We start from the raw sequence: 65,641 nt of genomic DNA, 5'->3' as shown, positions 1-65,641 counted from the left end.
ATTCGCTACTGGGGGGCTGGTGGGGTCCGACCTGCAAAAGCAAAACCGCAGGAGGCCAGAAAGTGACAGTGATGGAGAGAGCGGCTGGTGGGTGGTGGTAGCACACCTCCTCCCCTAATTTATTAGCAGCTCGCTGATTCCAGCAAACAATTTAGAGAAGTGACGTCTTTGTTTAAAAAAAATCGCTTCTTCTTCACTTACAAACACAGCTCTGCCACTGCTTCCCTGGCAAGCCCGGGACATCGGCCTCGATATTCCCCATCCAGCTGCGAAGCGACTGCAGGGATAAACCAGCTCCCACCTCCTCGGGGTTCCTTCGAGCGAGCGCCCACCTTGGTCGAAGTCCTTTCCAGGTCACCTTAACTCTGCCCCCTCTGCAGCCCGGAGGCTTTAATCAATCTCCAGGTGAAACCTAAACCTTGCGACCGAGGGGAATACGCTGAACCAAACGGCAGCCGGATGAAGGTCAGGGTGCTCCCGCCCCGGCGGCTCGGCTGCAGGGAGCGTCTGCTGGGGTGGGGGGAGACACGCTGGGGGGACCCTGAGTGCAGCCGGGGCCACACTCCAGGGGCTGCATCCCCTTGGGGAGCGTGTTCAGAGGGGGCTGCAGGGGTTGGGGCTGGAGGAGAGTGTGGAGGAGACACCATCGGTTCACTGGGGAGAATCTGGTTCGGATTTACAGGATTTCAGCCTCCACGGACACGGCTCTCATCCCAGTCCCGCCGCCGTGGGGTTTGCCTGGTGGCAGGAGGGAGAGGCATCCTCGGAGAGGGGGTTACAGGCTGGCTCCTGGGGTGGGTTTTACCAGCGCCATTTCCCTCGTGCCCGAGTAAATAAAATTGTCTATTTATTGGTGTGTGTTTCCCGAGACCAACCAAATACCGCAGTGCTCATGAGGGCCCGCGCCAGTGCCAGGATCTCCAACCGCCACGTTAAATAATTAACTGACCAAAGCCTTTAACTTGCTCTCCTCTCCAGGAGCACTGGCCTCGGGCACCCATGTGTGTGGTTACAGCTGGGACGGGGCACCTCTGACCCCAGCTTGCTTGGAAAGCGTGGGGTCCCAGCAGCGTGCCTCAGTTTCCCCATCTGTTAGAGGGAGGTTGTGTGGAATAAAGCAGAGGAGCAAACAGCTGCTGGTGTTGGCTGGAAAACACGCTTGGAGCCTGGCTCAAAGCCATGCCTGCAGAGGAGGGAAAGGTGTGGGTGCGGGTGAGCGGTGCCTGCTGCAGGGACCCCTGGGGAACGGGCTCCAGCAGGGCTCTTGGCGTGGGAGGGGGAGGACGAGGAGATGCCCTTCCCTTCCCCAGCAATGTGAAATCACCCTGTAGGTATTTGGTGTCCCTCTAAACCTTGGTGCCTCCGGCAGTCCCTGGACCCAGAGCAACGGAGGCGGAAGGAGGGATGCCCTGGCCTGGGGTGCTCGCTGCCAGCCGACTGGCTTGGGAGGCTGGTGCCCGGGATGCTCCGTGCCTGGTGGCCAGGGACGCTCGCTCCGGAGATGTTCCCTCTGGAGATGCTCATACCGTCTCCTCCGGAGGTTGGCTCCTGGGCTGCTCTGCACCCCGCGGATTGGGATGCTCACTCCCGGGACGCTCCGCACCCCATGGCCCCGGCGTTCTCTGCCCGGTGCTGCGGGCAGCGGGAGGTCCCCAGTCCCCAGGAACCTCGTGGGGAAAGGTCCTCCCCAGCCGGGCCGGGGTGCCAGCGGGGGGGAGCCGGCAGCGCCCCTGCCCCTCCGTCCCCCCGGGGGCTGCTGCTGCCGCGGGCGGCCCCGCATCCCCTCTTTCCCCATCCGGCCCGTCCCGGCGAAGCCCCGGGGGCGGGGGCCAGGTACGGCGGGGCGGGCCGGCCGTGGCGGGGGAGGGCCCGGCGGCGGCGGCGGGCAGCTAAAGGCAGGTGGCACCGGGGCAGGCGGCTGCTCGGGGGCGGTGCGAGCCGCCGTCCAGCGGAGCGGGGGGGGTCCCGGCGGGGCCATGCGGCGGGCGGCGGGGCCCTGAGCGGGGCGGTGCGCCATGGCCGGGGCGGCGGCGGGCGGCGGGGAGCGGCGGGCGCCGGCGGCGGCGCTGACGGCGGTGCGCACCGAGGGCGCGGGGCCGCCCGGCGGGACCCCCCCGCCCCGCCGTCGGGGGCTGCTGGTGGGACCGCGCCCCGGGGCCGCCGCCCGCCCCGCCGGGCCCCAGCGCTGCTGCCGCCGCCGCCTGCAGAACTGCCTCTACAACGTGCTGGAGCGGCCCCGCGGGTGGGCCTTCGTCTACCACGTCTTCATGTGAGTACCGGCGTCCCGGGGGTCCCGGGGCGGCTGCCGGTTACAGCATCCCGCCGCCCAAGGGCTGGTCCCGGGGGTCCCGGGGCGGCTGGTCCCGGTGGGACGGCGGGGGCCGGGCGCCGCCGGTGCCCGCGGGGGAGGGAGCGCGCTCGGAGTAACGAGGAGCCGCGGGGCAGCCGTCGCTCCGAGCCACCCCCGGCACCGGGCACCGGCCCCCCGGGCTCTGCCGGAGAAGTTTCTCCGCTCCTGCTGGTGCGACGGGAGCAGCGCGCTGGGGGAGCTCCGCCACCCGCTGCGCCGAGGGGCGAGCGGGGAGCCCGGGGGGGGCGAGTGCCGGGGCCGGGGCCGCGGCGGGCACTGAGCCCAGCGGCGAATTCTTGCAAGCGGCTCCGGTGTGAGGGGGCGAGCGTGCCCCCGGGGGATGGGACCTCGCCTCCCGGGTGGCTCGGGCCCGGTGAGCCCCTTCCCGGTGGCACCTGCAGAGCTTTTCCCGGTGGCGCCTGCTCCCCTCTCCGGGCCCGTGGGAGCCTCGAAGGCAGGTGTCCCCCGAAAGGGTGACGGGGCAGGTCGGGATGGAACCGGGGACCTTGTCCCCTTGGGTGCCTGTAGCAGTGTCGGGATGTAGCAGCAGTCCCAGCCCGGCATCCCCAGAGCTGTGCCCAAATGGGATGGGGGAACGCAGGGAATGGGTATTCCTGTCCCTAAAGGCTGTGACCCGGCAGTGGGTGCTGCTCCCGGAGCGCTGTCCCCATTCTGGGGTCACAGCTGCTGTTGAGCCCCAGCACTAAAACGTCCCTCTCCAGAGTCGGATCCCAGGATGCTCCCAGTCGCAGCTCTGCTCCCTGCCCTGGCTCAGTGCGGTTTCCCAGGCTGTGCGGTGCTGCTCCGGCTCTCCTCGCTGGACCTGGGCAGCAGTGGCTCTTGCAGAGTAGAATCTTCTCTGAGTCTCGTGGGCTCAGCTTGGAGCCGAGTAACAAATTCAGGCCCCTGGGGCTGTTTGCTTGGATGCTGTAATGGGACTGCAGCTCTGGGTGCCCATAAGGCACCCGGAGGCTGCGGGGAGAGAGGGGGGCTCCGTGCTGGGGGGTTCCTCTGGCTGCCCTGGCTCAGGACCCCCACTCTGCTCCAGCTGCGCTGCTGGGACACTGCTGGGACGCCGCTGCTGCCGTAGCCATGGGGAGGGAGGGGTTTTCCCCTTCTGCCTCCACGTGTGCTCGGTGTGCCAGGCGTGTGCCCCGCGCTCCGCAGCCTGGCTGGGCACAGCCCCTCTCAGAGAGCCTGAGCTGAAAAACTGCTACGTGGTGCTGAGTCGTTAGCGGGGTGTGCGAGATGGAGCTCGTTAAGAGGCAGGAAAGTGGGTCTTGCCTAAGTTAGCACATCGAGGTGGCAGGATGAATTTGTCACTGGGTGAGAGGGCACCTGAGCTCCCCGGGGAGCTGGGAGAGGAGCCCGGGGGTCCATTTGTAACGCCTGCCGGCACCTCCGCAGTGTGCTTCGGCAATAATACCTACGTTGCAAATGCCAAAGGAGCTCTTCCCACAAGGAATTAATAACGATGGCAGCCAAAACCTCCTGCTGAGGGAGAGGGATCGGACTTTTTTGTGTAGGTGCCCGCTGGGCTCTGGAAGAGAGATGCCCCTGCTCATCTCACGGCTGAGATGCGTGTGCCTGAGCGTCCTCCACCGGTTCTTCCTCCTGACCCACGCATGTTTTGCCCCAGAAACAACGGCATCGGACCGAGCTGCTCCCCTTGCAGCCCGCCAAGGCCTGGGTCCCTCTTCTGCCACCCCAGCCATGCCCAGCTCCCACCACCTCTGGGACATGGGCTTTGCTCCACGTGGGCCAGATGTGCAGCAGGGCCGGTGGCACAGCTCTGCCAGGGAGAGCAGGGCTTCTGCCAGCTCACCCACCAAGGATGGAGCCGATGGGGAGCCGATAGCAGGAGCAAAACGTCTTCAGCATTTCGTGGGGTGAGGAGGGTTTGTGCTCACGGAGTTTTACGGCTGAGGTCCGCTGCGGGGCGGATGGTCCTGCCGGGGTGCAGGGTGTGGAGGTCGGTTTTGCGAAACCTTTCCTGTAAACGTTGCTCCTTTCTGGCTTTTTCAAAGTTGATTTAGATTTTTTATTTTTTTTTTCCCCTCTCCCACAGCAGATGGGAGCTGCTAAGCTGTTGCAGTGCTGGATATTGAAGTTCTCAGGAATGATTTGCGTGCCTCAATAGCGGAGGACTGTTTTTTTTTAAAAAGAGGAGGAAGGTGTCACCCCCACTTTGTTGGGGACTGACGCACGGGGGAGATGAAGCCCATGGCCCGAGGTCGCCCAAGGTTGGGGCCACGCTGGTCACAGGACCCATCCTCTGAGTCACGCCTGTGCGCTGCCTCCCCCTGAGCCGCCTGGCTCCGAGACAGGGCTGAAAGCTGCTAAAATGGAAATACCCGCTGAGAAGCGAAGCGCTTCCCTCCCCGGAGCGGTTTAGTGTCCGGGAGCACGTAGCAGGGCTGAGCTGATACCGTTTATTGGGCAAGTTCAGTCTCTTTCTCTCCACAAATTGATCCCAAATAGCTTCCCGTCCCCCACACCGGCTCTGGGCTGGGCTGGTGCTGCTCCACCTTGCAGGATGGTTTGGTGGCTGCACCATCCCTGCAGCCCCTGAGCTGTGCCAGGCACCTGCCCGAGGGGCTGCGGGGGCTCGGAGCCGCCGGTGGGCTCTGCCGGGGCTTCGCGGCCCCTCGGAGCCCCCGTGCTGGGTGTCCCTGCAGGCTCCGCTGCTCCAGTGTTCGCAGGATGGGGATGGTGTGGAAGTGGGTGCCCGTGTGGGTGCAGAGCAGGGCTGAGGTGTGCAGTGTCAACTGGCCAGCCCCGGCCCCTCTCACCCAGGCTGGCCACGGCAGGGCCATGGGGGCACACGCCTGGGCTCGGCCGGCTCGCCGGGCTTGCGGAGCTGTGCCTTGCCCTCTGGAAAGGAGAGTTTCTAGTCCTGGAGCTTACGGAGCAAATCTGGGAGTGTCACCAGAGCGTTAACTTAAAGACTTTACAGCCAGAAGGAAAAGAAAAACTTCCTTTTCCAATCTCCACCTCTTAACAAACGGGAAGGCTGTTCTGGTACCCAGCTCGTGCCTTTAGCTGCATAGGCTGTCAGTGGCTGCCCTGCTCCCGGGCAGAGCTGCTGTGGGCTCCTGCCCTTGGCACGGGCACCGCAGCTAGCCCAGCCTGGGGGCTGCCCCCCGAGGGGTCTCCTGCAGCCTGGAGCTGCTCCAGGGAGGTTTCCAGTTCAAGCTGTTCTTCCTCATCTGCCAGCCGCTGCACATGGCCAGTGCTGCTGCCCCGGTGGAAACGGGGATCCGGGAGCTGGTACCAACGGTTATGAAACTGCTGGGTGCACCAGAAGCTCAGCTCAGCACTTTCCCATTTCCTAGAGGAACACTTTAATGAAGAACAGTTTGACCTGGAGCAAATTAGGGAAGACTGAGCCAGCAGCACCAGTAACAACCTGCAACCCCCTGCCTGAAACACTCTCCCCAGTGCGGGACCAGCCGGATGCCCACCCTGCCCTTGGCAGCATCTCACCTGGGCACTGTCGAGTTGATGGTGTTTTATTCACCTTGTGAAAGTGTCACCCTGTGCCAAGGAGGAGATGGGAGCACAGAGCTCGGAGGGTGCCCATCCCTTGGGCATGTAGGGCAGCTGCCCCATGGCACGCCCACCCTTACCCTTGCCGTGTTGTTGGGTTTTCATGTACGTTGGGGGGTCAGAGTGGTGGCAGCTCCCGGCAGAGCCCCGGGACAATCCTGGCACTGGTGAGCGATGCCAGGCGCGGGCTCTCCTCGACTCAGAGCTGGCCAGGTGCCTCGGGGCAGTGGGATGGTGGGGTGTGATGGGCACAGGGCAGCAGCTGGCTGTCCCTGCCATGCTCTGGCCACCTTCTGGCCAGGCACCAGCCTGCTGGCAGCTGCTCTCTCCCAGAGCTTCTCTGTGCTTGGATCCTATTACCAAAGAGGGCCGTGGTGGGCAGGATGGGTCTGCCATCCCGCTGCATCCCGTCCCTGCCGCAGGGCCAATGGCTCTGCTGTGCTCCCCTACCTCACTGCATCCTTCCGTCACCACTTGGCAAGCAGGGAAGTGCTTTCCCTGGCATGCTGAGGGTTGCCACTGCGGTCGGTGCCTGCAGCAGCCCCGGCCCAAGCCCATGCCAACCCACTGGGGCTCTTTGATGGGCCGGAGCCCCAGAGGGTTTTCAGGGAAATGGGTTCATCCCCTGCTCGGTGCCAGCTCTCCGCTGCCTGCTTGGGAAAAACTTCTTGGATTAGCGCCGGGGTTTTGGCTGGCTGTCACTGGTGTCCCCTGCAGGGGCTGGTGTGGTGGTTTCCTATCTGGCTGCTTCGCTCCCATGGCCAAAATGAAAGGCTGTGGGGAGGCTGTGCCACGCCGCTGCCAGAGCTGTGCCCTTCGAGCTGGGGGTCTGCTCCTGAGGCCGGCCCCGCTCCCCTTGCCCGGGCTTGAAACGGGAGCTGTGTTTGGGGGAAATGCCAGTGGGCAGAGGAGCCGGCGCAGCAGTTTCCCCAGCCTGACGCGGTGTCACCGGGGCATAAAATTAAGCGACTTTGGCGCAACATGAAACTGTGCATTGATTTTTCTTCCTCTTTTTTTTTTTTTTTTTTTCCCTTCTTGCTGCTCCCATAGCACCCCCCAGCCCAGAGCAGGAGGTGCCAGTTTGGGTGCCCAAGGCTGGCCAGCCTCAATGACAAGGTCACTCATGTCCCTGTGCCCCAAAGGTCACCATCCCCTGGGGAGCCTCTGGGTGCTGGAGGGTGGAGGCAGCCCTGATCCCTCTCCTGGGGTGCAAGGCCATCGGATGCAGGAGGTGCATCTGAAAACACGTTGGTTTTCTTTTTTCCACCCCTTAAGCCAGCTCCTTGCCAGATGATTCAAGAGCAAAACTATCTCAGCTGCTCCGTGTGAGCGTCTTGGCACTGTCTGCGGGAGCCTTGTGACCGTGCTCCCCGTGGGGACTGTGGGGCCGGGGTGCCGGGGGGCAGTGGGTGACGCGAGGGTGCAGATGTGCAGTGCGAGGGTGATGGATGAGGCTGTCTGAAGGCTTTGGCTCCTGCTCGCCGAAGCACGAAGGTGTCGGGGCCATCGGCTCCCATGTGGTGTGGGACATCACCTGCAGCTGCTGCCGTGGGTGCTGCCAGGTCCCTGCCATGGGTGCCACTGGGCTCCAGGAGGAGGCACACAGCCTGTACGTGGGCTCCTCGCCCCAGCCCTGCCTGCAGCCTGCGTCAGGGTGCTGGAAACACCCTGTCCTGCCTTACCCCCCCAGCACCCCCGGGTCTGGGGGTGAGGAAGGGTCTCAGAGCAGCACCTTTCCTCTCCCAGTGCCGATAACTGGGTTGGTGCCGGGCTCTGAGTGTGTGCCAGCATTTGTGGTGCCGCGGTCAGGAGCCCGGCTGCCTCCAGCTCCAGCCTGACCGGGCGACCGCGGGGAAATGCTCGGTGCTTTTCTGCTTCTCTTCTCTGCGGCGCAGGCAGGAGCGTGGCACAGGACGGACCCTGCCATGGTGACGGGCACAAACAGGCCCACTACAGCCCTGTTATTTATATCCCCCGGAGCAGACAGGCCGCCTGCTCCACCTCTCCTAAAGGGCTGCTGGGGCGAGGGATGGGGGATTTATAAGACACGCTGTTTATACAGCTGCAGACCGCGCTCGGGGAGCTGAACTTCATGGGCTGGGGAGCGAAGTGCCGTCCCCATCCCCGTCCCCATCCCCGCTGGGATGGGCTTGGGCAGTTTTGCCCCGAGCAGCCGTTTCCCGCAGTGGCACAGCCAGAGAACAGCCCGACTGCTGCTGCCCAGCGCCGTGGGAGCCTGGCAGTGCCACTGTGGGGGCCTGGCAGTGCCACTGTGGGGGCCTGGCAGTGCTGCTGTGGGGCCAGGCTTGGCCAGGGAAGGGAACCGTGCCGTTCGCCAGAGGCTGTTTGCTCGCTCGTCCCCTGGCTGAGCTGTTTATCCTACGGCGCGTGGTATTTTCCTTCCGCTGAGTTATTGCTGGGCTGCCAGCACAAGCAGCCCTGACCCTGCCTGCACCCCCGGCTCGGGGCTTCCTCGCAGGGGCAGAGCGAAGCGGGGTCCAAGCCAGCCCTGCTGGGGCACGGGGGTGCCCAGCATCACCCCCTGCTTCCGAGCCTGGGCATGGGCTGCGTGCTGGGCTTGGGGGACACAGCCTGGCGGGGCTGTGCCATCCCACCGCACAGGCTCTGGGCACCCCGGTCCCATGGGTGCTGGCTGCACCGAGGTGCTGCAGCACAGCTTTGCCCAGGCTGTACCAGGGTGCAGACTGTTTGCCCGGGGGGTGTTCAGGCAGGCACTGGGTGCCAGCTGATGCCCTGTTGCCCGGTGCTGCTCCTTGCTGGCCAAGGCTGACCTGGCCCCGCTTTCCCTGAGCTCAGCGTCTTTCCCAGCTCACCTGTTCCTCCGCTGGCACCGCGCTGCCGGTGTGGGCAGGAGCATATGGCCAAGTCTGCTCTAATGAAGATTAATGTGAGGGGATTCACCTTCTCCAACCTGGGCCCCCTGATGGGTTTTAATTATTATTTTGGGGAGGTGTGTTCCTGTGGACAGACTTTGCTCCTGCAGGGGTGAGAGCAGCCAGAGGGGTCCCGTCCCTGTGCCTGGGCTGCCGGTGGCGTGTCCCCTCCTGCGTGGGGATGCTGGCAGGGAGGTGTGCGGGCGGCAGCAGGAGCCCCTTGAGGAAGGGGCTGCTGGCTGGCGGGGGCTGGCAATGGGAGGTTTACTGGGGGGAGCTGATGCACCGGCTCAGCAACAACAGCATCTGCTCCCTCCGTCCCCTGGGACCCCAGCAAAGGGGAGTGGGGAGGCAGCGAGGCTCCTGCCAGCTCCTATCCCACCATCTCTGCCCCATCCCCACTTTCCTTGGCAGCACTCCTTTTTTTTTTTTTTTTTTTGGCCCTGCTCCATGGGTGGGAAGAGCAGAGAATCTGGGAGGGGGAGCGCACCGGCGGGGAGCCTGGCAGTGCCGGTGCCACGTGGCGCTCGATGGAGAGATCGGCCGAGCCCTCGGTGCGGGGCAGAGCTGCTGAGAGCAGCACTTCTGCCCCAGAGAGCTGCCCACCCCGGGGGGGAGCTGGGGGGGCACGGCTGGTTCCTGGCTCGCCGAGCTGCCTTCGGGCACCTGACCCTTTCCCTAAGCCGCTTAGGCGCTGCCGGCAGCCGGGGCATGGCGCTTGCCCAGGCTTTGCAAGTTAATTCCTAGCAGGTGATGTGTTCCCAGAAAGTTTCTTTCCCAGCTGGCCCCATGGGGCCGTGCACACCCGTATCCTTCACCAAATGGGGATGCCGGGGGGCCCGGGTGGGAGGTGTCCCCACCCCTGGGGTGCTGTTCTCCATCGCCGCTCCTGCACGGCTTTACCGACCCACCCCGTTGCTCGTGATGCTGCCATGGGTGACGAGTGGGGCTCCAGCGCGGTGCCAAGGCACCGTGACACCGGCAGGGCCACCCACAGCGCGTCCCCGTGGGAGCAGCGTGTGCCCAGGCACCAGGGACCCCCCCCTCCCCGCTCCAAGTCTGGGGTGAGAGGCACAAATCTTTGCAGGCTGGGAGATTTCTGCCTTCTCTTCTGCTTCGTGCTCCGCTGCCCGTGTAATTGCCTGCGAAATCCTGATTGTATAATCTTTATTGCTGATGATGCACAAAGCAGAAGGGCTCTGCCCTGCGATGCTCAGCCAGGTCTTGTTTTGCTCCTCGGACCAAGCGCTGTGGCTGAGAGGCCGGTGACCTGCCCGTGGCACTACTGCTCACCGTGCTGGCGTGGGCATGACGGGGGTACCGCTGTGCCCGGTTGTGCCATCGGCTGCTGGAGGAGTTAACGGCAGAACTGCTGTGCAGGAGGAAAAGAGCTCGATTAATAATTCAGAGGGAGAAGGAACTGGCTCCAGCCTCCTGCCTTGAGGAGCACCCGGGAGAGGAGCATCACCCTCTGCAGTGAGGGCAGGGTGGTGGTGGGGCTGCGACACCCCCAGCCCCTTCATTCCTGTAGCGGGCACCTGGTGTGTCGCTGCAGCTCTCCCTTCCCGTGCTCTGGATCTGTCCCTTTTCTCATTCCCTGGGGTTTCTCTGCCATCGATCCCATCTCCCGTTTCCCCTTGCAGAGGGCTCCCTGAGCCCACTGTGCTCTCTGGAGCACCACTGATGGGTCCCATGGGCACAGCTCGCCATGGGGAGATGGTGCTGGGGGACTGAGATGGATGCCCATCAGCTCTGGGACAAGGTGCCAGGGCCACCGGGCTTGCACTGCAGCCTCAGCCTGGCTGTCCCAGTGCTGCTGGCGGTGCCTCCCCGCAGTGCCCAGTGGGTGCCCGGAGCCCCCCGTGCAGTTACGGAGCTGGCTCCAGTGGAGCAGTGGCCCTTCGCACGCTGTCACGTGGACTGGTGGCACAAGCCCTTGACTTTCCCTTTTTAGAATCGCTGGATCAGGGGAAAAAAATATATTTTTGGAGTTTCATTTGCTTCAGCTTCAGAATCTATTTTTTTACCCCTCCTAATTTTAAATGGGTCAAAGCCCCTTGTATCTTAACCCAGCTCCCGGGGACAGATAGCCCCAGAGCTGCTCCCTCTTAACTCTTCCCCTGGGTGAGCTGTTCCCAGGTAGCCCCGGTGCCCGCGGCAGGTCCCCGCAGTGGCGGCGATACTGGGGACAAGTCTGGAGAAGCTCTGGTCCCCTTTCTGCAGCAGCAGGACCCTGCCATGGTGCGGGACCCCCTGTCTCCCTACCGCCTGTTTTGCTGCAGCAGAGCCTGGCACTGAGCCCCACGGCTGCTGGAGCCTCCTCGATGCTTGCAGGGCAGCTCGGGGACGTGCTGTGCCACCAGCCTGGGCTGGCACATGGGTGCCATGCAGGGCTGGTCCCCATCACAGGAGAGACCAGCAGGACCGATGTTCCCTCTGGCCATGGGGTTTGGGGGGCACCACACAACTTGGGCTCTGCCCGAGGCTGGGCATGAAGCTCATCCCGGGTGTGCTGGAGGGATGCGCAGGGAACGGACGGGTCCTGCCGTGGGCTTGGTGCCCCGACTCAGGGAGGTGCTGCCTGCACTGGGCATCCCAGTGCCGCGGGCAGCCTCGGGGCGGGCAGGATTTAGGCACGGCCGTGCCTCTGCGCCCACAGGCAGCTGCTTGTGGGCTCCCAAATTGCTCCATGCCACCATCTAGGGGCAAACTGTGTCCCCGGTGGCTTAGCCACGGCTGTGGAGGTCTCGACTGGTTGAGGGTCCAGGCTGCAAGTGGGGGCCAGCACCTCAGGCTGGGCTCCCCCGACTGGCCCCAATACCCGTGTGGACACATTGTCGTTCCAGATTCCTCCTCGTCTTCAGCTGCCTGGTGCTGTCGGTCTTCTCCACCATCCAGGAGCATCAGAAATTGGCCAACGAGTGCCTCTTCATCCTGGTAAGTGGGCAGTAGGGCTGTCGCTCAGACTCCCCCTCCCCACATTACACCCCAAGAGACTCGGACAAGATCCTGGACAATCCCCCCGACCCCTTCCCCAGCCCGGATTTCAGCTCGTTGGTGTTAACTGCAGCAGCCTCTCCGGCACATCAGGGAGAAGGCACAGGGTGGCCTCGCTGCTGTGGGCATCCCCACGGCTTGGAGAGGCACAAACCGCTGGAAAAGGCAGGGCAGGAGGGGCTAAAAAAGGCAACTTTCCCCCAAACTGTCAGAAACGGCTGACACTGGAGTTCTTCCGAGTGATGGAGACTAAATTGGGAAAGGTCCTTGTGACTTTCCCGCGAGTAAGCAGAACGGGGGCTTGTTTGTGCGGGAGGTAGGAGGACAATGCTGACGGCGGAGGAAAAGGACCCAGCTCGGTGTGAGCTTGGCACAGGCAGGAGAGCCAGGCTGCTCACACAGGCTCAATGGCCGCGGCTCCCGTCTCACTGCCCTGATTCCCCCGGGATGGCTCCAGCCGGGGCTGTGTCATGGCGGGGGGGAACCTTGGATGGGCACTGCGCTCCCCCTGCACCCTCCCCAGCACCAGCGTTTCAAGCCACCCACCCAGCTGAGCCCCCCATGCCATCCTGCCCTCGCCTTGCCCACCTCACCCCCCTGCCCCCCCTTTATCCCCCCTCCCCGACAGGAGTTCGTCATGATCGTGGTGTTCGGCATGGAGTACATCGTCCGCGTCTGGGCGGCCGGCTGCTGCTGCCGCTACCGGGGCTGGAGGGGACGCTTCCGCTTCGCCAGGAAACCCTTCTGCGTTATAGGTACTGGGGGGCTTCGGGGGGAGCACAGGGGCACGGGGACTTGCAGCATCACCCATGCCACGGGCGTTCGAGAGAAGCCCACGCCCCTGACCCTTGCTGTCCCCTAGACTTCATCGTCTTCATCGCCTCGGTGGCCGTCATCGCCGCTGGCACGCAGGGCAACATCTTCGCCACCTCGGCGCTGCGCAGCATGCGCTTCCTGCAGATCCTGCGCATGGTGCGCATGGACCGGCGCGGCGGCACCTGGAAGCTGCTGGGCTCCGTCGTCTACGCCCACAGCAAGGTGAGGGTGTGGGGTCTCCCACCACGGGACCCCTTTGCGCCATCCATGAGCCCCTCTCACCCATCCGTGCCCCGGCAGGAGCTCATCACCGCCTGGTACATCGGCTTCCTGGTGCTCATCTTCGCCTCCTTCCTCGTCTACCTGGCTGAGAAGGATGCCAACGCCCAGTTTGCCACCTACGCCGACTCTCTATGGTGGGGCACGGTAAGCTCGGCCACCGCGGCGCCCCAGCCCTGGGAGGGGACGAGGAGGGTGGGACGGGGCTGGGGTGGGGGAGCTCCCTCCAGGCCTCCCCCTGCTGTGCCCCCCGGCAGGTCACCCTCACCACCATCGGCTACGGGGACAAGACGCCGCAGACGTGGCTGGGCCGGATGCTGGCAGCCGGCTTCGCCCTGCTTGGCATCTCCTTCTTCGCGCTGCCCGCCGTGAGTAGGACCGGGGAGAGGGTCCCTGCGCCTCCTGCCCTGTGGAAATCGGGGAGGAAGGGGCAAAATCCGCCCCGTTTCTGCTGGCTGGCGGTGGCAGCGTGGCCAGCACCCATGGACCCTGTCCCCTCCCATTCCCAGGGGATCCTGGGCTCCGGCTTCGCCCTCAAAGTGCAGGAGCAGCATCGGCAGAAGCACTTTGAGAAGAGGCGGACTCCGGCGGCGAACCTGATCCAGGTGACATCCCAGGGATGCTCCGCTGTCCCCTGACTTCTCTGCCTGTCCATGCCTGCTGCGGGCAGCACCCAAACACCTGGCCCCACATCTGGCAGCTGGCTCTTTTGAGCCAGACTCTGCCCGTGGTGGCCAAGGGGATGGAGGGAGCTGGCACCAGGGGTGTCACCTCCGGACCCTGCGAGCTGATGCCGCTGCCCGCGGGCTCTTGCTCCCGTGCAGGCTGCCTGGCGCCTCTACTCCACGGATGCCAGCCGCGCGTACCTGACGGCCACCTGGTGTTACTACGACAGCCTCCTGCCCTCCTTCAGGTAGGCAGCGTGCGGGCGAGGGCTGCGGGGGGTCCCTGGTGGGCCCTGGGCTGATAGGTGACCTGGGCAGCACCTGCCACGAGGGGCCACATGGAGCCACTGAGGGCTTGTTGGGGCCGAGCAGCACGGACGCCTCGCTCAGCCCCGGGATGCCAGACACCCAACACCCTCCTCCGTCCTTGCCATCCCCCCAGCCCACAGTGCCCATCCCACCCCATCCTCTCTCACCCCATCCGTAGCCTTCCTCCAGTAGCCGTGGGGAAGAGGATGATGCCACCAGCTGCGGGGACCTGGTGACCGGGGTGATGGCAGAGCAGTTGGCCAGGAATGGGCTCTGAACGCAGCGACAGAGCGGATGGACCCAGAGGGTCTGGCGGGAGCCCCGTGCCCCATCCCTGCAGCACTCTCCCTCCCGTGGCCTCTGGGATGTTGCCACCGCGGGTGGATCAAGGACTCGCCAGAGCTTTTCCGGATGCCCTGTGTGTTACCGTCACACCGAGCGCACCGGGGTCTGCCACCTGGGTCCCGTGCCCAAGCCCCGTGCCGGGCTGGCAGCACGGTGTGCCGTAGCCATGCCCTCCTGCCCGCACATCCTGCCCCTGCTCTGTCCATGTTTTTCTTTGCAATGACAAATTCACTGTTCCATTTCACTCTTCATTTTTCCAAAGACAGGGCTCCTGACAGCCACAGCAGCAAGTTCCTCTGGTCCCCAAGGAGATCTGGCTTCCCGTGCATCGCCCCCGAGTGCGGTGCTGGGCTCTCCCAGCATGGGCGTCGTGGGGGTCTACACCAGCCCTTCCTGCTGTGCTGGGAGACGTTTCTCCCGCAGCAGGGAGTGGAGATAGAGCCAGGCTCGATCCCTGCCAGGTCGAGCTTCCCCCCTGCTCCGGCAGTGCCCGGACTCCCAGATCAGATGGTGGCAGGTTCCTGTGTCCTCACCCCACAGCAAGGGTGGTCACCCTGTGTGAACCATCCCTCTCGGCATGAGTGCAACCCCTCTGCCAGTGGCCGTCTGTGGGACCCTTTCCCAGCACCCCCAGCACCCCCTTCCCCAGCACCATCACCCCCATACACTCCCAGCTCAACCCGCTGCCAGCAGTGCCAGTCTGAGCTGTTAAGAAACTGTCTTTTGAAAGAAAGCGCTGGTTTTTGCCTCTTTTTTTTGCTCTGATTTTGCTTTGGTTTGCACAGAGGAGGACCCAGCTCTGCTCCGCCTTGGTTTGCTCATCTCATTTGCTTTGGAAAGTTTAATTTCTCCATGTTTTTATTTAACCCCAACCCCAGAGAGCTGGTCCTAATGTTTGAGCATTTGCACCGAGTCCGCAACGGAGGATTTAGGAATTCAGAGGTGAAAAAATTGCCCGACGGAGCCCCACCGCCTTATCACCCCTTCACCCCTGGCCAGAAAAGCATCAGCCCTGCGGTTTGTTCAGGGGAAAGGTAGGAGGGTGCAGCCCCACGGCCCCGCGTTCTCCCTCCTCTCTGTCCTCTCTCTTCTGCTCATCTGTGCCCACCCATGGTGCCACTGCGGTGCCCGTCACCGCCAGCCCCAGCCCAGGGGAGCAGCCCCTGGCCCCGCTCCCCACCCAGCACCGTGCCAGGGCACCCGTCCCTCTCTGCCGCTGGCTGCCAGCACCGCTCGTGGCTTGCAGCTCCGGAGGGGCTGCGTTTGGTCCCTGTGGATGGACTCTGGGCCGTTGTACCATCGTGAAGCCTCTCGCAACGTTCAGCTCCAGCTTGCTGCCCTTTTCAACGTGGTTACGCCACCAGGACCTCTCACGGGGGAGCCGAGTGTGGCTGGAAACCAGCCTGTGAAGGCAGCACGGCTGGTCTAGCAGGGCTGGGCATGGAGCAAAACCCAGGTCCTGCAGTCCGAGGTGGGCTTCCCACATCCGTGGCAGCAACGCTGAGCCTCCCTGGTGCTGCCAAGAAGAGACAACCATGAGCTGTGATGCTGCTGGTGGTGGCTGCTCGTGCACCATGTCCCCAGTCCCCTCCGGCTGAGGAGCATCTTGGAGAACCCAGCGTGGCCCCCGTGGCTGCTGGACTGCCACCCAGGACATCGGCACAGCGTGGGGCCCCGGGCCAGCATCAGTGTTAGGTGGGGAGAGGGAGCGCTGCTCCTTTGCATCATGCCTCAGTTTCCCCTGTGATGCCAAAGACAGGGCTGTGGGAGGCCTGGCGTGGTGAGGGAATGTGCCAAGCCGTGGGGCTGTGGCTGTCCCGCTGCGGGCGTGGGGCTGAGGGGACCTGCTCCCCCCACCAGCCCCAAGGTGAGTATGGGCTTGGGGGGCTCATCCCTGCAGCAGCACTGGGCTCTGCTCACCCGGTTTCTCGGCGAGCTGACGGGAGGGACTGCAGCCCTCTGGCCATCACACCCGGGGGGCCTGAGCCCCCCATCTCCTCCGCAAGCATCACCTCTCATAACATCTCATCTTCTCTCTCTCCTCCCCTCTCCTGTTCACCCTCCTCCCCTCCATCCCCCCAACCTCCCCCCAAACCTTCTGCGCCTCCATTCACCCCCAAGCTGGAAGGAGGAGGACGTGCAGCCCCACAAGTGCTTACGCCTCAGGTAACATTTGCCCCCGGCCACCACTTGCCACCCATCCCGTCCTCCCGCAGCGAGCGGGCAGGGGCCGGGGGTCCGCAGAGCCCCAGCGGTGTTTGCAGGGTCGCCAGCAGGCAGCACCGTGTGCCGTCACCAAATGGCTTTTTTGCAGAGCTCCACCACGGACAAACCGGACTTTCCTCTGCGGGGCAGGCAGTAGTGTTTATGTAGGACCTACACAAACTTCTTTGCTCATGCTTCTTGCCTCCAAAGCAGAGGCGGGTGCCGTGGTCAGGTCCGGTGCGGCGGGAGATGCTCACCGGCAGCGGGCAGGGACCCTGCACGCCCGTGCTGGGGTGCGGGCATGCCCGGGGGGTCGGGGACATGGTGGTCCCGGGTGCTCCGCTCGCTCCCTGCCACGGGCTAACTCTCGTTTTCTCCTGTCTCTGCCCTGACCCTTCAGCCCCATCTTTAGTGGTAAGAGGAGGCTCTTGCGGACATGGGGCACGTGGAGATGGAGGTACTGTGGCCCGGCTGCCGGGGTGGAGGGGGTCAGGGGGGCAAGGCAGAGGGGTTGAGGCTGAAGGGTGATCCTTCCGCAGGGCTGGGGGGGTCTGTGCATGGCCTGGGATGAGCCAGGTGTCTCCCCTGGATCCCACAGCTAGCCCTGCCTCAGTTTCCCTCACCACACAGCATGGATGAGCCTGGTCCTTTGGCCATGCTGGGCTTGCCAAGTGTAACAACAGCAAACTGAGGTGCCTGGATAAACCCCATCCCACACCTGTGCCACATCTGGTCCTCCGGGACACAGCCCTTCCCTGTCCTCCAGAACAGCCCGGCAGCACCGCGTGCCGCCGCATGCCGCCAGCTGCAGGAGCTTGTGGCAGTCCTGCCCGCCCGGGACCCGCTCGCCAGCAGCCTGCATGGGGAGGGGCTGGGAGGCTGGTGCCCTGCCCCTACCCCTGCCTTGCACTGTGATGCCTGGCCCGGGAAGCCCAGGATGCTCCGGAATGCCAGGGTTTCATGGAGTCCGTTGTGCAGCGAGCGTGAGGTTTGCTCCATGTCCTCCGCGGCTTCAGCTTCCTCCGCATGCGGGGCCCTGTGTCTGCTTGGCCTCCTCGCACGTCCCGAGATGCGCTCGTGGTCCCACATCACAGGAAAGGCAGCACCAGATGGTGCTTTTGTGTAGGTCCTACATAAACGATGCCTGTTGTCCCCGTGCCCACAGCCCAGCGGAGCGGCTGGTTTCGGGAGCAGAGCTCGTGGTAGGGCAGGACGGGGACGGCTCTGCTTGCCCGCTGCAGCAGAACCTGAATTAAGTGCTACAGCCTGGAGGAGGAGGAGGAGGACGACGACGAAGGGGCTTGGCCAGGCACATCAGGACACCCTGTGCCAGCGGGGCTGGGGCCGGTTGCTCTGCTGGGGGCTCTGCCATGTGTCCTCCCCACCACCGAACCGGTCTCTGCTCACTCTTCTGTCTGTCTGTCTCCTCCTTTCTCTGCTTTTGGGGTAAAAAAAGGTGTTTAAAGGAGTGACCCCCGAGCGGCTCCTGCCTGGGCATGCGGTACCGCCTGCTCCCACCCTGGCTCATGCCCATTGCATGCCAGGGGCTCTCCGTGAGCTCGGCACGGCCACCCCATCCTCATCCCACCACGGTGGGCACCACGTGCACCTGCAGTGGGGGTCCACTCCTCTCCCTGTCCCCATCCCCATCCCCCCCCCACCGGTGCCCACCCGCCTCTAACAGTGCCCACCCCGCTCTCCCGCGCAGCAACAAGATGGGCATCAAGGACCGCATCCGGCTGAGCAGCTCGCAGCGGGGCAGCCGGGGCAGGCAGCACCTGGGGCCCGCCCTGCACCGCTCTCCCAGCACCGAGGACCTCCCCGAGGCCTCCAGCCCCACCAAGGTGCAGAAGAGCTGGAGCTTCAATGACCGGACCCGCTTCCGTGCGTCCCTGAGGCTCAAGACGAGGACCTCGGTCGAGGGTGAGCCCTGGGGACTGGTGGGGTCCAGCCCCGGTTGTGGGGTCACTCTGGGGGGCTGTGGGTGTTTTGAGGGGCACAGGGGGACAACCCTTAGTCTCTGCCACCCACCCACCCTTGCACCCGCAGCCGACTGCCCGCCGGAGGACAGCAGTGAGGAGAAGAGCTCCCACTGCGACCTGACCTTCGAGGACATCATGCCAGCGGTGAAGACCCTCATCCGGGCTGTCAGGTGAGACCGTCCCCTCCTGCGCCCCCCAGTGTTCCTGCTCCTGTCCCCACCTCCTCTGCAGCTCTCGGCCCTTGGGGACAAGCAGACGTGTCCAGAGAGCCCTGGTCCAGCCAGGGACAACTCCTGGCTCAGCTCCCTGTGGGGACAGTGATCAGGACCTCAGTGCTTTGCACGAGCCCTTCCCCTCGCCCACCTTACAGCATGGAGCCCCCGGGCACGCCTGGTCCTCCCAGCACCCTGCAGCCAGCCTGGGTGTCCCTACAGGATCCTGAAGTTCCTGGTGGCCAAGAGGAAGTTCAAGGAGACTTTGCGCCCCTACGACGTCAAGGACGTCATTGAGCAGTACTCAGCGGGTCACCTGGACATGCTGGGCAGGATCAAGAGCCTGCAGATGCGGTGAGCTGCCCTGAAGGTGGCAGGGGGCTTGGGGCTCCCCTGGGTCTCCTGTCACTAGCTGTGCCCTCTGGGAGCGGTGCTGGCCCGTCGCGATGGGTGGGACGTGTCCCAGAAGCCTGTCCCCAGCCCTTGTGGTCCCTCACACCCTCCGGTCCGCTGGGAGTGATGGGCTGTGTCCTCTCCTTCTCTGCTGGCCACCAGTGTGGACCAGATCGTGGGCAGGGGGGCCCTTGCCGCAGACAAGAAGACGCGGGAGAAGGGAGAGAAGCCGGCGCTGGAGATGGAGCTGGTGGACGAGCTCAGCATGATGGGGCGTGTGGTCAAAGTGGAGAGGCAGGTCAGGAGGGGACGGCCACCGGGGAGCATGGCACCGTCCCTTCGGCACTCGCAGGATGTGGGGGCCTGGACCCCCAGGTCCACTCCCCATGCGGAGGGACCTGCTCAGCCCTGCCCGCCCTTGCAGGTGCAGTCCATCGAGCACAAGCTGGACCTGCTGCTCGGCCTCTACTCCCAGTGCCTGCGCAAGGGCTCCGTGAACTCCTTCAGCCTGGCCGCCGTGCAGGTGCCCCCCTGCGAGCCCGACATCACCTCTGACTACCACAGCCCCGTGGACCACGAGGACATCTCGGTCTCTGCCCAGACCCTGAACATCTCCAGGTCGGCCAGCACCAACATGGACTGAGTAGGGAGGCGGCGGGACGGATCCTGCCAGCGTGCAGCCAGTGGGACGGGATACCGGGACGTGGGAGCAGCGTGGCATCGCCCAGCCCCCGTCTAGTCGTGTCCCATGCCCTGTTACTTGAACCAAGTCTTCCTTCGCGGGGGCACGGCTGCAGCGGGTGCCCACTCTGGGGATGGGGTGGGATCCCGTGGCGCTGCAGTGTGGCCAGACCACGCTCCTGCAATGCTCCTGCCCTTCCCGGGGGGTGAGACCCCCCAGCTCCTGGGGCCTTGAGTGCTCCCCAGCCATGGTGAGGACCCCCCAGCCCTCAGGACGTATCCAGCTTCCCAGCGGGGTCCTGCCTGGTCCCTTGGAGCCAAGCCGGGGCCCCCACCAGCTATGCAAGGCTCCATCTCCCTTCCGCTGCCAGTGCCGAGCAGGGGCATTGGGGCACAACCCTGCCTGGGTCCTGGCAGCAGCAGGGGCCCCCCCCGGGTGGGAGAGCGGGGGTCTCTCCCCCCTCATCCTCCTCTGCCCAGGTTGTTTCCCTGCTCGCAGGGCTGCAGCTGCACCTCTAGAAGCACAGCAGAGCCTCCTGCCTGCCTGCGCATGCTCCCAGGGTGAGAGATATATATATATATATATAGGAGATATATATATATTTATGCAATAATGTCTTAATATGCAACACCCCCGGGAAGAGCAACCGTGGGGACATAGGCAATAAGCAAAACTCCCTACCAGCACACAGGGCTGGATCCTGCTGCCCGTGGAGACCTGCCTGGGTGTCCTGGAGGCTCGGGGCCAGGTGACAAACCTCCACCCGAGGGTGGCCCTGGGGCCACGGAGTGAGCAGGGGCTGTGGAGGAGGGAGGGATGCGGGCACAGGTGACAGGGACAGCGGTCCCCAAGGAGCATCCTTCCCTCTCGTGGCCCGGACGCTGCTTTGCTTAGAGGATTGGGTCCCTGCCGGGTCCTGCCGTGCTCAGTTTGTTCCTTGCCATGTCCCAGTCCCCTCCATGGCCTGGGGAGCGTAGACCAGGTCTGGAGGTGACTGCACGGTGGGGACAGAGCAGTGTTGGCCATGCTTCCTCGCACGCCGCTTACGACAGAGCCACGGCAGCTCCCACGCTGCCCTGCTCCCCTTTGCTGCCCGGCAGCAAAGGGGTTTCCAGTCCCGCAGCGCTGGGCTGAACCAGGCTGGAAGCAATCATGGTAGTGCCAAAGTTTGCCAAGCTGGGGCGGGGTCCGCTCCTGCACAGCCGGGGGTCGCGGGGGGCTCGGAGCCCTGAGGGCTTTGGCAGCGACTCCCATGTAGCCGCGGTGCCGGAATCAGATCTGGGCTGGTGGGCATCCACTGAGCCCCTCACTGCTGGCACAGCCCCTCTCTGGGCTTCGGACCGGGGGATTTGCACACACCCCCTCCAAGCCCCCCTGTGCCTCTGCTCCTGGCAGCGGGGACCCCCGACCCTGCTCGTTTCTCTTGCCTCGTTAGTGCATGTGGCCAGCACAGGCCATGCCAGAGCTGCTCGCAGCCACCCCCTGCCCCTGCACCACCCTGGCCCCCTCCCCTTGCCCCAGGGGTGCCCGTGCCCCTGGCCAGGCTGTGAGGCAGCAGTGCCTCGGGGACACGAGGGGACAGCCAGGTGCCGTGGGTGGGCAGGCAGTGGGTTGGTGCGTGGGTGCTGGGGGGGCCGGGGGTGCCCAGCCGTGGGGCGAGGGTGCATGTGAGAGCTTTGCCCGCAGCCGCACGCAGGAACTAACTCGTAGGACCCTCCCCGGGGCTGGCTGGTCCCCGCAGACCTTCCCCAGCCAGCGGTAGTTACCTCACTTGATTAACTTATTAACTTATTTGTTTCATTAAAATTTGGAGCAGAGGCTGCCTGCTTGCTGTCTCTCTCCTGGCTCTCCCGAGAGGTGGCACTCCAGCCCCACCGCCGAGGGCTGCGCACGGAGGAACTGGGCGGCGGGCCAGAGGACTGGGGCATCCGGCCACCTCCCTGCCACCCCCCGGGCTCCCCTTGAGCCGCAGCCACCCCGCAACATGGGAGCGGGGCTCCGGCTCTGGCTCGATCGCCCTCCCCGGCTCCACGGTGCCGCGTGCCTAGGGGCTGCAGGCCTGATGCCACTGCAGAGGGGCCCGTGCCCTGCGTTTGGAGCCCGAGGCAGGTGAGGATGGTCATTGCCCCGGGAAGGGCCCCATCTGCCTCTTTGGAAGAGTCACGGTGTATCCCCAAGCGGGGATGATGCTGCGATGGCCCCAGGGCCATCCCGGGGAAGGTGGGGATGTGAGCCCCTTTCCCCAGGAGACCACAAACCCCTCAAGGGATGGCAAAGCCTTCACCCCATCCCCGTGTGCTGGCACCCCATGGGGACAACATGTCCCGCAGGCTGTGAATGTTGGGGAGCCGAGGGTGGCCCCTTTCCGTGCCGCCCTGCCCTGGCGCTGGCTGGGGAGGAAGCCGGGGCTCGCCGCAGGTCAGTCCCTGCCTTTCCTGGCTGCTTCTCCACAACAAACCCATTCCTGGCTCGTTCTGGAGTGCTGGGCTGTGCTGAGCACCACAGGGCCAGCACGTCCCTGCCCCGGCCCCGCTGGCCCTAGAACTGCCCCAGCCTGGTTGGACAGGGGTCTCGGGGTGAGTCTGGTCCCCTGGACCCACCGAGCACTTGGTGTTTGGGGCACGATCCCTGGGGAGCCTCGGCCACCCCTGGTGCTGCACACGTCCGGCTCGCGTGCGGTCCCGGGGCTTCTTTGAAGCAGAAGTTTAAGGGGGAGCCAGGACTTGGAAGCACCCAGAAAGCCCCTCGTGAGTGAGCCGTGCCAGGGTGGCACCGCACGAGCCTCTGCCCAGCTCCCCCGACCTGCCAGGTGGCTTTCCGGGGTGGGTTTGGAGGGATGCAGCGTCACCCTGCCATGGAGTTACGCATCGCCAGGGATGCTCACCCTGCACCCCGTGGGGACAGCAGCGCTGGGCAACAGGTGCAGCTCGGCAGAGCCCGTGCATGTCCCTGCTGAGCTGGGGGGCACCTGGGGACAACCCACCGGGGTCTGGGCTCTTTGCACCACTCCGTGCAGTGAGGCCTGGGTGCTGTGACCTTCTCCCTCCCCGAGAGCAGCCGCCGCCAGCAAGGGTGGTGCAGGTGTGTGTGCCAGCCCGCGGCACTCAGCTCTGCTTCCCACAGCCACGTGGGTCCAAGGTGCCCGGGCTGGACTTTGCCCCCCTTCACCTTGGCTCTCCCCCACGAAAGGCTGCCACTCCCCGGAATGGGGGCAGGCCTGGCTGGCGGGGGCACGCGGGGGAGGAAATGCCAGCGGCAGAAGGACGCAGTGAGCCGTGACCCCGCAGCGCCGGCTCACCGCGTCCTGCCAACCAAGAGCGACGCTTGGCACGCCAAGCCCAGCCGCAGGAAGGGGGTGTGTGGGGGGCTCACAAGCACTTGGGCTGTCGCTGCTCTCGCCTCCGCGCACGAGCCCTTATCGGCCCAGAGAGGCTGGAGGCTGCAACAGGAACGGGAAGAGGCCAGTTCTGCTGGCAGCACCCCACGCCATCCTCAGGGAGCTGCCTGGCAGGAGACAAGGACCGGGAGCAGAAGCCGGGGTTGTCCTTTTCGCCAGTGGCTTTGCTTTGTCCCCCTGAAAGTCTTGGAGAATTCGTGACTCATTCTGGATTCCTGTCAGTCCCGTCATAGAGAAAGTACGTGTGGTTGGAGACAGTTGGACTCCGGGCCGGACCCAGTTCCTTCCTGAGGCGCTCAGCAGCCCTCCAGCCCCTGCCCAAGGCCGCGCTTGCAGGAAAAGTCCTTTCCGAGCATGCTGGCCAAGCATCTGGGCGGGGGTCCCAGGGGATGAAGGTCTTGCAGGACCCTTGTTTGGGCACCCAGAGCTCCCTGGGGTCCCAGGCAGCAGGCAGCCCTCATGCCCAGTGGGACGTGGTGCTCCTGGGGTGCAAGCATGTCCTGAGAAGCCACAGCACCCTCCCCATGGGTTGCAGGTGGGAGCCAGGAGTCCCCCAGCCTGTGGCTCGGAGCTCAGCCCCTGTTCTGGCTCCCATGGCCGCCCGGGAAACCCCGCTGCCTCCTGCCGCCCGCGGTGCCTCCCGTCCTGGCTGCCATGAGGCATCTTCGAGGAATCCTTTGGCAGCGGGCAGGAGATGCTCCTCGCAGGCCAGCGGCAGGCAGGGGCCCAGGGGCAGCCCAAGCCCTGCCGTGAGCCCTGGTGCTGCGGAGGGAACCGGAGCCCGTGGGCAGCCAACACCGCCCTCCCCGCGTCCTGAGTAACTGGCTGGACTCTGGCGCTGGCAGTGGGGACATGGGGCTGAGTCCAAGTGACAGTGTTTTTGTGTCCTGGGCTGCGATGGGATGTCCCTGTGTCACATCCAGCTGCCCACACTGCTGCTGGGATGCTGGCGGGGGGAGTCTGCAGCCCCCCTCTCCTCTCCTCTCTCCACACACCCTGCAGCAGGGGGGAACCCCTTGGATGGAGCGGGAGGTGCGGGCAGGGCTGCCAGGACCCCCTAGTTTGCAAAAGCACAGGGTGGGGGGCACGGGCATGGGTAGCAGGAGCGGGGGAGAACCCCGGATCCGCGGGGGAGGAGGTGCCGCCGGGCATCCCGGCGCTGGGGGCCTCGGGGGTCGCGATTCTCCCGCCCGCCCCGACGGGAGCCCCGGGCCCGACCCCCGCCCCGCTCCGCTCCGCCCGGCCGGATCGCGGCTGCCCCCGGCGCCTCCCCGCGCCCCCCCGGCCGGGGCGCGGCTATAAGGAGCGGCGGGGCCGGAGGAGGCGCTCGGCGGCGGCGCGGAACGGCGGGGCGGCAGGTACGGGGCAGGGGAGAACGGGAGGGGAGGGGGTCGTGCCCCGTGGATTCCCTGTAGGTTCCCCGGACCAGCCCCCCCACCCCACTCCCGGGGTCTCCACCGGCCTCCCGGCCCCGCGGGCTGAGACCTGGGCGCTCATCGCACCGGCCGCGCCTCCGCGGCGGCGGGGACCGGGACCGGGGCAGCCCCCCCGGGTGCCCTGGGGGGGGCCCGTTCCGCTGAGGTTTAGCATCCGGAGCGGGGTTTAAGGTGTGGGTGGGCACCGCGCCTCTCGACCACCCGGGGAGTGGGCACCCGGGGGGGCGGCCGGTGTTTTGGGGCATCGCGCTGCGGGTTCCCGCAGCCGGGGTGGTCGCAAGGGGAGTTAAGAAACCTGAAGATTTTGAGCGCCCCGGGGGAGGGCAGGGAAAGGGCGAGGTGCCCCTGGGGGGGGCTCGGTGGTGGGGGCTGGCCGGGGTGGGCGACCCAGCTGGATGGGGCTGGCGTAGGGTGGCGGAGATGCCACATTCCCACAGGATCCCTAGCTGCCCCCCACCCGCTCACTGCCCTCCCTCTGCAGCGGCTGCAGGTCTGGGGACATGGCTGGCAACATGCGCCTGCTGCGGGCCCTGCTCTGCCTCTGGCTGCTGCCCGAGGCGGCCCTGGCTTCACGGGCACGCACCCGCCGGGAGCTGGCCCCCGGCTTGTACGAGCATGGGGTCTACGATGCCAGTGGGTCCTACTGCCAGCGAGGGGACGTCTGCTGCCACGGCCGCGACGACGCCTGCACGGTGCCCTACCACGACACCCTCTGCTACTGCGACCTCTTCTGCAACCGCACCGTCTCTGACTGCTGCCCGGACTTCTGGGACTACTGCCTGGGCATCCCGGCCCCCTTCCCCAAAGCCTCAGGTGAGGCAGCCCCCAGCCCAGCTGGGCAGGGGTCTGTGGGTGCCAGGGGTTGGCCCTGGGGTGCCTGATGTGCTGTGTGATGCCGCTGGTGCCCCTCGTAAGGGATGCAGCTGGACGTGGCACCTCACAGCCACGGAGTCTTGACCCCTCGGAGCTGGGGAAACTCACGCAAAGTGGCTGGACTGGGGTTGGGCTCCCAAGAACAGGGCTGGGAGCAGCCCATGGCCCCACAGCAGGTCCCCTGCACCTCCCCACGGACAGGGCAGTGTGGGACAGGAGAGCAGAGGGGCAGATCCAGCGGTGCGTACCTATGGGGCAGAGCAGGGGTGGCAGGGGGGCTCTGTCCCGCCTGCCCCGGTCATGTCTGGGACAGGCGGATGCTGGCCCTGACTTAACCCGCGCGGCAGCTGGGGCGGGCAGGGCGGACGGGGGCAAGAGGGGGGCACGGGCAGCCCCCGCCGCGTAGCACAAGGCTCTCTAAGAAGTCCCTGCAGAGCAGAGCCAGTGCCTGGGTACAACTGGCCCCTTTATCCCTGTCCCGCCAGACTGTGTGTGCGAGGCTGGCTCTGCTCGGCAGCCCCACGGTTAACCCTCCCGGCACCAAGCCAGTCCTGCTCCCACCCTGCACCATGGGCTGCGAGTCGGTCCCCATCATGCCCCAGCTGGATGGGCACGCAGGTCTGGAGGTGCCGAGCTGCAGCCAGGCACCTGCCTGGCTCTAAGGACCACATTTATTTTCCTCTTGGCATTCCCACACCGGAGCCATGGGGCTGCCAGCGGGACCCCCAGTGCAGAGGTGTGCTCACCAGGGCTCTCCCCTCTCCCATTCAGGCTGTGCCCGCGCTGGCCGCAACTACCCCACCGGAGCCACGTACCGGGAGAACTGCAACCTGTGGTGAGTGCCTCTGCGCTCCCCGTGCCATGTGGGCACCGCCAGCTTGGTGCCAGCATGCTGTCTGCACAGAGGAAGGGGCGTCGGGGGGCCTGTGAGCGCCAGGGCTGCCCGCAGCCGGCTCGGCGGGAGCACGGGGCCCGAGCTGGGTGGTGGGAGCCGGTGCCAAATGCCTTTGCTCTGGCATATTCGGAGTGGAGAGCCCGGGGCCTTGAGCCCCTCCCAAATTTCAGCACATGCCTTTGTGGGAGCCGCTTGCTCCACCAGGTTAGCGTGCGGCCAGGCTGGCTGCGGGCTGCCAAACAGGGGCCCGGCACTGCCGGGGCATTTCTGGCCATGTCGGTCCAAGTCCAGCTTGCCCAAGCCTGATGGGACACGTCGGCAGCCAGCAGCCGTGGCGGCTCTGTGCCAGGTGGCCAGAATCCGGCCCCGCAGCCTGCCCCGGTGCGCCAGGAGCGCGCTGTTGGCATTTAGCAAGCAGCGTGGGGTTTATCTGGAAACGGCTGCGGTGGTATTAATGGCATCCCGGAGGTGGGGGATTGGGGAACCTGCGGGCACAGATCTGCCTGTCGACAAGGAGCAAACACAGCGGGGCTGGCTGCCTCGCAGCGATGCGGCAGATAAGGGAAATCAAAGGCTCCGTCGGGGATGTGTGTGCGAGGGCATGAGCACGTGTGTGAGCACGTGTGTGCAGGTGTGGGAGCTGGAGCTGAAGGTGAAAAGCCAACCCGATCCCTCCCCAAAGCCCCGATGTTGCCCGGCATTTCTCTGGGACTGTGGCACGGGGGCATGCAGGGCTGGTGGCAATTTCGGGGAAGGTCAAGGTCCCCGAGCCTGCACTTGGATGACTTGTCCCAGCTGCTGGGAAGCATCCCTTCCCCAGAAGTGCTGGCCCCCAGGGGCTGAGGCTCTTCTGCCAAAACCCTCCTCCCCTGCGCTTGGTGCCTGGAGAGCAGCGATTCATGCAGCACTTCACCCCAGACCTCATTCCTACCCAGCTCCCACGGGGCCTCGGGGGTTGGCAGGGGCCAAACGCGATGCTGGGGTGAAGCAGAGGGGGCTGCTGTGGGCACCCAGCTGTCTGCACCCCGAGGTGGGAGTCCCCAAGGAGCTATCAGCTGGATGCGGGGTCACCGGCGCAGCGCTGGGAGCACTCAGGGATGGGGAAGGGGCGAGTGCTGGGGTGCAGGTGCCACCGGCAGGATCGGGGCCGCAATGGCAGGACACGGCTTGGGCCTCGCATGGCTCCTTAAAAGGGAAGAGCGTGCCGGGAGCTCGGCGGGCGGGCAGGAGGGAGCATGCCAAGCATTGCTCGCCGTGCAGGGGGAGCACAGCCCAGAGCTCCCCAGGGGAACCCGGACCCAGCACATCACCCTCCCAGCCCCACATTTCCCCATGGGTGCTGCAGGGCTCCTGGCTAACCTGGCTGGAGTGGCTTGCCCTGGTGGGGGGGCAGCCAGCCCCGAATCCCCTCCCCGGGCTGGCATCCAAGCCCTGCTCTGAAGTCTGCAGGTCTGGCTGCTTTTCAGCTGATTTTCTGTCCCATGCTCTGGCTGACCTCCGGGCTCCTGCGGGGACCGGGGCGGGGGGGTGTTCAGCCCCCAGGGCCATGCAGACGGCTGCCCACAACTCCTGGCCCAGCTTCACCCCATCCCAAGGTGCCAAGCCACGGTGTGACCCCCATACCCCAGTACAGAAGCATCCTTGGCCCCTTGCTGGCTGCCCATGATGGCAGGGGGTCCCCAGCTTGGGAGGGGCAGCACCCAAGGTCACTGTCCCTCCCCAGCTGACTGTCCCCTCTGGTGCCATCCCCTCTGCAGCACTTGTGTCCCCGGTGGGCAGTGGCAGTGTGAGGATCATGCCTGCCTGATGGACGGGGAGCTGATCGACGCCATCAACAGGGGCAATTACGGGTAAGGACCGGGCACAGGGAGGGTGGGGAAAGGATCCTTCAGCCCTTGGTGGTTTTCAGGGCACCCCTGAGCTGTGCTCCCTCCTCTCATGCAGCTGGAGAGCCACCAACTACAGCCAGTTTTGGGGCATGACGCTGGAGGATGGGATTCGGTACCGCCTGGGCACATTCCGGCCCTCTCCCACTGTCATGAACATGAACGAGATGCACGTGAGTCGCCACAGATGCAACAGGAAACTGAGGCACGCCAAGAGTTGAGCCTGCCTGTCCCATGGCTGGACCCAATGATTCACCATTCCCTTGGCTAACGATGTCCTCGCCATGTCCCTATCCCTGGGAAGGGGCTCTGCAGCCGGGGGGAGAAAGGGAAGGGGCCGTGATGGGTGGGTGCCACGCACAGCCCTTGTGTTTGGAGACAGCAGCTCAGCAAATTCCCCCTGACAATCCCCCGGCGGCCAGTGTTGTTTTTTCCCCCGCTCCTCCGTGCTGGTTTCCCATCGGAAAGCCAGCCCCGCAGCTGCTGAGTCGGCAGAGCCGGCTGCGCCAGCGCTCTGCGAGCGAGGCGCCTCCGCCTGCCCTCGGGCTGCACCTGAAACTGGTGCCCCCACTGGGGGCGGGCAGCAGCCGGGGGTCCCATGGGTGCTGTCGGGGAGCGAGCGTCATGTGTGGTGCACGCCCAGCGCTGTGGCCTTGACTCCCGGCGAGGTTTAATTTTAGTGCTTCCTGCACTGGGATAAGCCGGGTGTCACGGCCGCGTCCTCCCCAGGAAGGCTGAGCTGTGCACGGCCGGGGTGGGGGCACCATGTCCAGCGGAAAGGCTGGACGTGAGTCAGCGGCCAGGCAAGGGCCGGTCAGAGGCCACAATGAGGGGCTCGAGGCACCCAGTGCCATGCACTTGTGACAGGACAGCTGGGGTCCGATACCGGACACTTGGTGCTGTTGTTGTATAGGAGCCACTGGGGTTGAGAAGCCCAAATTTAGGGAAAGGTGAGGGATGTGACTCCTCTGGGACAAGGGGGCACCCGAATCCCAGTCACACTCGGCCAGGGCTATGGATGTCCCTGTTCCGAGGGACCCTGCAGTGGGGCTGGGGGATGCGAGCGCTGGCTGGGGGCCACGGCTCTGAGGATGCTCCAGGAGCTGCTGGGGATGGGCTGCTGCGAGTGGTGGGGAAGGAGCAGGGAGTCTGTGTGCAGTGAGCACCCCTCATGCCTCGGCTCTGCCTCCGCAGATGAACATGGACTCCAACGAGGTGCTGCCCCGCCACTTCGACGCAGCCGCGAAGTGGCCCGGGATGATCCATGAGCCCTTGGACCAGGGCAACTGCGCCGGCTCCTGGGCCTTCTCCACGGCGGGTGAGACGGGACAGGACGGGATGGGGTGGCCGGTGGGGACAGGAACTAAACCTGCTGCTGCGGGGCCAGGGAGTGGGACAGGACCCCGGGGAGCAGCCGCTGCTCCCTGACCCCCTGCTCGCTCCCAGCCGTCGCCTCGGACCGCATCTCCATCCACTCCATGGGACACATGACGCCCGCCCTGTCACCCCAAAATCTCCTGTCCTGTGACACCCGCAACCAGCGGGGCTGCAGCGGGGGCCGGCTGGATGGTGCCTGGTGGTACCTCCGCAGGCGAGGGTGAGTGGGGACGGGACGGGATGGGACGGGACGGGGGGATGGAGGCTGCCCTGGTGCTGGGGTGGGATAAGGGGGTTCAAGGCTCACCTGGGGAGAACCCTTGGGCAGGCAGGGACCGAGGGCTGCCAGCGCAGAGGGGTTTGGGGATGGGGATAGGGATGGCGATGGAGCCGAGTGGTCCTTCCCCTCCTCATGTCCTTGTCCCTCTGCCCAGGGTGGTGACGGACGAGTGCTACCCCTTCACCAGCCAGGAGAGCCAGCCGGCGGCACCGCCCTGCATGATGCACAGCCGCTCCACGGGCAGGGGCAAGCGGCAGGCGACGGCACGCTGCCCCAACCCCCAGACCCACGCCAACCACATCTACCAGTCCACCCCCGCCTACCGCCTCTCCTCCAGCGTGAGTGCCCACGGGACGGGGATGGGATGGGCCGAGCCGCCAGCGTGGGCGAAGCAGGAGCCGTTCGGCATGGGGAGCGGGAAGGGGCTTGGCTTGGGGTGGTTTGCCTGGGAAAGCCGAGTTTGGAAATAAAGCCGGGAAAAACCCGCTGCGGAGCCCCCAGGGGAGCCGCTTCCCCACCCAGCATCTCCACAGCACCCACCCGTGGGTGCCAAAACGCCTCCCCAGGGAGCGGGGAGGGCAGTGCTGGGGGTCCCGGCCCCGGTATCATCCGGCTCCATTCTTGTAGGAGAAGGAGATCATGAAGGAGCTGCTGGAGAACGGCCCTGTGCAAGGTAGGGAGCCGGTGGGGGCACCCCACCCGCATACCCCGAAGCTGGGTGCTGCGACGGCCGGGGGGGATGAGTTGGGTGGGGGAAGCTGCTCTGCCTGGGGCTGGGGGCCAGGGTGGGAGCCAGGATCCCCCACCCCGGCTGCTCTCCCTGGCTAATGTCGAGCCACGTGCCCGGGCAGCACCGTGCTCTTGCCAGCCGCGGGGTGCCCGTCATGCTGCCCTTGTTGCTCATTAACTCCGGAGATTTAATCTCTGTCTTGGCAGTTGATTTTGGTTTACTTCATTTCTTTTAATCTTCCTCTGAGTCTGGTCACATCGCCCGGGGGAGGAGCTGGCTGCCACCTTTGCTCCCCCTGGGTGATGCCCTGTGTCCCTGGTGCCCGTATCCTCTGCTGTGGGGGAGGAGGAGCCCTGGGAGCTCAGTCCCCTGTCCCCCGGGGGGGCATGGCCGGTGTCACCAAACCCTCTCCCCCTGCCCCCAGCCATCCTGGAGGTGCACGAGGATTTCTTCATGTACAAGAGTGGGATCTATCGGCACACGCCGGTGGCCGAGGGGAAGGGCCCGAAGCATCAGCGACATGGGACCCACTCAGTGAAAATCACCGGGTAAGTGGGGGGCTCAGGGGGGCTCAGGGGGTGCGGAGAGCCCTGCTCCGGGTGGGAGAACCGTTCTCTTTGGGGGAGGAAAGGTATCCCCTTCCTCCAGGGAGTGGAAGTGGGAAGGGAAGGATGGGGCAGGGCGTGATGGTGGGGAGCCTTGCCAGGGGCCGATGGCAGCCCCGGGGCTGTGGCCACAAGTGACATGAGCGTGCGGTGCTCAGCCCCCTCAAAGGAGGGACGTGGGCTGGAGGTGCAGAGCCCAAGGAGGGGAGCAGGGCCGGCCACCCTGTGCCGGCCACCCTGTGCCGGCGGCTTCCTTCCTTCTCCCCATGGCTAAATATACCTGCCTGTGTTCCGGGAGCGGACGTAAATACCTCGGGCTGGCCCTCAGGGACGTGCTGGGGCCAGGAAGCGAGCGGGGTCTACAGCACCCTGCTGTCATGGTGCTGGGGGGTGATGTCTGCAGCCCAAGGGGGTGCCGGGTGACCCCCGCTCACCATCCTGCCCTCCTGCTGCAGGTGGGGAGAAGAGCAGCTGCCTGATGGCCAGACCCAAAAGTACTGGGTGAGTGTTGGTGGGTGTCACGAGTTTGTTGGGGCTCAGTCATGGGGGTGGGTGGTCACAAGTGCTGCTTTCCCATGCCCAAATGGGATCCAGCGACAGGTTGGGGCGGGGAGGGGGTTCAGCTGGGCCACCCAGTGCTGAGCCGTGTCCCGTGTCCCCTCTGCAGACTGCGGCCAACTCCTGGGGCACGGCATGGGGCGAGGGCGGCCACTTCCGCATCGCCCGCGGCATCAATGAGTGCGAGGTGGAGACCTTCGTGGTGGGCGTCTGGGGCCGTGTCAGCATGGAGGACATGCCCCACAAGTGAGCACCCCGCTGCCCACGGCCCTCCCACCCCAGGGCCCCCCCAGCCCCACAGATGTCCTCATCCCTACGACAGCCCTGCCCAGCACTGCAGCCCCTCCGTCCCCTCCTGGGGTCACCCATGGGGTGGGACCCTCACGCAGCCCCCCTTCCACGGGGCAGGGGGATGGGACTGTCCCCCGGGTCCCCATCCCCCGGGGGCCGTGTGCCCCCACTGTGCTGACGCGGCGGCTGGGTGCAGTGGCGCGTGCACGGGGCGTGCGGCCGGGGGTGCCCCAGGGCCCGTCTCGCATCCCGTGGGATTTACCCACTAATCCCCCTGCCCGGGGCTTGGCTGGGCTTTGGTGGCAGCCGAGGGCTCTTCAAAGGCAGCCGCCCCCCATCCCACCCAGCCGGCGCTGGTGGCTTCACCACCCTCCTCCCAGCGCAGGCGAGCACAGGGCTGGGGGAGCTCTGCAGCGGGATCCCCAGGGGTCCTGCACCCCCATATCTGCCCCCACACACCCCCTCACTCCAGGCATCCCCTGGACCTTGAGGGATAAGATGCCCCAGCAGTGCCCCGGGGGGTTCAGCCGTGTTCCCAGGGCTGGAGGAGCCCCGAGCTGGGGGCTGCTCGCTGGAGAGTGGGCTGGGGTCCCCACCGTCCCCCCCCTGCCCGTCCCTATGGTGCTATGGCCCCTGCCACCCCCCTGGGGACTGCGGAGACAGAGGAAGGCTCAGCCCCACGGCATCCCTCTCCCGGTAGGGCCACAATTGGGGACCACGCAGCAGCACAGCCCAGGCCCCCCTGCCCCTTCCCCGCCCCCCTCCCACCCTGGGCTGTACTTTTAAGACTTTTTGTATTTATTTTGCTTTTTATTATTTGTAAATAAATAAATGAAGCCTCATTACCAGGAGGGTCTGCTCCTTCCCCAGCCCCACTCAGTAAGGGGGGGGGAGTGTGGCCTCACTGTCCCCAGCCTACCCAGTCCCAGGGAGGGGGACCCTGCCACGGCCCCAGGAAGGGCTGCGGGATGAGATAAGACCCCGCTCATTGTGCACCTTCCGGCCCCGCCGGCTCCCTGTGACTGCGGCCAGGCCGGCGGCCAGCACCGGACCCACCATGGGCACGTGCAGCCACACAGGCCACTGCAGCTGCCACCGTGGCCAGGAGTGCCACTGCGGCCACCCCACAGACAGGAGTACCACTGCAGCCACTTCACAGCCGGGAGTGCCACCGTGGCCAGGAGTGCCACTGAGGCCACCAAAGCCATTGCAGTTGTCCTGCAGCCAGGAGTGCCACCACAGCCACCCCACAGCCAGGAGTGCCACTGTAGCCACCCAGACCACTGCAGTTGTCCTGCAGCCAGGTGTGCCACCGCAGCTACCCGGCAGCCAGACGTGCCAATGCAGCCAGGAGTGCCATCGTGGCCACCAGTGCCACTGCAGTCCTCCCACAGCCACGAGAGCCACCGCAGCCCCCCAGGCCACCGCAGCAGGACCACGGGAGGGGTGGGGAGAGCTGAGCTGGCCCGTGGCGAGGACAAGTGTTGCTTTTTTTCAAAATGTTATTTATTTCTATTCTCTCCTCGCTGCCGCCCGCCCCGCAGCGCCCGGACCGGGCACCGCCCGCTGCGGAGCGCGGCGACACCTGGCGGCGACAGCCCGGGACAGGCGGGTGTGAGCAGCGACACCGGGACACGGAGAATCATAGCATCATAGACTGGTTTGGGTTGGAAGGGACCTCAAAGATCATCCAGTTCCAACCCCCCTGCCACGGGCAGGGACACCCTCCACTACACCAGGTTGCCCAAAGCCCCATCCAACTTGGCCTTGAGCACTTCCAGGGATGGGGCAGCCACAGCTTCTCTGGGCAATCTGTGCCAGTACCTCAGCACCCTCAGAGTGAAAAATGTTCCAGCCCTCAGAAGAGAGGGAGAGAGACAGACACACGTGTGTGTGTGTGTATAGACATGCAAACACACACAGATATATGCACACTCACATACAGAGATGTATATATACACACACACACAGAGGGAGAGACATACACACCCCCCATCATCCCCGGTGCTGACAACAGCCCAGGCCAGGCGGGGTGACAGCTGCAGTGCGGGTGACAGCACGGGGAGGGGGGCACCAGCTCCTGCCACCTCTGCTTCAAACCCCTCCGCAAAGCCGGGCAGCTCTGACTCAACAGGAGACCACGAGAGGTATTGTTGGAACGCTGGGCGATGCTCTAGAACAAAAAGTCCTGCCTTTGGCTGCAGCCGAGGAAAACACCGACATCTGGTTATTGCTTCGGAACGCACCAGATAAGTTACTCGCTGGTTTAACTATTTTCTTACCTGAAAATTCCTTTAAATATGTAACAGCAACGCGTCTCTCAAAAAGCATCTCTGACATTTCTCATCGAGGCCAATTAAAGGATAATCACCTGGACATCACTTCAAAACTACAGGAAAAAACACCTTTGTGTTGGTTAAATCTTTACTTGTATCTCAGCAGGAGACGCCGGCACCTGATTTTCTGTAAGTTGACATGAAACACGTTAAGAACAAACTTCAGGAAAGCGTTATTGAGCTCTGGGAGCAGCGCCCAGAGCAGGGCTGTGGGCGCAGGAGGGGGACGTGGCCTGTGGCGGGTGACACGGGGTGGGCCAGCGTCCCCACGAGCTGCTCGGCAAACACGAACCACGCTGCGGCCAGCGCACATCACCTTTTATTCAAAAGCTGTAAAAATAACCTCTAAACCATTTCTTAAGCTCTAAACCGTTTCTGAGTTTGGCTTCAGCAGACAGAGACAAACCAAAAGACATTGGCAATAAGGGGGGGGGGTTGATGATCCTGCGTGTGATGGCAGCAACATGGCCCATTCCGGCAGCCCGCAGAGAGATGGGGCACAGACCCCCCAGGAAAGCCGGAGCATTTCCAGCACAGTTGAGAGCTGGATGTGCTCCTAGTGAGGAAGAGCTGTCTGCGAGGCGAGGAAGGATGAGCTCTGCCATCGCTTGGGCCCTTCCTGCTGCTTTTCAAATGGAGGCTCAGCTCTTGGTCACTGGAAAGTCCCCAAAAGCATGCTGAGACTGGGATGTTCCACTGCAGACATCCCACCAAGCAGAGGGACAGCGCAGGTGGCGTGGAACTCTGTTTATGTGTCTGGCGAGGGAAGATCTAAGCGCTCCCTGGGAGGCACGGCACAGGCTTGCTACTGGTTTGGCTGTCCCACCCGTGCCACGGCCCCAGAAGAGCTCCAGTTTGGCATGGAGGCACCCACTGCCATTGAATGGGAACAAGGAATCAAAGCTGGGAGGGACCCAGTGGGCCTCGGGGCTCCTCAGGTGGAGCAGGCTGGAAAGCTGGCCTGGGGGAACAGCTCGCTCTTCAGGAGGCTTGGCTACATCCTGGCACGAGGCCGAGGATGGCAGCTGCTCCCGGAGAGTTTCGCAGGGCTCCCAGCCGGCTCACAGCCCTCGGCCGAGCGCGTCACATCATGCGAGTCACCACCATCGTGAGGAAGTCCTCGTAGCTCAGCCGCACATTGCCCACCAGCCCCGTGTCCTTCTCGCGGAAGGCGTCGGTGGTGCTCTGGAGCTGCATGCAGATCTGAATGAAGCGGTCGAGCTGGATGCCGGGGTTGGAGGATCGCGGGGCGTAGCGGGCCAGCAGCAGCTGGCTGAACTGGGGGCTCAGGTTATAGCCCATCTGGGAGAAAGCTGGGAGCAAGAAACACTCAGATTAAACCTTCCCAATGGGATGCAGAACAACTGTGCCCTCCCTCTCCTGCACTGGCACACACCTCATCTCCCACCACCCCGTGGTGTTCTCTTCCAACGGTGGGTGTGCGCGGGCAGGGCTCTCTGGAGGGAGGAACCGAACCAAGGCACGAATTCCGGACATTTTTCCCCTCCATCAGACACACACGCCCAAGAGTTCCTCCCAGAAAACAGGCTTTAGCCACATGCCATTAGGGGTGGGGGCATCTTGAGTTTCCTTAAGGAAGGAAGTTCATGTCACAGCCCTGCTGTGACTCCTCATCTCCTGCCCCACGGGAAGGCTCAGCGTCAGCTCTGCCACGGCCGGTTTAGCCAGTCCGGCGTGCCCCAGCCCAGGAACAGGCATGGACTGCAGCCATGGCTGTGTGGGAGGCACCCAGGAGCTCAGAGACACCCAGCCCTACTGCAGGGACAGCACCAGGAGGAGTCACCAGGCTGGGCTGGAAATAAACACCAAGCAGAGCCAGACGGCAGTCCCTAAGGAGCTCAGGAAGGGCCAGGCTGGTGGCTCCGCTCCTCTCTCACCTTGCTGGAGCTCGTTGAAGCTGATGGAGCCCGACTGGTCCCTGTCATACTGCTGGAAGAGGTTCTTCCACTGCTGGATGAAGCGCAGCAAGGCTGAGAAGCCGTACACGTCTATGCGTCCCGACCTGGTCTTATCAAACATGTCTGGGGAAGGAGCGAAGAGTGGGAGCAGGATAGTGAGGAGTGGAGGAAGGACACGCTGCAGAAACTCCCAGAGAACTCAGGATCTGCACTGCAGCTCCCCACCACCCAGCTCTGGCCCCAGAAGCCCTTCCTCACCAGGACTGAGATCAACTGGGATCATTCATTCATAAGAGGCCAGCAGAAACAGCACCAAAACCTGATGCTGGGGCAAGCAGGAGAACACTGTGACTCTTCCTCACTACTGGACCTCTCCTTCCCTTTGCTCGCCGGCTTTCTAGGAGCTGGGGACTGCCCGGCCTCATGCAGAGCAGGGGTCCCTTTCCCAGGCTGTGTTTTGGGCCCCTGACTCATGCCCTCCACCAAAAGGGTGCTTGGAGCTGCTCGGTTTGCCCAGAGAGAGTCCAGCTGCCCAGGTAAGTGGTGCTCAAGTAACAGGGGAACGCGGGCTGGGGTGGGCTGCACCCCGACAGAGGCTCTGCTCGAACAGACCAGGCTCAAAAGCAGGGCGGGGGGGGCAGGGAGAGCCCAGACTCACTTATCATCAGCAGGCAGGTCTCGTCGTTGAACGTCGACCAGTTGGAGTTGACCAGCGCGTGCTTCAGCTCCTTCACGGAGATGTACCCGCTGCGATCGGCATCGACCGCCTGGAACCAGGATAAGGCCTCCGGGTCCACGCCCGGGGGGGCATTACCTGCGCAGGGAGAGGCCATCAGTGGCTCTCATGTCCTCTCTGAGAGGTCGCTGGCTGCTCTGTCCCCGGGGACGGCGCACGGGACTGGGGAGTGACCCCTGGAGCTCCCGCCCCATACACCCGCCAGATCGATGTGTGGCTGTGAAGTTTTATTGCTGGTGCTCAGGGCTGCGGCCTCTCCGGCACCTTCCTCCTCCTTCTCCTCCTCCTCAGGATTTTAAAATAATAAACCGAGGCTTTGCGATTTCATCCATTCGGCGAATTCCGCTGAGCTGGGCGAGGGGCAACGAGCCGACCCCTCCCGGCACGGAGCGGGGCCGGGATACAGGCGGGACCGGGCTGGGGAACGCTCCTTCACACACCCACCCCCGTCCCGGGGCCACCCAGGGGCTCCGGTACCCGCCGCAGGAGGGACCCCTCAGACCCGCGGCCCCACTCACCTCCGGGAGCCGCCCCTCCGTAGGGACCGCCGGGCGGGGGCTGTCCGTAGGGCGCCCCGGGCGCTGGCGGCGGCCCCCCGCCGTAGGGAGCACCGGGGTAGGGGCCGGCCGGGGGCGCGCCGGGGGCCTGTCCTGCGCCGGGGAAGCCCTGGGGAGGGGGCAGAGCCGGTGTGCGGCCGGTACCGGGCCTCGCTCCGCGCCGTTGCCCCCCCGCCCCTCACCCCGGCACCCCCTCCGTGCCGCGACCCCCGCCCTGCCGCCCCCGGCGCAGCCCTCGCCCCGGCCCCGGCCCCGGCCCCGGTCCCGCCGCGACCCCACCTGCCCCGGATACGCCGCCATGGCACCGCTACCGCCCCCGCTGGCTCCGCCCCGCCGACGTCAGGGGCGTTGCGCGCACCCATTGGCTGTGGTCGCGCGGAGGCCCCGCCCCCAGGGTGTGGCAGGGCGGCGGGGCGGGGCCGCGCGGGAAGGGCGCGCCCGGAGGAGCCTTAAGGCGGCAACGACGCGTGGGCGGAGCGGGGTGGGGTCCGCCCCGTCCCGCAGGATTCCCGCTGGAGCAGGGCTAGGGATTTCCCCGGGAGCTGGTCCGGGCTCAGTCCGGGCGCAGGGGTGGGATCCCCCTGGAGCAGGGCCAGGATCAGCCTGGGAGTGGGGCTGGGATCCCTCTAGGAGCAGGAGCGGGATTTCCCCGGGAGCTGGTGCGGGATCCTGGCAAAGGCAGGGCCGGGATCAGCCCAGGAGGGGGGCTGGGATCAGCCCAGGAGGGGGGCTGGGATCAGCCCAGGAGCGGGGCTGGGATCAGCCCAGGAGCGGGGCTGGGATCCCCAGGAGCGGGGCTCGGATCCCCCCACCAGGCCCAGGGCCGCGGGGTGGAACGGGGTACTGGGGCACCGTCCCCCGGGCCGGGCTGGCCTCGGGCCCCGCGCACGGGACCGGGGCTCCCGGGCGAGGCGTCCGTGTCCCTCGGGGACAGGACCGGGACGGGGACAGGGACACGGCGGAGCCGAGCGAGGAGGCGGGAGGCGCGGGGGCACCAGCACGGGTGTATTTGGCCGGGCAGGATCCACCTGCCCTTAACGATCGCGACGGAGCTGTACAATACCCGCCCCCCGCGCCCCCCCGCCGGACCGGCGCAGCCCCGGCACAGCGGGGAAACGATATTAACAGCAGAGGCGGGGGGCGCGGGGGGACCCTCAGCCGAAGGGGCCCTTGACGTTTTTGGGCTGGAAGAGGGGCTGCTCCAGGGGCACGGCGCCCAGGCACTCCGCTGGGCTGCAGTGCCCCGTCTTGCCCGGCTGCCCCGTGGCACCCGGGGGGCCGGGGATGCCGGGGATGCCCTGCTGTCCCACGGGGCCCGGGGGACCCATCTTCCCATAGCCTGGTGGCCCCTGGGGACCTGGAAGAGATGGAGAGAAAAAGGGAGGTGGCAGGGTAGGGGGCTGGCAGTGAGGCCCGTCGTGGGGCTGGTGGCCACGCAGAAGGAGGGGGCTCACCTGGGGGGCCCGGGGGGCCACTGTCCCCCATCATCCCCACGCCTTTCTCTCCTTTCTCTCCCTTGGCACCTGGCTCACCTGGAGGAGAGATGGATGGAGAGGGGTGAGACCCTGGCACAACATGGCACTTAGGGATACCAGGAATGCCCCGGGGAGCAGCACCTACCCCGCATGCCCGGTACACCCTGCCGCCCCTCTCTGCCAATCTGCCCTGGCATCCCTGGGGAGCCGGGGGGTCCTGGCCGGCCAGGCAGCCCGTCCTTCCCCGGGGGACCGGGTCTCCCTGGGGATGCCACCATCTCCACCGGGAAGTGCAGCCGGGAGGTATAGTACGCCATGCGCTCTGCAGGGAGAGGCAGCCATGCTCAGTGCCAGCAGGGACATGGCGCTGCTGGGGTGCGACTGGCCCTCACCCCCGCCACCCCGTTACCGTCGAACATCTTGCTCAGCTCCTGACGGATGAACCTCTTGATCTCGTCATAATTCACCAAGTCTCCCTGGGGGTACACACGAGGGGCCATCGCCACCGGGCCCAGCGGGCGCATGGGGTCCCACACCCTGGCTGGCACGGCCACCCCTCCTTACCATCATCCCTGGGGGTCCTGGCAGTCCGGGGCTGCCCGCTGGTCCTGGCGAGCCTGGGGGGCCCCTTTCCCCTGCAGGCCCCCGCGGCCCCACGAGGCCCATGGAGCCACTCTTTCCCGGCCCCCCTGGCATGCCAGCTCTGCCCTTCTCCCCAGGGTAGCCTCTCTCGCCAGGGGATCCAGCTTCACCCTGCGGAGACATGGTGAGACAGGGCTCAGCCTGGCACCCCTGGCCCCGAGTGGGGCTGCAGGACACTGGGATGGCCACGGCAGCACAGCTGGGCTTCTCCACTCACCTTCTGGCCAGCCGGACCCACAGTACCGGGTTTTCCTGGGGGGCCCTGGGGAGAAACAGAGGAGCGAGGTGGCAGGGATGTTCCCCACATGGGCACCCTCGGGACACCGTGGCTGGGCCAGGAGGATGCCAAGGTCCAGCCCTGGGTCATGCAGGGCAGGAGAGCTGCGGAGCCGCAGAGGCCACGCTCATACCTCTTTACCGACAGGTCCATCTGGTCCCTGCTCCCCCTGCGAAATCAAAGCGGGGCGGCGTGAGATGGTGATGAGCACGGTGCCAGTCTCAAGGTGCCCACTGCTCCGGGGTGCAGGGGTCCACATCGCCCCCCGCACCCTGCTGCACTCACCGGTGGTCCCGGGTGGCCGGGGGGTCCCGGCTGTCCTGGCATCCCCGGCAGACCTCGCTCCCCCGCGGAGCCCCGCTCGCCCTTCAGCCCCTGCAGGGAGGCAGGAGGGAGCCGGGAGCACCGGAGTCAGCGCGGGATGAGGATGGCGACCCCCAAACCCATCCAGTCCCCACATCCCGCAGCTGGGGCTGTGACGGGGCAGGATCCGGCCCCAGGCACTACTCACCACTCCCGCAAGGCCAGCAGGACCTGGCTGCCCTGGGCTGCCAGGGGGTCCCTGAGGGGCAGAGAGAGGGGTGTCAGCTGGAGGGGCTGTGGGCAATGCCCCCACTCCCTGTGCCGGGGGAGTCCCCGCCATATTATCCGCCATAGGCACCGTCCCCGTGCACCGCGGGGGCAGGTCCAACTTACGATGAGCCCCGGGGGTCCCTGCCGGCCTTGGGGTCCCATGGGTCCAGGGTCACCCTGGGGAAGGCAGTATGATAAGGGGTGGCGTGGGGCACAGGCGGCTCAGGGCTCCCGCACCCACCCACCCCCTCGCTCACCTCTGCTCCTGGCCGGCCCGTGCTCCCCGGGGGGCCGGGTTTGCCGCAGTCACCCTAAAAGGAGGAAGGGACAATGGTGGGCAGCATGTGGAGACCCTGGCCCAGGACTGATGTCCCCAGGGGTGTCACCATGAAGTGTCCCCCAGTGCCACCATCACTCACCTTTGGTCCTGGGAGACCTGGGTGCCCCGTCTTCCCCTTGAAGCCCTGGAGGGAAAAAAGAGTTGGGTGGGGGTCCCAGCTGCTGCAAGCAGACTGAGGCAGGCAACCCTGATCCCAGTCTCCACTGGGGACCTGGACCTACAGCACCGGGCCAAGGGGGATGCCCACCCACCCCATCAGGCTTAGCGTCCCCAGGAGCACATGGTGGGACAGTCCCGGCTCACAGTACCAGGCACCAAGCACTAGGGAGGGTGACAAGGAAGGCTGTCACTCACCGGAGGACCCATCATCCCTGGTGGCCCAGGGGGTCCGGGGTCACCCTGGGGAGAAAGAGACATGGTTTGGGGGTGTCCTGGGGGGGTTGCAGGGTGGTTGCCCCCCTGCTAGCACCTGGCAATGCCCCAGAGCCTCACCCGCAGCCCTGGCTTGCCATCCTTGCCGTCCAGTCCTTCCAAGCCAGCGGGGCCCTGCGGGGACAAGGTGAGGGTGTGAGAGGGTGGTTTGCACCAAGGGGCTCTGGGGGTCCCCAGGGGACCTGCTCTGGGCACCCCAGGCCATAGGAACAGGTCCCTGGGGAACAGGTGCAGCCAGCGGTGCTCCCCAGGAGCACCATGATACTGGTGGTCCTGCCCCCTCTGCCCCTGCAGGTGGCATGGGAGGGGGTCTCACCTGGATGCCTGGGGGTCCGGGGGGTCCAGGGGGCCCTGGCATCCCTGTGGGACCACGCATGCCCTCGCTGCCCTGCAAGAGCCACGGGATGGTCATGGGAGCAGCCGGGGCTGGGCACCCCTGGGCCGCCCAGCAGAGCAGAGGCCAAACCCGGCCACCAGCTGGGATGAGTGGTGCCACCACGCAGCCGCATCCTGGCGACACTCAACCACAGCACTCACCCATGGCACTCACCCATGGCACTCACCTTCTCGGCCGCGGGCCCCGGTGGCCCGGCTGGACCAACCTTCCCCGGGAAGCCAGGGGGCCCCTAAAGAGAAGAGGGGTGTTAAGCGAGGGGGGGGCATGGCGGTAGGAGCCCCGCACGTCCCATCGTCTCCAAACTCATTTTAAGGGGTTTACTGTGGGGCTGCTCTCCACACCCTGTCCCACGGGACACTCCTGTGTCAGTCTGGGAGAGTCCCCCATCCCCAGCCCTGGCTGGGTCCCCAGTCCCGTGGGGACACAGGGACATGGGTCCGGGCATCATTTTCCTGGCACACCCTGCTGTGCTGGAGCATTGCTCCGGCAGCCCTGGTGGGACATACTCACCGGTGGTCCTGGGAAGCCGGGCTGGCCCTGGAAACCCTGTGGAGAGATGAGAGCTGAGCCGGACCCCAACAGCCGCATCCTGCCTGATGGGGGTCCCGGGGATCCATGTCCCTGCGTGCCCCTCGGGGATGCTCACCTGGTCCCCCTTCTCGCCGGCACTGCCCGGGAGCCCGCGCTCGCCCCTCGGTCCCTGTGGAGGGAGGGGGTGAGGTGAGTGGGGAGCACCTCGCTGCACCCGCAGCCACCGGAGCTGCCCCCCATCCCACCCCACAGCCCCCTGGGAGCTGGTCAGGGTGGGCACCTACCGCTGGCCCTATGGGACCGGGGAGGCCGTCCAAGCCAGGGGGTCCCTGGGAAGGGGAGGAACAGGGTCAGACGGATGTAGCTGGAAGGGGCTCAGCCCCGGTGCCCACAGCAAGGGGGGCATCTGGGGGAGCCCACAGCCCCTCTGCCCATGGAGGACTCACCAGTTCCCCTTTCTCCCCGGGGGGGCCCACGTAGCCTCGCTCGCCTTTGATGCCCTGGGGAAGGAAGGAGATGAAGGTCCCACGAAGGACAGGGAATGAGCTGGGACATGGGGCACGGATGGGACATGGGGCATGGATGGGACGTGGGGGACAGATGGGGCATGGATGGGGTACAAGGATGGACAGGGAAAGATGGGGCACAGTCAGGGCATGCACAGGGCACGGATGGATGGGCATGGATGGAGTGAACAGACGGACAATGAAGAGTGGGACAGGGGCTGGATGGGACTGGGATGAGCCCTGCAGGGACGTGGTGTTGGGTGCCCACTGGGTCTCCCAACTGCCTGCCCCAGGGAGGGACGCGGGGACACACAAGGTGGCTGGGGGCTGGCACGTGCTGCCTGACACCCCATGGTACTCACAGGAAGGCCGGGGGGACCTGTCGCACCGGGGTAGCCAGGCTGCCCTGGAGGTCCCTGTGCAGGAAGAGGATGCTGAGCCACCTGCAATGCCCCAGCCAGGTGCCCAAAGCCCATGGGGCACAGGTGGCCCCCCCGTCGCCTCCTCCCATGCCACTCACCGGCTCCCCTTTGGCTCCAGCAAGCCCGGTGGGGCCGCGTTCCCCCTGGAGACCCTTTGGATGGAGAAGAAAGGAGCTGCCAGGGGACTCCTGTGGCCCCTGCCCGGGGCTGTGCCCACCTGGCAGCACCAACAGGAAGAGCGCGGGGACCGAGGACCTGGGCACAGCCCAGGGGGTCTGTGATCTCCACCAGCCCATGCCGGCCCCAGCCTGCCCAGCACCTCCGGGCACTGGGAAGGACCCGCTTGGCACCTGGCTGGGGTCCCTGCGCCCATGGCACCAGACCGGGCTCAACACACACCCAGACACAGGTCACTGCTGCCTGTGCCCCCCACGCTGCGGCCCATAGGCAGGACCCACAGGCAGCCCCGGTGCCATGGGAAGCTCTGCCCTGGGGGAGCTGTGTTGGGGTGCCCAGCTCCTGGCACCCCGGTCACTGTCCGGGACACACTTTGGCCCACAGCTCCAGCCTGGTGCCACCCGCTGCCTCCCTGTTCTCCCAGGGCACACCGGGCACGGGTGACACAGGTGACAGCTGGAAGCCCCCCAGGATCCGTGTCACGGGACCGCTGGGGCAGGTTAGTGGGGTGACGTGGTGCCGAGGCGGCGGAGGCTGGACAGGACACGCTGGCACACCGCAGAGCAACGACCCACACAGACCCACAGAGACCCACACAGACCGTGGTGTTACGGCGACATTAGTGGACGAGGGGACAGGAGCAGGACACAGCTGACACGGGTGAGGGAGGGCAGGATCCTCCGAGAGCCGCCGGCGCAGCCCCACCACCGCCTCGTGCTCGGAGGGAGCATGGGTGGGAGCAGGAGGATGAAGATGAAGATGAGGATGAAGATGAAGATGGAGATGAAGCTTGAGATGGAGATGGTGGTGGAGGCTGGCTGACCCCAGAGGAGCTGGAGACCAGGGCAAGGGGAGGATGAGCCCAGGCAGCACTGGCTGCACAAGGGGGTCCTCCTGGCCCCCATGAGGGGAGTCCCCAGGGGCAGCCAGGGAAGGGGCAGCAGCTGAGTGCCACCTCGTGCATGACGAGCTGTGACGAGCCGCGGGCACCAAGCCGGGGCAGCGGCTCCCTGACACACTGAGAGCAGCTGAGCTGAGCCAGCCCAGAGGCCGCGGCCATCTCCAGCACACCGGGATCCCACGGTGGTGAATGGCCCCAACACTGGGGGCAGTGGCACCAGTGAGTGCCAGCGCCAGGCCCCTGAGCTCAGGAAGATCATTCCCGAGCCTGCAGACCCCGGCTCTGCCCAGACCCCCTGCATGGGGATGGAGAAGGTGGAAATGGGAGGATGGAGATGGGGTGGAAGGGGAGGGGGACTGCTGGGTTGCGGCTGCTCCCGAGGGGACAGGGACAGGGGACACAGCCAAACCAAGCAGCAGCAACAGAGGGCACAGAGCAGAGCCGTGCGGGGTCCTTACGGGCAGTCCGGGTGCGCCAGGCGTTCCAGGAAAGCCCGGGGGGCCCTGAGGGGAGAAACAGGGAAGGTCACATCCTGGAAATGGCACCCGGGAGCCCGGGCTGAGCCCTTGGGGCACTGCAGAGCAGCTGGGCGAGAGCTAGCTTGGCCTCCGTCTCCCACCAAGCCGGGCTCCTGCTCCGTCTCCAGGTTGGCATCGTCTTCACCTCCATCTCCAGCCTCATCGGGGGTCAGCCGTGCTGTGCCATGCCACACCTCCGCCTTGCCACAGCCCCAGCCCTCTGCCCATCACCATGGCTTTGGGGCAAGGCAATGGACCCCTTTGGTGACTTGCAGTGGGGGCCTCCAAGCTCCCCAGATTCATGACATGATGCCCGCACAGCCCAGCAGCCCCCCGCCCCGGGCAGGGGTACTTACAATGGGCCCAGGTGGCCCCGGGGGTCCCCGCAGTCCTGGTGAGCCCTGGGGAGAGACGGCTGCGTCAGATGTGACCAGGGCAGGGGGACAGGGCCCTGGCCCTGCTCCAGCTCCGAGGGGCACTGGGGGACCAGTCACGGCCCCATGGATGCCAGGAAGGGCTGGGACAGCAGTGGAGTGGGGCAACACCGTGGGCGGGGAGCGCACCCACCTGCTCGCCTCTCTCTCCGGGGATGCCCGGGGCACCCGGCAGCCCGGGATCACCCACGCAGTCCGGGTCAGGGCTGTCACCCTGCGGGGAATGGGGATGCGTCAGGAGCCAGGGCTGTCCGTGCCCACTGCCCATGGCTGAGCCCTGCCAAGCCCCGCCAAGTGCCCCCCGAAGCAACCTCCGCTCCCCAAAGCCCCGGCTGCTCCTGCCATGGGGGTACGGTGCTGGGTCCTGCCCCAGTGGGGACCATCCCTGCAGCACCCTGGGGACCGGGGTGGCAGCTCAGCCCCTGGCACAGGGAGAGGGTGCTGGGCAGCATGGTTCACTCACCCGAGCCTCCTCCGCTCTCGGGAACTGGGCAAAGCACTGGAAGAAAACCCAGGAGTCACCTGGGGATCCCATGCAGGGGTGCACTGAGGGAGCTGCGGGGCACGGAGCCCCACATCCCGCACCCCTCGGACGCTCAGCACCCGCTGCTCCAGCCCCCGCACACAACAAGCCCGTCACCCTCCCTGGGGATCGCATTCAGGCAGGTGGGTGCTGTGCATGGCAGCCTGCTGGGCAGGACCAGCATGCCCAGAGCGTGCCCAGAGCGTGCCCAGCCCTGCAAGCGCCTGCTGCTTTGCACAACCGCACAACCGTTGCCCAGGGGCTCAGGAGCATCTCTGCACTTCACCCCGAAACCCATCAAGACCAGGGGTTTCTGGGTGCCAGGACTCCCACCCGGAGGTGGGCAACACTCACGCGGGCGCAGCTCTCGCTGCCAGGGGCACCCGGCATGCCCCTGTCCCCCTTCTCCCCCTTGACGCCGCTGGGTGCTTCGAAGGCTGCCTGCAGCTGGGCACAGTCCCCGCAGAGGGTCTGGGAGAAGGTGGAGGAGTCAGGGGTGTCCTGAGGGGCTTGGGGTCCCCTGGGCACTACCCACAATGGGAAGGTGCCCTGTCCTCGTGCTCTCACCTTCAGCACCTCGATGTTCCTCTCGGCCATGACAGCCAGCGGCCCCTGGAAGAGATGCAGGAGGGAAGGGGATGGTCCCCGTGCTGGGGATGGGGAGCAGGATGGGCAACCGTGGGGGGGATCTACCATGGGCACAGCCACTACCTACCAGGTCTCCAGCTGGTCCAGGCAGTCCCGGTAAACCGTTGTGCCCTGGCATCCCCTAAAGCCAAGGAGAGAGCTTGAAAATTTAAACCCTTCCCTAAAAGCTGGGCAGAATTTGTCCCCGTTCTCCCGCTGCCCATCGTTCACCTGGCGGCCTGGGGCACCTGGGGGGCCGGGGGGGCCGGGGGCTCCGGGAGGACCCTGCAACACCCCAAAACACAAATGGAGAGAGTCAGAGAGTGAGGTGGGGTGGGGTGGGGTGGGGGGGCTGGCGGGCACAGCACAGCGGGGCCAGCACCCACCTGTGGGCCCGGCTGCGGCTGCCAGGACATCCCGGTCCACAGTCCTGGGGCTCCCTGGGGCCGAGAGAAGGGCAAGAGCATTCAGCGGGGGCGAAGCAGAGCCGGGGGGTGCCCACAGGTGCCCGTGGTGCTTACCGGCATCCCGGCGTAGGTGGGGTCCTGGCGGGGGCCGAGCGGGCAGGCGCACTCCCCGGGGTCCCCCTGCGGAGAGAGGAGGTGAGGGCAGGGAGGGCAGCAGGGTGGCACGGGGGTACGGCTCGACCCCGACCCCCACTCACCTTCTCGCCCCGGGTGCCCTTCTCCCCCTGCGAGGACGAAAGCCGGAGATGGGCATTAGCAGGCGGCCCCTGGTGTCCCCCCCTGTGTCCCCCACCCACAGCTGGGTGAGCACCAGATCACGGGGGCTCAGCACCGCGCTGCCCGCTCTCGCAGGCACGGCCCCTCCACCAGCCCCCGTACGTACCGGCTGCCCGCTGGACCCGGGCACCCCAGGGAGCCCACGTGGCCCTTCGGGGCCCTGCGAGGAAGAAGAGGGTGAGGAAGCTCAGCTCCGGGCTCAAACTGGGCACAGCAGATTTTAGCCCGCGTCGAGGGGCCAGGGGAGGATGGCGATGCCCGTTCTGGAGGGCAGGACTTACCGGGGGCCCCGTAACGCTGGTCCCTGGTGGCCCAGGGGGTCCCACGGCACCTTTGGGCCCCAGAGATCCCTGCAGAGGAAGGACAGCAGGAGTGGGGGGGCAGGGAAGGGAGGGAGGGCTGGGGGATGCTCCCTTACCTTGGCACCTTTCTCTGCTGCCATCCCCGGGGGTCCCTGGGGTCCAGGAGAGCCCTGGGGCAGAAGAAAGTGTTAGGTCCCCCAGCAGCCCCAGCCAGCCCCCCTGCCCACCCAGCAAGCCATGGTGACACCACTGTCCCCAAGGTGCTGTGGCCAGGATCCCACTGCCATCACCCTCATCGAGGGGCTGATGCTGCAGGGGTGCGACCCCCCCAACTTGCAGGAACTGGGGGGCTGGTGGGTGCCCCATCTCCCAGGCTGGGTGGCCGAAAATGCTACATACAGGTGTCCCAGGTGGTCCGGTGCTTCCAGGCTCTCCCTGGGAAAAACAGAATACATGAGAGCTGGCAGAGCTGCATGGCATGGCATGGCATGGCACGGGCACCCCATACACCCACCTGCGGTCCTGGCTGGCCGATGCCCCGCGGTCCCGGCTCACCCTGGGAGACAGAGGGGCAGTGAGCAGCCCCGAGGCCCCCCCATATCCGTCCCCCCGCAGCCCCGCTCACCTGCAGCCCCTTCGGTCCGGCGGGGCCCTGAACCCCGGGCAGTCCTGGCTTCCCCTAAAACACACCAGAGTGAACCCCAAGGGCACGATACCACGGGACACCCGCGGTGCCGTGGGGAGGGGGCACTCACGGGTCTGCCAGGCTGGCCGATGCCCGGGGGGCCCTGGTCCCCTTTGGCCCCAGGTTTTCCCGGGATGCCAACCACGTCCGAGGAGTCCCCGTGCGGAACGGGACTGGGCTCGCAGGCGTCTCCCTGCACAGGAGGGGAGGTGGGGATGGGTGAGGGGTGGGTGACACCACGGTGACGGGGTGTGGGTCCCCATACAAGTTTGGAGAGGGTCTCACCTTCTCGCCTTTGGGGCCGGCCGGGCCCCTGATGCCAGGCTCACCTGACAGCCCCGGGACACCGGCCATGCCCGGGATGCCCGGGTCCCCAGGGCTGCCTGCATCCCCCTGGCAAAGAGCGGGGACAAGGCTGGCACGGGGCAGGGGGGCACACGGCACTCCTCCAGCCCCACAGCCCAAGGTGGGGAGTGTCGCAGCCCCCTCTGCCCCCTCCCCTGCCCCTCTCACCTTCTGTCCCTTCTGGCCAGCGTCGCCAGGTCTGCCCTGGGGGAGCAGGGAAACAGGTCAGGCCAGAGCATCCCCCAAAACGGGCACCCGCGAGCGCGGAGGGACACTCACCGCTCTGCCCGGGGGGCCACTCTGGCCCCTCTGCCCTGGTGGTCCGGGCACAGCCAGCACTGTCGCTGCCCCTTCCAGGGCCTGTGGCACAGGTGGGCACTGCCCGCATGGCTCACCCTGCAGAGGGGACATCCCAGTGGCTTCGGGGGCTGTAGCACTGCGGGGTGGGGGACCCGCAGCCCCCGCAGCTCTCCCCATCTCAGGGCTGTCCCATCCAATGAGTTGCACGGGTCTCACCTTCTCTCCTTTGAGCCCCCGCACGCCTGGATCGCCCTTGTCTCCCGGGAGCCCCTGCACCAAGAATCCGTGGCAGAGATGAGAGATGGCCCCCAGTGCCAGCTCCTGCCCCCCTGGGCAAGCAGCACCCACCCTGAGCCCCCGCACCCCCGCTCACCGGTCTGCCCATGGGTCCCTCCTGGCCACTGTCTCCCTGCAAGACACCAGGGTCAAGGTTGGGCTCCAAAGGAAGCCAAGGCTGCGCTGGCCCCATGGGGGGGATGAAGAAAGAGGGGTGGGTTTTGGGGTCACTCACCTTCTTGCCCTTGATGCCAGCCAGCCCAGGGAGTCCCATTTCACCCTGCTGAACACCCCGTGCGGTCACACACCCAGCACCCACATAGCCCCGGGGTGGCCGGGGTGCCCCTCTGGCACAGGAGATGGGGGGCTCAGCCCCATGTACTCACCGGCAGCCCTGGCTGCAGCGGTGCCGGTGCCCGCGCACCCTCCAGCCCCTCGGTGGGACCCCGCAGCAGCGCGGCGAGGATGTGGGCATCGCAGGACAGGCAGGAGTCCCCCTGCGAGGGCAGGGAGAGGGCAGGGCTCCGGGGGGCTGCCCACCCAGCGGGCAGGTGGGGTGGAGGGACAGACACTCACCTTCTCCCCTTTCATCCCCTGAATGCCAGGATCTCCCTGGGGAGGAAAGAGAGGAGCTGGGCTGGGCACTGCCAGCACGGGCCGGACAGTGCTCAGTGTCCCCCAGCTCTGGCTGGGGACGAGCCAGCCCACCCCTTGGACCCACGTCACCTACCCTGTCCCCTTTGGGTCCCATGGGACCAGGTCTGTCCTGGGGAAGGGGAAACGAAGAGGAGCATTAGGGATGCTGAGAGACCCTGCTCTGCCCTGCGCCCCGTGTGCCCACCCGCAAGCCCCTGGGTTCAGACTCACCGAGACTCCGTCCTTGCCGGGTGCTCCGGGTGCTCCCCTGGGTCCTGGTTTGCCAGGCAGTCCGGTGGCACCGAGCATCCCCTCGGAGACGGTGGGACACACCTCGCACGGCTCACCCTGCCCACGGGGACACGGAGATGCAGCCCAGGGCTGGGGGTTCCTTGGGGTGGCCCCCGAAATGCCCCAAGCAGCCCCAACCCCAGCAGTGCTGAGAGGAGCCGCTGTGCCCATGGCCGTGGCACAGTGAGGTGTGGCACAGCCCCCCCAGGCCCCCCTGCCCCTGCACCTACCTTGTCTCCTTTTGGCCCCAGGATGCCAGGGGGTCCCTGCGGGAGGAAGACAAGGGATGGGGCTGCTTCAGAGAGCCTGGACACCACGGTTTGCCCTGGCAATACCACCCAGCACCGCCACCAGCCATGGCACGGGACGGCCCCAGCCTCAAACGAGGCTGCCGGCTCTCCCAAACCCCTCTCCACGCCTGGGCTCCGATCCCGCTGCTGCTCTGGCCAAGCAACTTCGACCCCGAGCCAAGAAACCTGGCCCTGACCCCGGGCTTTGGCTCCAGGCTCGCGGTACTCACGGGCATCCCTGGCGATCCTCCGGGTCCAGGAGATCCTGAGCTGCCCTGGAGGCAGAGATGGGAGACCCTGAGCCCACCAAGGGAGAAACGCACGGCCCTCGGCACCCCCAGCACCCTTCTCCCCTCAGGGGGGTTTTCTGCCCCCCCAGACCAAGCCCTGGGCCACCCAGCTGGGGCTTGCCCAGCCGGCAGCACCGTGAGCCAGCGCTGACTCAGCTGCGGCGGATCCGGCTCCAGCCGGGGATCCCCGGCACGACCCACTGCCCACCGTGCCAAGCTGCCCATGGCAGGACGAGGGTGGTCGGGACCCCTTTTTCCCCTCACTCACCTTTTCACCCTTCGGCCCCGGGGGGCCACCAGGGTCACCCTGAAAGGGAGAGAGGACGGCATTATCCCTGCCCCAGCGCCCTGGCCAGCCAGCCCCATCACGGAGCCTGGGAGGGGGGCACCTCGCCCGCTCCTGCAGTGATGCCCACCCGCAGCCACCATGTGCCGAGCCAGGGATGCCACCTGGGCACAGCTCCACGGCAGGGGAGTCCTTACCGGCTTCCCTGGAAAGCCGATCCCCGGAGAGCCCGGCTTCCCCGGGGGCCCCGGCTCGCCAGCCAGCCCCTCAGGTCCCACGAGGCCCGGGTCACCCTGAAGGCGAGGGAGGTGTCAGTGCCAGCAGTGCTGCCAGGTGCCCCCGCTCTCCCACCCCCTGAGCCCTTACTTACCTTCTGGCCCTTGGGACCCACCACGCAAATCTCTCCAGGCCGACCCTGCCAGGAGAGGAGCAGGGTGTGAAGGCTCGGCACGTGCAGCACCATGCACGGCAGCGGGCAGGCTGGTTCAGCAGCCAGACCCCACTGCCCAGGAAGTGCCCCAGGGGATGCCCAGGTACCCCCTGGCATTACTCACATCGCGCCCCGGGCGCCCCGGCTTGCCCTGCAGTCCCTCGTCGCCCTTCTCACCCTTCTGGCCCTGCGGGACAGACAGATGTCACCCGTGCTGTCTTCCATGCCATCTCCCATGCTACCTGGGTTGGCACCGGCAGGTCCCAGCACCTCTGCCAGCATCCCAGGACCCACGGGGCAGTCATCCCCACTGTGATGCCAGGACCTGTGGACAGGCTGGACTCACCTTCTGCCCGTCGGTGCCATCTGTCCCCGGGAGCCCCTGCGTGAGAACAGTGTGGCAAAGTGGGTGCCCATGGGTAGGCTGGTGCAGGTGACCACGGGTGGGTTGGAGCAGGGCTTCCCTCCTTCCGCTGGCACCACAGCTCCTTTCACCCCACCACCACCCACCAAGATGCCTCCTCGGAGCCGGACCCCCACACCCCAGCCCGGGGTACACACAAGACATGGAGGGGGACCACCACCGGGACCCTGCACCATGGCCCCCTCCGCCGAGCATCACTTACCGTCTCTCCACGTTGCCCCTTCTCGCCCTGCGGCCCCTCAGCACACTGGGGAGGAGGAGGAGGGAGTGGGGTGAGGGGCGGCAGGCAGCACAGCCAAGGGAGTTATATGGAGGTTGGGGGGGGTCTCACCTGCACGGGGCCACCAGGGTGGGTGCGCACGCAGTCAGCGCCCTGCGGGAGGGGGGACACGGCTCAGGGGCTCTGCCCACACCAGCCATGGCAGAGGATGGGGGCCATGGAGTGCAGGAGGGCTCCCCGGGGCAGCGGGACCTCCATGTGCCAGGGACCCCTGCAGGGAGCACCCCTGGGGCAGGGAGTCCCTGCCGGGGACGTGGCTGGGGACACTCACACGGTCGCCTTTCTCCCCCTTGGCGCCGGCAGTGCCAGGGATGCCGCGCTCACCCTTCCCGCCCTGCAAGAGAGGGGAGGGGTGGGTGACGAGATGGGGCACGGGTGTCCCCATACCCACGCGTGTGCCCACAGTGGGGCCACGGCTCCCGGACAGGGATGCTCCAGGCACAGCCGAGGGTCTGCGTGGCCACATCCCTGTGGGCACTGGGCTCTGTGTGTCCTGGGGGGGTGACAAACCCACCTTTGGGCCCGGGGGACCGAGTGTGACCTAGGGAGAGAGGAAGAGAGGTGTCCCACAGGGCCCGGAGCCAAACATCAGCAGGAGAGAGCCCCGTCTCCACCGTGGTCCCCATCTTCCCAACACTGTCCCCAAGTGCCACTCCAGGAGCCCCACGGGGCACATGGGGTCCCAAACCCCCACCATACCCCCACCATCAGCCCCATGCCTCCGGCCAGAGGTTGCCATATGAATGGAGTCACATCTGGAAGGGATCAGAGACCTTCCCCGCAGCCAGATGTTGCCAGGCCTCGGGCCAGAAGGAGTCATGGGTCATGGGGGGCTGGCAGCAATGACAGAGCAGTGGGTGACACCCCTGGGCCAGCACCCTGGTGGCTTTTGCCAGCCCCAGCTCACAGCCCCAGCAGCAGTTGGGTTGGGGTCCCTGTTACCCGCCAGCACAGCCCAGTGGCACACTCACGTTTGCCGAGGCCGTCTGGGGCGAGCAGGGTGGGCACTGGAAGAGACAGGGATGGCAGCTGGCGCCAGCTCCATGCATCGCCCGCAGCACCCAAAACCCCACAGCACCCCCAACCCCGCAGCCACTGCCCCACTCCCCTGGGCACCCCAAAACCCACGGGGCTCATCCAGCAGTGTCTCTCCCCACTGACCCCGGGGTGTCCGTGGGCACAGGGGGATGCCCATGGCGGAGAAGGGAAAAGGCAGGAGAGCATCTCTCCCCCACCACGTCCCTGGGGAGGTGAGGAGAGCGGCCGGGCTGGCACCCGGCTCTCCCCGTGGCTTTGTGGCTTGACCACAGCTCCACCGTGCCAAACCAGCCACTCCGCCGTGCTCCCACGGGGCCGGGGCCAGGCAGGACGGGGGCTGCCCACATCCCACGCCTGGGTGCTGGCAGGGCTGAGCGCAGCCCCCAGGCTCCCGTCCCCCCCACCTCACCCCCTCGCTGAGTGTTCCCAGCTTCAAGGGGTGGACCCGTTTTCCTGCAGGGAGGTGACACGGAGCAGAGGGTGGGAAGAAGAGCTGGGCAGGCTTGTAGCCCCTGCAGCCCCCCAGCCCACGCCGTGGGACACAGTGTGCACCCCAGGGATCCCACTGCGGGGTCACAGCAGCCCTGGGGGGACGGGGCCAGGCAGGGACGGAGCATGGAGCATGCGGGAGACGCTTCCCGGCTCTGGCAGAGCTCCGGAGACGCTCGGAGGGAACAAAGAGGCCCTTGGCCACAGCTGGGATGGCTCCAGCAGCGGCAGAGACTGAAGTGGGGCCTCAATTCCTGCTCGGGGGAGCAGAGCAGCCGCTTCTGCGGGCGTCCCTGCAGCTCTGGCAGCAGCAGCAAGTTCCTGAATGCAGCGGGGACAGACCCAGCGCGGGGTGCAGATGGGCACCGGCACGAGGAAGGGGAGCGGAGCTGGGTGTGCCGGGACTGGTGCAGCCGGGCTGGGACACCTTCCCACCTCCCCTCACCTTCTCCCCACGATCTCCCTTCAGGCTGGTTCTCCCCGATGTCCTCGCTGGCTCCTGTGGAGAGAGCAGAGCACCCATGGGCGCTACCTGCCTGTGCACCCCTGGGTGATACCTCCCCATGCACCGCTGGGTGATGCTGCCTGGGGCACCCATGGGTGCGATGTGCCTCGGGTCGAGCCCCATGCCGGCGGCTCAGCCGGTGCAGACCGGCAGTGAGGCTGCCGCAGCCATCCCCTCCCTCCCTCCCCGGCCTCTGGCCGCCGCCAGCTCCCTCCCTCCCGTCGCACCGAGCCTGGCGCGGTGGAAAATGTGAGGCAGGGCTTTTCCAGGGGCTGAATCAACGTGGCTGCCGGCTCGGCAGCACCAGGCATCCGGCGTGGCGGCTGAGCGCTGCCCACCCCACGGGGCCAGGAGCACCCCACAACGGGACGGGCACTGTGCCAAGCCGCCAGCGGGATGCGGGAGCTCACCATGCCCAGCGGCTCCTCCAGGCAGAAGCAGCGGGTGTAGACCCGGCCCTCGGGCTGCGGCGAGATCTCGATGAGGTTGCTGTTCTGCATCAGCTCCGCTTGCCGACGGGTCTTGGGTGCTTCTGGAAGGCACTGCCAGGAGAGAGGGCAGTCGCAGGGGGCTGCCAGGGTGAAAGGCAGGAGCCTCAGCCCTGCCCGAGCACCCAGTGCAATTCAGGAGAGGGACAGATCCTGCACTGTGCCCTGTGCTGGCCATGGGGACAGGCACCGAGACATCCTGGGGCTGGTGGAGAGCTGCCCTGCGTCCCCGGCCACCACAAGCAGGAGGTGACGCACAGAGGAGCTCTGGCTCAGAGACCTGCCCTCACCGTGCCTCAGTTTCCCCTCTGGGGAAACCTCTGACTATGCAGGGCCATGCCAGGGTCCGGTGGGAACGGGGTGGGGGCTCAGGGGGACTCACCCCGCTGGCCGAGATCTCACAGCACCCCTCCTGCCTGGCCAGCTCGGCGTCGCAGTAGATCTGAGCTTGCTGGATGTCGAACTGCAGCGGGAAGGAGGCGGCGGGTCAGGGGCAGACACAGATCCTGCACCACAGGCAGAGCAGGTCCGCATGCCCTGGGCACTCACCCGGACCGGGGTGCCACGCACGGCGTCCAGCCCCAGGAAGGCGTTGCCCTCTGGGGCCAGCGCCCGCCGGGGTGCCAGCGGCTTGGAGGAGATGGAGGAGCAGTCGAGGTGGACGGAGACAGCGCGGCTCTGCACGGCCACCGCCACCTTGTGCCACCGCCCGTCGAAAAGGGATGCCACCGCCTTCCCCGCGAAGACGGCGCTGACGAATGCGGTCCCCGGTGCCCTGGCCTGAAACTCCAGGCTCTTCTCGGGGCCGTGCACGGCCAGGGAGAACTGGGCAGAGAGGGGACAACGCCACACTCAGGGTCAGCTCCCGGCTGCCCCTTTGCCACCGGTGCATCCCGCCACACCGGGGCCGTACCTGGGGGTAGCCCTGCTGGTCGGTGACCTGGAAGAGGTACCAGTGCTCCCCGGTGCTGTTCTTCTTCAGCAGCAAGGTGAGGATGAGGGTGAAGGTGGGAGGCAGCCCACGGGGAAACACCTGCCTGTGGAGACAGGTGTCAGGGGCAGCCGGACCCTTCACCGAGCTCCGACACTGGTGTTTGCACCGAGGCTGGTGGCAGCACCGGCCCCAACAGCCCCATCCCCACGGCACCTGCTGGCAGCATCACCCCAACAGCCCCTGCGGGTCCCGCTGGGGTCTGTCCCCATCAGTGGCACAGTGGATGCCATCGGGGTGGATCCAGCCCTGGCCCCCCATGGTAGTGCCTGGACCTGGAGCTGTTTGTGTCTCAGCCGGACGCGCAGGCTGTGGCTGCCGGAGATGCCAGCACTTATGCAACAGGAGCCGAACACGAGACGGGCGGCAGAGATGCTCCCTCCCACCCTAGTGCCACGTGGGGAGCGCACTGTCCCCCCCAAAGCGCAGCCCTGCATCCCTCGTGCCAGCCAGATGCACACGGAGAGCCCAGCCTGTCCCAGGCACCCCCAGCCACTGTCCCCATCTCCTGCCCACGGCACAGCCACCCTCTCCACCGCACACCCCCAAACTCGACCCTCCTGGGGCGGCTGCAGTGCCCGGGGCCATGCACTTATCACCATGGTATCGAATTTTGTCCCCAGGCAGGTGGGAAACGCGTCCCTGACCCCGTGGGCTCCACGGGACAGATGCTCTGGCACAGGCAGTGGGCAGAGGGCAGCCATAGTGCCCACCTCCCGCCAGCAGCCTGGTCCCCTCTGGTACGGCTGGGACCATGGCAGCTGTTCCCCAGTGGGACCATGCCCAGCTTGCCCACAGCCTGCTCAGCCACTGGAAATATTTGCCTCGGGCTCCATTCTGCTCCCGGCCTCGGCCCCACCACACCAGCAATTTTCCAAGCCACCGCTCTGGAGCCGGACCAAGGCAGGGGAGCGGGCCAGACCCAGAGGTCCCCTCTGCTCTCTGTGGGACATGGGACCGTCCTCACTGGGCAATGAGGAGCAGGGCCGGGGTGGAGGGCACCCATGGGTGCCCACCTGGAGCTTGCAACCTGGCTGCCAGGGCCACCCCCGCGCTGAGCACTCCCCAGCCTGGCTCTGGGCTGCCACAACCACCCGGCCAAGAGCAACACCAGCCTGGAGCATCCGCCGTCTCTGAGCCATCTGAGGACTTGGCTGCCCAGGTCACAAGCCAAGGCTGGGTCTCCTTCACCCTCAGGAAAGCCTCATGCCCTGTGCAGAGCTGTGCCAGCCCCGGGGCGATGTCAGGACAGGCCCGCTGGAGGAGGCAGGCGCGGAAACCACAGCAGCTTCCTCCAGGAACCGCTCCGGAGGACGTGGACCTGCTCCCACCTTGCCACGCTGCAGCATCCCTGCCAGCCCCAGCCCCGCGGGGCGACACGGTGGCGAGCACAGCCTCGGGCATAGCCCAGCAGCACATGCCGGAGACGATGGAACCGAGGGCCGGTGTCTATGTGCCTCCCCCAGCAGCCCCCCGTGGTCCCAGCAAACCCAGCGGCGCCTGCTTGGAGCTGTGCAGCAGTTTGAGCTTGTCTAGACCCTGGCGAGCGCCTGCCAAGCTGGGGAGAGCAGACACAGAGCAGCCACAGAGCCGCGGTTGCGTAAGGGCTGGCCACGACCCAGCCCAGCCGCTGCAGCCCATGATTTACTTTCTAGGAGGACGGTGGCTGGGGCAGCCCCGGGGCCACGGAGCTGCCTGGCCTCTCCAGCACGAGCTAAGGGCAAAGCCTAACAAGCTTTGCCCGGGTCCCGTCCTTAAAACACGTGGGGACGGTGCCCGGTGTCGCTCTGGCCACCCAATGAGCCACCTGCACTCACTGCGTGGGTTGGACCAGCGGCACGGCGCCCAGCCGCAGCACCACCGGCCCCCTCGGGTTGCGGATTTTCTTGACGGAGGAGATCTTCAGCAGGTCGAACCTTTTAATCAGGTTAAAACCTGCAGGACACAGCGAAGGAGGTGATACCTGACCCCATGCTCTCCAGGCAGGGTGCAGAGCCCATCCCTGGGGAGTCAGGGCTGCACGGAGCCCCCACCTGCAGGGCCAGAGGGGTTTTCCTTACCTGTTATGTTCTCGTACTTGTTCCCAACCAAATCCTCATCCCAGAGCTGCGGGCACAGCTCCCCTGCAAGGCAAATCAGCCGGTCACCGCCGTGTCCCTGGGGAGGCTGGTCAAGCAGGGTCAGACCATGCAGAGCTCCCCAAGCCCATGTGGGTCTCGGGGCACTGCCAGGAGCTCACCCCAGCCCCCTGGCCCCTCGAGGCCGCTGGCAGCCGTAGGGCAGCACGGATCCAGCAAACACAACTCCTGTGGCAGCGCCGGCTCCTTGCAGACAGCCCACCAGGAGCGAAGCAGCAGGTTTGGAAGGGCCAGGCGGTGAGCTCAGAGCTGGCCCCGGCCACCTCCTGCCGCAAGTTCACCAGGTGAAATGTTTTTCCCAGTCACTGCGTGTTTTGCCTCAAAACAGCCCCGCAGCTGGAATCGGCATCAGTAGACTTGGATGGGTGCCGCGGACACCCAAGGTGGGGAGATGGCACCCAGAGCTGCCCGCGGGCCTCCCCGTCCCATCCTGGTGACATCCCAAGACCTGGTGGCCCCAGGGGACAGGCGTGAGCGCCCAGCCAGGGGTTGAGCCGCAGGAAACACCATGTCAGTCGCAATCATGGGGACTCTGGTGTCGTTTGCAACCGCGCTGATATATTATTGCTTTAGCAGCATCAATCCACCTCCGCTGGATGCTACCAGATGTTGGGAGGTGTGAGACAGAGGAGGAAACAAGGAGGTATTGAAGGAGGAATTTGTTTTGTGTCTCAGTGCACACCAGCCCTGGAGCAGGGATGGCCCTTGCCAATTCCCCCATCTCTTCCTCGGCTCTTGGCCATTCCCGGGGGGTCACTCTGGCCCCCGCAGCCCCACTGCCCAAGAGCCCAGCACCACCACGGAGCTTCTCCCCCAGTCTGACCACTTGCTCACACGTGGCCAGCAGCAGTGTGGGGAGGTGCCCCTCGCCCTCGGGACCCCTGATACGGCAGCAGCAGCGGGGGCTGCAGTACCGGAGCCAGCCCCGCAGGCACGTGTGGCAGCCAGGGGCAGAGCTCCCTCCCGCCGGCGCTGAGATCATCCGCAGCAGGGCAGGGGGCGGAAAGCGAAGCATAAATCACCCCCGGCGTAATCTGCTTTGAAGCCTCTCCCGGCCCCAGCGCTGCCCTTAAGGGAAAAACCCATCTCTCCAACCCTCTTTTCCCTGACGAAGGGCCAGGAGCCCCGAGGCCACCCCATATGAGACAGTGGGTGCCAGTGCCGGCCGTGGGTTTCCTCGCATGGGCAAAGCTGGGCAACCTCCAGGCCCCCCCAGGACGAGCCACTGCTCCACCCTCACATGAAGACTGATGAAACCATGGCTTCGCTGCCAGCGGCTCCTCCCCGCCATCCGCCTTGAGCTCACCCGGAGCCGGGACCCACACAGCAGCCCCACAGCCAGGGATGCCTCGGCAGAGACCCCCCATGGGCTCATCCATCATCTCTCTGTCCCTGGCTGCATGGGGACAGCCCCAAGCCCTCCACCGTTGCCTCACGCCATGGCCAAACTCTTCTCACCTCGCAGCCGGAAGCCAAAACTCCCTTGGGAGCTCTGTGCATCCTCACCGCTTCCTCCAGCGGTCCTGGCTCACCTACAGAGCAGCCCCTGCTCGCTCCCGTCTGGACCCAGCTCCGGCACGCGCTGCCGGACCGGCCGGCGCTGCCTTTGCCGCCAGCTGGCAGCAAGCACCGCGTGGCCGGAGTGTGGCCAAGCCCGCTCCTTCCATAAACGTGGCCTGGGCTGCGGGGTGTCCCTGGCGCTCAGCTGCTGCGGGGGCGATGGCAGGGTGTCCCCGGGCTGGCTCCCCGCAGCTGGGCTCGCTCGGCCCTCCCTGGCCCCCTGCCCGCACGGGATGCTGAGCAAAGCCCACAGCCCGGCTGGCCGGCACTCAGCAGGGAGCCGATGTCCACAGCCACCGCTCTGGCTGCCAGCTTGTCCCTGCGTGCAGTCCTGGCATGTGGGGACCTGGCACGGCTCACGGCGTCCCCTGGCCACCTCTGCCCTGCGACCTCTGGGTCTGACCAAGCCTTCCCCTTCTCTCCCCAGAGACAGGCAAGGAGGGGGTCGCTCCCGTGCAGACCCCGAGCCCTCGCTCCTGGTGCCCCTTACCTTCTGCTGGCGGCAGCTCCTTCCCTTCGCAGGCACTGATGAGCCCCGCGAGTGCGAGGGCCCAGAGACCCCTCATGGTGCCCACGGCAGCGGCTCGGGGCCAGCCCAGCTGCCTGCAAGGGAGAGATCAGGCAGCAGCAGGACAAGCACGCGGTGGGCACCGGCCCGTGCCCCACAAGCTCACCCGCGCTGGGACATTGTCAGCAAAGCCACCGGCATGGAGTTGATGCTGACCCGCTCGGCCATGGCTCGGGCAGGTTTTGGGGGTCATTGTGGCCCTCGTCCACTGCTGGATGCCCCATCTGCTCCGCAGCCAGCCCAAGCCCCAGCACCCCGGCGTTCACGGGTTCAGTCAACCCCAGCATCCAGATTTACTCCAAACATCCGGAAACACGGATGCCCCAGAGCAGAACCGGGAGCAGAAGCGGGTGCCTCCTGCGCAGACACCCCCTCCCCGCCCCGGGAAGGTCTCGCTCCCTCCTGTTTTGTCTCCTGGTCCCGTGCGTGTCCCCTGGGGTGGCCCGAGGCCCTGCAGGTCACCCCGACCTGGCCTCCCCCCTGCCCGCTTCCTGCCACGAATCAAGGCAGGGCTCCGGCAGCGGGAACCGGGCGCTGGGACAGCGAGAGCGGGACGCGCATCCCCGAGCCTCCGTGCCCCGGCACAGCGGACAGGGACCCTCGTACCGGCCGCCCTGCCTCTGCCCTGCCCGCCCTCGGCTCTCCCGCACCCCCAGCTCTGCACCCCAGCTCCGCTGCCCGGCACCTCCCCCACAACCCCTGCCCCCCCCCCGGCTCCCCGCTGCTCCCTCCGAGCTCCCCTGGCCCGGCACCCCCTGCACCCACTCCCGCTCCCCCCCTGCACCCACCCCCCCTCCCCAAGCCCCCCACGGCTGCTCCCCGCCTTTCCTACCCCCGCACCCTCCGCACCGGCGGGTCCCCACGGCTCCGGGACGTCCTCCCGGACCCGCCCGCCCCGGGGCGGTGATTCATTACGATTAATTACAGGGAATCCCCCGTTCCCCGCCCGCCCGGCGGCGGGACCGGGCTCTGCCCCGCTCCCCGTGCCCGGGACCGGCAGCGGGGGGGTGCCCGGGGGGTGCCCGGGGCTCACCTGTGCGGCGCTCGGCAGTGCCCGCGGCTGGCGGGGAGGGAACGGGCGGCGCCGCGGGTCCGGCCGGTCCGGGACGGTGGGAGCGCGGCGGGACACCGGGAGTTCCGCCGCGCCGCCCCCGCCGCCTTCCCCGCCTCCCTCCGGGGGGGCCCGAGCCGCCCCCCGGCGGCTGCCCGCCCTCCGCCTCCCCAACTCGGAGTGGGGGGCCCTCGACCCGCCGCCCGCCTTCGCCTTCCCGCCCTCCTCCTCCTCCCACGCCCCTGGCAACTCCTCCGGCAGCATCCTTCCCCCTGCCCCCAACCGGAGGCGGGGACCCTTTGAGGGGGGCGAGCGGGGCGCCCCGATCCCCGGGATGGGGGTGACCCCCATGCCCTGGCTGCCATCCCGATGGAGCGGCTCTTCCTCCTCCCAGGAAGCAGAGGGGACTCAGGTGCTGGCACCGGTGACGGCATCGCTCGCCAGAACGGTTGTCACTGCGGGGAGGAAAGTGTCCCCCTCCGGGGATGCTCCTGTACTGGCACCTGCCCAGGCAGACCCCGCGGCATCGGGACAGCCAGAGCCCACCGTGCCACGGAGCTGTTGTACCGTCCCCAGTGCCTCGTGGCTCGGGGACAGTCCGGCCCAGGAGGAGGTGCCCGGGGTCAGAGCCCTGGCAGTGGCGGCACCGCTGTCCGTGCCTGGCAGGGCTCCCTGTTCGCCCCCGGCAGCAGAGCTCCTGATTTTCTAGAGCTGAACCAGCCTCTCCAGCAGCTCCAGGGCCGTGCCAGCCCCACCAAGCCCTGGAGGGATCTGGCACCCATCCTGGCTCACGCTGCCTCCGCGCCGCAGAGATCTGCCAACCCCAAAAGCTGCCCTGCTGCCCCCCGGGCCTGGCTGCCCAGCTTCACTCCAGCATCCTCCTCCCACACAAGCTGGGCCATCCTGAGCCCCTGCAGGCAGGCAGCAGGCAGGGAGCGGGCCCACCCAGAGCAGCCGCAGACCCACGCGTATTTGGGTCTGGGGGATGCAAAGCAGCCGCGGGTGTCCCTGGGTCCCCATCCCTGCGTGCCCTCTCCGAGGGATGCCCAGCAGACCACAGCACCACCGGGTCCCTGCTCAGCCGCTTTCCTCCCAAATTGCGATGAATCTATTTACACTGAAGCTTTACAAATGTGTGTTAGGGACGCATGCATCTCAATCAACGTGCTCTAATTAACAACTGATATTTATTCAGCCCGCGGTAAATAGGCTGTCGCGGGCAAACCAAGCGACGCGGCGTTTGAAGAGCGGCTCGACTCTGCCATTTATTCAGCCGACAGCTCCGAGATGTGGAGGCACAGCACTCAATGCTCCTGCAAGTTGCCTTCTGCAGTAATTAAGGGTAATTAAAGCAAGTGGGTATGAAATATAATGAAACTTTTATAATTCCTGTTTATTGGACAATTATTCGCCCTGCGCTGCTCTTTGTCTGTGGCCACTCAGCAGCAACGAAGCCCACACACGAGGACGAGTGGGGTTTGTGCATCTCGTGGGTGGGGTGAGCTGGGGCAGGTGGGACCTGCCCTCACCCCCAGCACTGGGCACGGCCCCACAGCCCAGCCTGGCCCCAGCCCACCCCACAGCAGAGCAGGGACCAAGGGCAGCCCCTCGCTAACACCAGCACGGCCAGCAGCTCCCAGGGCCCACAAATTCGGCTGTGAGCTGCTTTGGGGGGATTGCACCTCCCTCCTACTGCTCTTCCAGTGCCTCAGTTTCCCTCATTTAGGGTGCTCCCCCAGGTAGGTTGTCCCCAATCCAATGGCATGAAGGGACCCCGCTGGCCCTGGGAAGACGGGGATGTCCATGGCGTGGAAACCTCTGCTCCATGCAACTCCTGCTTCCCCTTGCTGTGCTGGCACACCGGATCGGTGTCTGTGGGGGAAGGAGGCCAGATCCTGCCCCCATAACACTCTGCAAAGCGGGGAGCAGTTTGTTTCCAACCCCTGTCAGGATCCCCTGGAGCGATGCCGAGCTGGGGGATGGAAAACAGGATCCTGCAGCCCCAGCCCACCGACCCGCCACGGAAAAAGCGGAGGCAAGTCGCGCTTCCAAGAAACAGCCGCACCAGCTGCCAAGAAACACGAGCCGGAGCAGAACCCGGCAATTTTCGGGCTGGAGACGATTTGCCTCCGACTCTGGGCGTCACGCGGCGGCTGCAGCAGTTGGATTACCGCGGGGCTCCCCGCCTCCCGTGCCAAGCTCAGCCCCGGCGCTGCCAGCACGGCCCCCCCAGACACCCCATTGCTGGGGGGCGAGGGCTGGGGTAACGCTGGCTGGACCCTGCAGCTCGCCGGCGGCTGCCGGCACGCTGGCCCGGGCAGCAGCGGGAGGGAATTCCTGTGGCGAGGATTTCAGTGGTTCAGCATTTATTTCTGCACCGATTTGGACACGAACCTCCCCAATTCCAGCGTTTGCCGGGAAGGAAAGAGCCTGCGGGGATTCTTTCCTGCTTGACGGGGCCCGTTTGTTTCCGCAGCGTTAAAACAACAGTTTTGCCTCTTTTGGAGGAAATACTTCGCCAAAGGGCAAAGGGAGAAGTGGCCAGGGAGCCGAGCGGAGGAGCTCGCCGTCCCCCCGCCGCCGTGGGCTGCGCAGCCTCAGAGCGGTTTCTCCATCATTTCCGCCTCCCCAAACCGAACATTTTTGGCGCCGGAGATGGGGGTGGCTTGGCTCAGATGGAAGCTGCAGATGGAAAACGCCTCCAGAGCTTTCTGACCTGTTCGAACCCCCCTGCACAGCTGCTCGGACCCGCACACCCTCTGCCCACCGCAGGACTGGGGGCTGCCCCCCCGTCCCCCTTTGCCGGAGCGCGCCGTGAGCCTGCGCCTCTCACCCGGGCTCCGTTCCCTCGCCGCATATGGCGTCTCCATGAGTAATAAAAGCTGCTAATTGCCAACAGATGCCCCAGGAAACCCTGACGCTGCCTCTCGCGGCTGCGTTTGGCTGGGAGGAAGAGGAGGGGAGCTGGAGTCGGCCCCGGGTCCCCCAAAGTGTGGGGTGGGGGAATCCCAGTGCGCGGCGGCTCCCAGCAACTGGAGAGAGAGGACATGGCTGCTGTTATTAGCAAAATTAATGTTAGAGTTTGTTAGAGTCAGGCCAAGGTGGAGGGCGAGCACCCCCGGGGAGGGGCCGGTGCCCCTGACCCACAGCATCACCCCCAGAGCACTGCCAGCCTTCTGCCCCATACCCTCTATGGGGCCGAGGAGTCACAGCAGAGCCCCACCACAGCCCCTCTCCTGCATCCCTGTTCCCTGGCATGGGCAGCCAAAGCCCCCCACCCTCAGCCCTGGCCCCTTCCCTGGGTCATGGCTCCAGCATCTGTTGCACAACTGGAACTGACACCAGCCCAGTGCTGGCAAACCTGGGGACAGGAGGTGACTGTGCTGGGCCCGGGACCCCCATCTCCCCTTTCTACTTTGTTTGAGGAGGTTCTAATGGGGGGGGGGAAAGACTTTGCCCCCTTCCCTCGCCTCCTCCAAGGGCCATTGCCCCTTTGCCACTCCCATTGCTGTGCTGCAGCCCCCAGCCCGCTTCTTCCCGCACCCCAAACCTGAACTGGGCAGTGCTGAGATGAACTGGGTCATGCAATTAGCACTTCAGCCTTAACTGGACTGCCTGGGGGGCCAGGGAGAGACCTCCCACTCTGGGGGCCGCATCCTGCCCTGGTGCCCCAGCACAGCTGCATTGGGGCTGGGAGCAGCATCTCCAGTCCCGTCCTTGCGGCACTGCTCCGTTGCGGGCTCCACACCAGTGGGAACCAGTGAACTTCTGGTGAGACACCGGGAAACTGGGGGAGCCAGTGGGAAATTGCAGGGCTGGCACTGCCAGGTAGGGGCAGAGTGGTGGGAGCAGGGAGGGGGTATCACCACACCGCACCGGTGGCCCTCCCTCAGCTCAGCCTTGTCACCCCCCCACCAAATCCAGCACCCTCAAATTCCTGGTCCCATCCTGCAGCACCCAGGCCCAGGACCTTCCTGCACCCCTTTTTGCCTCCCATGGGGGTCCCCTCTCCCACAGGCACGGCTCATCCCTGGCAAGGGACCACCCCTCTCCGCAAGGATGCTCACCCGGTGCCCGGCCCTGGGCGCTGATTGAGTCATCGCGGGCGCTGGCAGCTCCGTGCGCTCCGGGGGCAGGTTCGGTTCATGACGGTGCCCCTTCGCCCGCCTAATTTCACACCTCGTCTCACAATCGTGTCTCCGTGGCCCCAGGTCTGCGCTGGCGAGGACTAATTGATGCCGTGGCAGGGGAAACCGCGGCTGCCGGAGCGGTGGGTCCAGCAGTGCCCCCGACCCCCAGCACCCAGGGGGGCTCGCAGAGTGCTGAGCAGAAAACCAGCACCTTGGAGGCCACTTGTCCAACCAGGCAGCATCCTTCGCCTGGAGAGACTCGATGGTGCCAGCATCCCCCAGGAGTTGGGGATCGCTGCTGGCCTCATGGCTTCCACCAGCTTCATCCCTGCGGGAACGTCGTGGGTGCCCCACGTACCGTGCCTCTGCGGATCGCGTGGTAATTGCCGCCGAAGTTACTAATTTGCTCATAGATTAATTACCGTGTAATTTACTGCTCTCGGCTCCTGTGATAAGATGCTCATTTGCAAGGCAGTGCGTGGGTGTGGGCACGGCCCCGTCCAGCAGATCCTGCGGGCTCTGGGCAGGGGCAAAGCCCAAGCGGGGAGGGGGCATGGGGGGAGCGGACAGACCAGAGGTCCCCACTGGGTGACAGCCACCCCCCGGTCCCCATCCGGACCCCCGACATGAAGCACGAGGCGGCGGCCGCAGCCCCACGGCACCACAGAGAGTGAACTTTTATTTCCAACAACGACAGCACCTGCCCCGTGGGGTGGGGACGGTGGGGAGGGCTGGGAGGGGGCGACCCCGGGGTGGGGGGGGGCGAGGGCAGCCCG

At 66.2% G+C, this 65,641-nt stretch overlaps 4 protein-coding genes across 6 annotated transcripts; 2 read left to right on the top strand and 2 right to left on the bottom strand.

Annotated features, from left to right (window-relative positions):
* Positions 1–2,015: 2,015 nt before the first annotated feature.
* Positions 2,016–19,639, top strand: KCNQ4 (potassium voltage-gated channel subfamily Q member 4). 2 transcript variants are annotated; one of them, XM_086626254.1, is made up of 15 exons: positions 2,016–2,269; positions 11,640–11,730; positions 12,419–12,545; positions 12,653–12,828; positions 12,907–13,032; positions 13,116–13,253; positions 13,395–13,490; positions 13,710–13,798; positions 15,083–15,238; positions 16,326–16,370; positions 18,118–18,332; positions 18,459–18,561; positions 18,826–18,957; positions 19,159–19,294; positions 19,421–19,639. In XM_086626254.1, the coding sequence occupies exons 1-15, from the start codon at positions 2,016–2,018 to the stop codon at positions 19,637–19,639; spliced, it is 2,103 nt and encodes a 700-aa protein (XP_086482380.1). The 2 variants fall into 2 exon arrangements, with proteins under 2 accessions (XP_086482380.1, XP_086482381.1); XM_086626255.1 differs by lacking the exon at positions 16,326–16,370 and having other exon boundaries at positions 13,143–13,253.
* A 5,372-nt stretch (positions 19,640–25,011) lies between these two features.
* TINAGL1 (tubulointerstitial nephritis antigen like 1) lies at positions 25,012–31,965 on the top strand. Its single transcript, XM_086626257.1, has 11 exons — positions 25,012–25,324; positions 26,156–26,219; positions 28,037–28,129; positions 28,224–28,338; positions 29,360–29,483; positions 29,612–29,762; positions 29,977–30,160; positions 30,450–30,495; positions 30,977–31,100; positions 31,613–31,658; positions 31,825–31,965. Exons 1-11 carry the CDS (start codon positions 25,012–25,014, stop codon positions 31,963–31,965), a joined length of 1,401 nt encoding a protein of 466 aa, XP_086482383.1.
* Positions 31,966–34,655: 2,690 nt separating this feature from the next.
* PEF1 (penta-EF-hand domain containing 1) lies at positions 34,656–37,857 on the bottom strand. 2 transcript variants are annotated; one of them, XM_086626269.1, is made up of 5 exons: positions 37,834–37,857; positions 37,516–37,663; positions 36,920–37,075; positions 36,241–36,384; positions 34,656–35,655 (listed from the first exon to the last, which is right to left on the bottom strand). In XM_086626269.1, the coding sequence occupies exons 1-5, from the start codon at positions 37,852–37,854 to the stop codon at positions 35,426–35,428; spliced, it is 699 nt and encodes a 232-aa protein (XP_086482395.1). In that variant the 5' UTR covers positions 37,855–37,857; the 3' UTR covers positions 34,656–35,425. The 2 variants fall into 2 exon arrangements, with proteins under 2 accessions (XP_086482395.1, XP_086482394.1); XM_086626268.1 differs by having other exon boundaries at positions 37,438–37,663; positions 37,834–37,854.
* Positions 37,858–38,708: 851 nt separating this feature from the next.
* COL16A1 (collagen type XVI alpha 1 chain) lies at positions 38,709–59,682 on the bottom strand. Its single transcript, XM_086626253.1, has 70 exons — positions 59,607–59,682; positions 57,479–57,541; positions 57,236–57,353; positions 55,341–55,464; positions 54,977–55,252; positions 54,810–54,890; positions 54,350–54,481; positions 53,880–53,933; positions 52,879–52,914; positions 52,422–52,448; positions 52,179–52,241; positions 51,959–52,000; positions 51,830–51,874; positions 51,550–51,585; positions 51,328–51,390; positions 51,144–51,188; positions 50,971–51,066; positions 50,756–50,794; positions 50,428–50,472; positions 50,138–50,173; positions 49,848–49,964; positions 49,711–49,746; positions 49,557–49,592; positions 49,367–49,477; positions 49,216–49,260; positions 49,078–49,113; positions 48,921–48,974; positions 48,684–48,800; positions 48,573–48,608; positions 48,345–48,452; positions 48,130–48,252; positions 48,000–48,053; positions 47,889–47,930; positions 47,774–47,809; positions 47,491–47,544; positions 47,354–47,422; positions 47,179–47,232; positions 46,994–47,020; positions 46,851–46,916; positions 46,716–46,769; positions 46,561–46,614; positions 46,418–46,471; positions 46,270–46,314; positions 46,057–46,173; positions 45,643–45,678; positions 45,313–45,393; positions 45,102–45,146; positions 44,686–44,730; positions 43,248–43,301; positions 43,090–43,143; positions 42,668–42,721; positions 42,506–42,550; positions 42,337–42,390; positions 42,201–42,236; positions 41,857–41,919; positions 41,610–41,681; positions 41,354–41,407; positions 41,216–41,260; positions 40,941–40,985; positions 40,779–40,832; positions 40,645–40,698; positions 40,460–40,510; positions 40,234–40,323; positions 40,082–40,117; positions 39,889–39,933; positions 39,594–39,782; positions 39,439–39,505; positions 39,175–39,351; positions 39,009–39,086; positions 38,709–38,911 (listed from the first exon to the last, which is right to left on the bottom strand). The coding sequence occupies exons 1-70, from the start codon at positions 59,680–59,682 to the stop codon at positions 38,709–38,711; spliced, it is 4,869 nt and encodes a 1,622-aa protein (XP_086482379.1).
* Positions 59,683–65,641: the final 5,959 nt, after the last annotated feature.

This window comes from Tauraco erythrolophus, chromosome 24 (genome assembly GCF_009769465.1).
Source record: "Tauraco erythrolophus isolate bTauEry1 chromosome 24, bTauEry1.pri, whole genome shotgun sequence".
Classification (NCBI taxonomy): domain Eukaryota; kingdom Metazoa; phylum Chordata; class Aves; order Musophagiformes; family Musophagidae; genus Tauraco; species Tauraco erythrolophus.
This window is presented reverse-complemented; position numbering and strand designations above follow the sequence as displayed.

What these genes read in the sequence shown, in the direction of transcription:
- KCNQ4 (XM_086626254.1), top strand. Translation starts at nt 2,016, where the DNA reads ATGGCCGGGGCGGCGGCGGGCGGCGGGGAGCGGCGGGCGCCGGCGGCG. An exon ending in CACAAGTGCTTACGCCTCAG is followed by an intron (nt 16,371 to 18,117) that starts GTAACATTTGCC and finishes TCTCCCGCGCAG; the next exon opens with CAACAAGATGGGCATCAAGG. An exon ending in GACGAGGACCTCGGTCGAGG is followed by an intron (nt 18,333 to 18,458) that starts GTGAGCCCTGGG and finishes TTGCACCCGCAG; the next exon opens with CCGACTGCCCGCCGGAGGAC.
- TINAGL1 (XM_086626257.1), top strand. Translation starts at nt 25,012, where the DNA reads ATGGCTGGCAACATGCGCCTGCTGCGGGCCCTGCTCTGCCTCTGGCTG. An exon ending in CTGGGCCTTCTCCACGGCGG is followed by an intron (nt 29,484 to 29,611) that starts GTGAGACGGGAC and finishes GCTCGCTCCCAG; the next exon opens with CCGTCGCCTCGGACCGCATC. An exon ending in TGGTACCTCCGCAGGCGAGG is followed by an intron (nt 29,763 to 29,976) that starts GTGAGTGGGGAC and finishes CCCTCTGCCCAG; the next exon opens with GGTGGTGACGGACGAGTGCT.
- PEF1 (XM_086626268.1), bottom strand. Translation starts at nt 37,854, where the DNA reads ATGGCGGCGTATCCGGGGCAG. An exon ending in TGGCGGCGTATCCGGGGCAG is followed by an intron (nt 37,664 to 37,833) that starts GTGGGGTCGCGG and finishes CCCCCTCCCCAG; the next exon opens with GGCTTCCCCGGCGCAGGACA. An exon ending in CTTCAACGAGCTCCAGCAAG is followed by an intron (nt 35,656 to 36,240) that starts GTGAGAGAGGAG and finishes TCTTGCTCCCAG; the next exon opens with CTTTCTCCCAGATGGGCTAT.
- COL16A1 (XM_086626253.1), bottom strand. Translation starts at nt 59,682, where the DNA reads ATGAGGGGTCTCTGGGCCCTCGCACTCGCGGGGCTCATCAGTGCCTGC. An exon ending in GTGAGATCTCGGCCAGCGGG is followed by an intron (nt 54,482 to 54,809) that starts GTGAGTCCCCCT and finishes CTCTCCTGGCAG; the next exon opens with TGCCTTCCAGAAGCACCCAA. An exon ending in CCGGCAAGGACGGAGTCTCG is followed by an intron (nt 49,747 to 49,847) that starts GTGAGTCTGAAC and finishes CCCCTTCCCCAG; the next exon opens with GACAGACCTGGTCCCATGGG.